At 41.6% G+C, this 72089-nt stretch overlaps 1 protein-coding gene across 1 annotated transcript; it reads right to left on the bottom strand.

The window, feature by feature from the left end:
- Positions 1-20609: 20609 nt before the first annotated feature.
- LOC134607928 (N-acetyllactosaminide beta-1,6-N-acetylglucosaminyl-transferase-like) lies at positions 20610-61062 on the bottom strand. The gene is made up of 3 exons (XM_063450522.1): positions 59964-61062; positions 24424-24513; positions 20610-21002 (listed from the first exon to the last, which is right to left on the bottom strand). Exons 1-3 carry the CDS (start codon positions 60880-60882, stop codon positions 20812-20814), a joined length of 1200 nt encoding a protein of 399 aa, XP_063306592.1. The 5' UTR covers positions 60883-61062; the 3' UTR covers positions 20610-20811.
- Positions 61063-72089: the final 11027 nt, after the last annotated feature.

Raw genomic sequence — 72089 nt, 5'->3', positions numbered from 1 at the left:
GTTTTACACGTACACAGGTAAAGATTTAAATGAACAGCCGTGGTTTGAATGTGATTTGATTCGATCACTATGGTTTCCTTTGTATGTTTTTAGTTCATGTTTTGTTAACAAAAGCAAACATGGTTACTTGAAATACTTAATGAACTGAACAAGCTAATGAAATGTGTAAAAAAAAAACATAAATCAACTGTTTTAACGGCTGTTTGTTGTTGGTGAGGCTTTCTCTAGTGCGTCGCAAGACTGAAATATAAACATTGGTTTCACTAGTAACATATACATAGCTTTGTGACTCTCCATGCACAACTCTTTGTCAATACATGCTATGGTGACACTGATAGCCCATGGTGTCATCACCCGGTTGGTATCATGCTGGAACTGCATGACCAGATATAAAGGAGAAGAATAGGTATATGTCTGACGAAATCTGGCAGTCGCGGTTGGGCATACACTATTACCATGATGAACTAGGGAAGGAAACTACAACTTGTCTGGGAACATTATCTCATGGCAATCACTATTCCACATGGGCTATAGCTACTGTAACACAGTTTCACACAGCTATTGACTAAAGTGAAAATTGTCAAGACAAACAACAAAGAGAGAAACGTGTTTCTTAGGAAAATGTAAATATCTCTCATTAGTACTATCTTACAATCAAAATATAAACAGCTAGATCAATAATATAAAAAAATATACAATTGGCTAATAATGAACATACGTATATAGCTAAAAAGGAGATTGTCAGCTGCTGTAACAATTGAGGATAGAAAACCCCTGCAACAAGGTATCAAGACTAAAAGAATATATATTATAGCAACTACCTAGGATAACATTGCTAACTAAAGAAGGATAAAGGATTTAACATAAGTGCTGTGCAACATGGAGGGACTATAGGGGGATAGAGTAAATGTACTATAACTAAAAGAATAAAAGAAACATATTAAAAAAATAAGGAGTACCTCAGGAGTAGAGAAAATTCCCCTAAAGCAATATGCTAGAATGGCGATAGTATACACAAATCTGAGAAACCCCTACTGTGCCTTTAAGGGCACCTGTCATCTAAAGATTACGTGGAATGAATAGCTCTCTGGTTCTAAATATCCAGAATCTCATATAACAATTAAGCAAGCTGTGCAGGAAATCTGCCAAAATAAATAACAGTTACCAAAGTATCACATTACTTATCATAGATAGTTGAATACAAATTGACCCAGGCCAGGAGTAATTGTAATAACAGTATCACTATGCTCATAAATGAAGTTTTTTTAGTATCACTTTAATGGCCATTCAAGTGTCAGCTCACCTGCCATGTCAAGGCAAAACCTCTCAGGTGAGTCTCACACAATTAACAATTATACTAAAATAAAACTTCAGTTTGTTTTAAATGTGCATAGGGATTTGGGATACTGCGCAACTAACCTTTTTCTTAGTTTTTTTATTGTATGTATTGTGGCTGATGTGTACTATAATAATACCTGACACCCAAAAGTAGTGGGAGATTTTGTTAAATTTTGCTGAATTTGCAAAAATGTAAATTTTAAGAAGAAAGTCAATGATTATGAGTCATGGTAGGGTAGAGACAGCATTACACCGAAAATGTACAGCTTCAAATAGATTATTAATTGGAAAAGTCACCACCCTTATAAACTTAAGTCAGGTATCCTTTATGGTCAATCTATGAGAGACAAAGGGAAATGATTGATAAAGCTTTCCTAAAAGAAGTTAAAGAATTAAAATTAAAGGGACACTGCAGGCACCCAGACCACTTCTGCCCATTGGAGTGGTCTGGGTGCCAACTCCCACCAACCTTAACCCTGCAAGTTTAATTACTAAAAGACAGCCACTAGATGGACTTCCATGTTCTTAGAACACGAAAAGTGTTTTAAACTACGCTGGACGTCCGCACACTATGTGAGGACCTCCAGTGTCGCCGAAATCCCCATAGGAAAACATTGAATAATGGTTTCCTATAGGGAGGTATAATGTGCGTGTACGTCCTTTGCCGCGCATGCGCATTAGGTCTCCCCCGCTGGCTGATGTCGGCGGGGGAGGAGAGTAGGCGGAGCCAAACCCAGCGCCCAGCGCTGGACTCAGGTAAATCACTGGATGGTTTTTAAGCAACATGGGATGGGTGGGTGGGAGGGAGAAGGACACTGCAGGATCCTGCAGTGCCAGGAAAACGAATATGTTTTCCTGGCACTGGAGAGTCCCTTTAAGGTTCAAAGCACAAGATTACCCAGGCAGGGATTTAATGAGACACTTTTAAAGGGCGTATGCCCAAAACAGATCAGTTAGCTTAAGAACCTCAAGATCCTCTGCTTCAAACAAAGACTTAAGTTGCATTCACACTATCCCAACTCCCTTTGCACATTTAAATGACTGGAGGTTTTTTATTGTCACTCCAATGGCCATTTAAGTATAAGCTCACCTGCCACGTCAAGGCTTTCTGTAATAGTCAAACACTTGAAAAGAGCTTGTGAGAGATCTAGTGATTTTAAGCATTTATCTCCCTAGAAATTGACTGATTTCGACAACACACTGCTCCAATAGTATAGGGAACACCCCAGTAACCTTTTCCTGAAATAACATCAATAACACATAGCGGTTCTGATGTTCGAGCTACCTGAAGTCTGTGGAAGTAATAGGAGTGGAGGAAGAGGCCAATCACCTGCTCGGACCTTGATTCCAGCTCTGCTCCCCTTTGGATTGTTGGTAATTATCCCAGTTTCCACTAGAGGGATTTTATTATCACTTCTGTCGACTGGCCCTGCTCACCACATGAGGCCTTCATATTAAGATGGCTACTGCTCAGGGACTTATTCACCAGTCCTCAACAATGTTGAAGACCCTGCAAGCTTTGATCAGCTCTGTATGCTCAGGGTTGTATGCAATTTTGGGCTACATAGAGGCTCTGCTGAAGCCTTACTCGTGCCTCTGAAACGCAAGCAGACAGCTCTGCACTCATTAATTCAGATACCTCTGGTGCTTTACCGCGTTTCTGGGCCAAGAGCTTCTGATGAGCCATCACTCTGGTGCAACCCATATGCACAAGGTGCCTCAGATTGACACTATCGGAGTCGCATTGTTGGATCCCATTGAAACACCAATTATGGCGCAACCAGATCAGCAGGCAGTGCATATGGACTCTAGTTGCAGCCTGGGGCAGATGGAATAAACTTTACATTGGGACTGAGGCAGTTTTGAGTAGTGAATACCTAAGCATGGGAGTTAGCTGAAAATGTTGAGGCCTGAGAGCTCTGCACTGTTTAATTTCATTTTCTTTAGCGCGCACGTTTCACCATATACTTTTTGTTTAACTTACTCTAATCTCAAATTAACTTTTCTATTTTAGAGAGTCTAGATCAGCCATGACCCCTTAGTGGTCTCTCCTCTCCCCTTTCCATTAGTGGTCTCTCCTCACCCCCCGTCCTCCCCTCATTGTCTCCCATCCCGCCACCCTTAGTGGTCTCTCCACCCTCCCACCATTAGTGGTCTCTCCTCTCTCCCTTAGTGGTCTCTCCTCTCCTCTCCCCTCACCCTTAGTGGTCTCTCCTCCACCCCCCACCCTCCCCTAGTGGTCTCTCTTCTCCCCCCCACCACTCCCTAGTGGTCTCTCCTCCACAATATATTTGTATATTCAGAGATGGATAGCTAGGATATTTGGCACCTTGGATGGATATGTCTGTTGGCACACACTCCCCCTTGGAATTTTAAAGGGACATCCAAAGCAACAAAGCCATTACAGCTTACTTTAGACATTATGAGGCTTGGAAGCTAAGAGTGAGGTCCATATGGACATTTTCCAAGTGGTGTGAAAAATATGAAGGCATCTAATGTCTACCACCTCTGATTTGGAAGACACAAGAAGAATGTTTCATCCTTATCTATCTAAAATACTTGGTCATGCTATAGCACGATTCTCCTTTGTTGATTTGCTGTATCTATTCCATTGCTGCCAAATCTCCTTTTTTAATTACACTGACTTTATTTGTATGTCATGTCAGGGTCGGATAATGTGTCTCTTTCACATAGCCACACTTGTGATTTTCTTCCTCTTCTGTCCCTTACTTGTGTCTCCCTCTCATTTTTTCCACACGTATGTCTGCCAACCCATCTTTTTCAACTTGTGTCACTCCATTTGGTTTTATCTCTATACCTCATGTCACTTATCCTATTATTCTCCACTTGTATCTTTCTCACTTTTATCTTACATCACCTTCCCCCCACTTGTATCTCCCCTTGCATCATTCTCCGCTTGTGGCTCACATTCTACTTTTTCCTCTCATCACTTGAGTCTCCCACACATCTCTCCCCACTACTGTGCCCCTTTCTTCCCATCCTTCCAGTTATGTTTCACTCCCTTATTTTTGTGCCTCTTACTCAAATCCCCATCCTCTTCTGTTTTTATTTTAACTCGTCATGTTTATTTTTTACTCCATTTACCCCCTTATTTGACTTTCATCCCCCACCTTCCCATCATGTGTCTATTCTTCCTACATTGTCTTTGGGACTTTTCTCCACTCTCAACTCCCCCTACTCTCATTGCCTTCCAGTAATGAGACAAACCTAGATTGTAGTATGATTAAGGGAAAGCACAGCAGATGCTATGAATGCTACACAAAACAGTCTGTCTGTGGAGGCCCAAGTGTGGAATTAATATGGATGGAGACGTAGCTGATGATATTGCAGATTGTGCTGCTCATCATCTTCACCACAGCACTGCTGCCCTTGGACGTTCAGTGACAGAAGAATTAGAGAAGCATGCACAGTCACTGTTATGGTCTGAACAGACCGTCCTAAAAACAATGATAATGCATATCCTTGCAGATATCACCTGGGGCAGGTCTCCACCTGACTCACTCTTCCTTAGTATCACATTAATTACTTATTGCCTTTTATTAAACTATACCTATGGTTGTACCTACAACTATAACCATTTACAATACAAATTAGCAGGGGTTGCAATACCTGACCCCTGTGTAGCTGCTCTGGACAAACTGGTGAGCACCGTGGTTGAACAGACAATGCACCTCATTTTGACTTATGAAATACCCATACAGTGATAACTCTGGTAGTCTGGTATATCTTGAAGAACAGTGTCTGACTCAACAATGACCACTGGACCCCTTTTTACATTTACCAGTAACCTGGACTGGTACTGGCTCACATACACTTTCTTAAAAGAAAGGCACATTAGTTTGTTTCTCACACTTTTTAAGTGTTCATTGGTAATTCCACCAAGGGGCCAAAAGGGGATGAAGGCACCAACACAACTAGACATGTGAAAGCAGACTTCCCTACCAGGCAATATAACACTCTAGATTCCTAATGTTTTCCATACATCATTATTTAAACTGTTGCTATGAAACCATTTCAAAGTGCCTATTTCTCCTCAACCCTCCCTCATTGTAAAGGGCCTCAAAGAATACAAAATTAAGTCCATTATTGATTATGTCTCTCATTAAGGGACTTGTAGGATATGGTTCACTGGCAGGCATAATGACAAAAGGTGAAATCCAGGGTAAGTGTGGCTGATATACATGCTCCCTGACTGCTTTGTGTCTTCCATTCTAATTATCCATCTCATCTAAAAAAACAACTGATGTAGGTGCTGGTGAAAGATAAAACTGACAGTATTGCAAAATTAAATGAAAACACATAAAAACCCCGGTGAAAAAAACCTTGAAATTAAAGTGGTACCCACCCAAAGGTTTTTTTTCAAGGAGTAAACTGTCACATGACCTGTTGCTCCTGCTCTGGTTCTCCGTCATCATGCCACACGTTGTGAGGCTGTGACATTCTTGATTAAGATCTAATACCGACATCTTAAAAATTGGTTGTTTTCATAGCCAGACTGTAGCAGCTACTGCTTCATTACTGTAACAGAAGTTGCACAGATTTGTGTGTAGTTTCTCTGACACCAACCAATGATTTCCCATACTATGTAAACTCATGCCACAAACTTCACATTGCCTTGCTCGGGTCTCTTATTACCCAGGAGTGTGTTATTAATATTGTTTGTTTTCTGGATTTTGACTTTGGCTTGGATTGTCTGCATGCCATGGTCATTAGTTATCCTGAAACACAATAGAAAACAATTAGATTCATGCTTTTCTGGCAATTTCTATGGAAAATTAAACAAATTAGCAGATTATACAGTGTAATAATTAACCTTGCAGCATTTTACACCGAACATTTCATGTCAGCACAATTAATAGATTGATGCTCTGTCATAGCAATAGCTTATGGCAGGGAAACAAATGTATTTGCAATACTACCTTCTTTTAAAGTACATTCATACATTACTAGTGATGGGTGCAGTTTGTAAATAATTTTTTTTTAAATAAGGTCAAAAAAGGTACTAATTATTTAGAACATAATCTTAAAAATACTGTGGAGTTATGTAAATATTGAAATATTTGAGTATACTTACTTTTATTATACAACAAAAAAGGATACCGCACTCTGTATAAATACTGCTTTGAAGCTAATTCTTGCAAAAATAGATTTATTAAATAACTAAAGCAAATAGAATATCGTAAAGGTATAATTAATGACAAAATATATCTACAATCCTACCATAGCACCTAAACAATAATAAATATATACAGAAAGCCCCCAATATAAACCGCAATAGATAATCAAGTAAAGTGCACAGAGGCACTAAATGATAGAGAGCCCTCTATCTCTTATATACACTATACAGAAAAATTCATCAGTAATATAGAAAATATATATATGAAAAAGCAAAGAAAATGTCCAAAAAAAATGAAAAAGAAAAAAGAAAAAATAAGAAAAAATGAGAAAAAATGAAAAAAGTATTTACAGTCCAAATGTGTGTACACTGATGATTGTATGCAGCTATTACTCCAAGTGTTTAATGGTTAGATCTCACCACAGTTAGAGGCCAGAGGATTCCCTGTATCATCTGTTGGTTGTATCTGCGTCCAAGGGATTATCTCCGGTCTGTGCCAGGATAGAGGAACATGTAGTCAGCCCTCCTTTGTCCAGTGCGTCCTCCAGGCTCCTTCCTTGTTTGCTCGTTTATTGTAGAGGGTCTCTTTACCTTTGATGAGATGCTGTAGCAGGCGGTGGGGTGCTGTAACGGGCTGCGCGCTCGGAATCCAACGATCAGGGCCATTGAAGGGATCGTTGGATTCCGAGCGCGCAGCCCGTTACAGCACCCCACCGCCTGCTACAGCATCTCATCAAAGGTAAAGAGACCCTCTACAATAAACGAGCAAACAAGGAAGGAGCCTGGAGGACGCACTGGACAAAGGAGGGCTGACTACATGTTCCTCTATCCTGGCACAGACCGGAGATAATCCCTTGGACGCAGATACAACCAACAGATGATACAGGGAATCCTCTGGCCTCTAACTGTGGTGAGATCTAACCATTAAACACTTGGAGTAATAGCTGCATACAATCATCAGTGTACACACATTTGGACTGTAAATACTTTTTTCATTTTTTCTCATTTTTCTTATTTTTTCTTTTTTCTTTTTCATTTTTTTTGGACATTTTCTTTGCTTTTTCATATATATTTTTTCTATATTACTGATGAATTTTTCTGTATAGTGTATATAAGAGATAGAGGGCTCTCTATCATTTAGTGCCTCTGTGCACTTTACTTGATTATCTATTGCGGTTTATATTGGGGGCTTTCTGTATATATTTATTATTGTTTAGGTGCTATGGTAGGATTGTAGATATATTTTGTCATTAATTATACCTTTACGATATTCTATTTGCTTTAGTTATTTAATAAATCTATTTTTGCAAGAATTAGCTTCAAAGCAGTATTTATACAGAGTGCGGTATCCTTTTTTGTTGTATATATTATTGGGAGGTACCAGGAGTGGGTTACCCGGATATCCAGCACCTGTTAGATGGAAGAGTGCCTGTACATATCTCTTTATTTTACTTACTTTTATTAAACTAGAATTATTACACAAGCATTTACCAGTGTGGCAAATTATCTCGGTGTACACACCATCTAGTACTGATATATATTTAGTTTATAGTTTTTTAAATGTGAATTGTTTTTTCTGTTCTTTAAAGGAACACTATAGTCACCTAAATTACTTTAGCTAAATTAATCAGTTTTAGTGTATAGATCATTCCCCTGCAATTTCACTGTTCAATTCACTGTCATTTAGGAGTTAAATCGCTTTGTTTCTGTTTATGCAGCCCTAGCCACACCTCCCCTGGCTATGATTGACACAGCCTGCATGAAAAAAAAACTGGTTTCACTTTCAAACAGATGTAATTTACCTTAAATAATTGTATCTCAATCTCTAAATTGAACTTTAATCACATACAGGAGGCTCTTGCAGGGTCTAAAAATAAAGTGATTTGCAAAAAATGCAAAACAACCCTTGTGGCTATCAAACGGGGAAAATAATATAAAATATAAATACCCCAATTCAGGAGGTGCAAAGACTCCTCAATGTCTTCGATATCATAAATATAAAACACTAAAAAGCACAACCTAAAAAGTACAAAGGGAGACCAATAGTGCAGACTGAAAATTAAAAACACACAATAAAAAAAAGACTAAAATACACTCACAAACAAACGTGAAAAATAGGCAGGGTATAGTCAGTTTTCTTCAAATGCTTCTTCTCTTCTCAATGTGGAGACAGATGCTTAAAACGAAGCACAAAGACAGACCATAGTGTATAGCTGTATAGTATTAAAGATAAAGCTTTATTGGATACACTTGCAAAATAATAGTAGTAAAAGGGCCCTTCAAATCAAAATTGATGTCTTCCACCAAAGAAACTATATCATCATCCAAATATAGAGAGATATAGAGACACAAGAGATGAAGAGATCCACAATTAAAAAAATATAATATAAATAAACAAAGCTTGCCACCCTACACGTTTCGTCTGTTAAGACTTCATCAGGGGCTTGTGGCATCAATATACACATAATACATACATTCAAACACTTAAATACCCTGCCTTAAAAACAATCAGCCAGTCCTGGAAGTTTCTTCGATCGGAACCATCTGTAGAAAATCTCCTCCATCAGGTTTCATTATCTTTCGCGCTTCAGAGAGGCGCGTGCGCTCCAAGCCTCTTTTTCGCAAACCCGGAAGTCCCAGTTCATCTATGTCTGGAACGCAAATGCGTTCCACTCCGTTGGAAAGCAGGAAATAAAGTTCTTAGTTGGAGCGCAAATGTATATCAGTCCCTCCACAACCGGAAACAAAGTTAGAAATGGAACGCATATGCGTTCCAATTGCCATGATGTTCAATTCTATAAATATGGAGCGCAAATGCGCTCCAGAGGAGAAAAAATATGTCATAAAACCAATAAAATAAATATGCATAAAAATAAAAATAAAACATATCGAATTCTTAAAAATAGTGATAGTATCAGAAAGAAATATAACTTAAAAAATTAAAATACAAAAAATTATTATTATTTACAAAAAACATGCCATGTCAAAATCTACATTCATACCTTCTGGTTGCATTGTTTTCAAGGTATGAATCCAAAAGCCTTCTATTTGTCTTAGTTTTAAAACCAAATCCCCACCTCTCCCATCTAAAGACACCTTTTCAATCCCAATGCATGAAAAATTGTTTGGATTAAAATTCTGACACCTATTACAGTGAACTGGAACTGAATGAGTAAACAATTGATTTTTAATATTATTAAAATGTTCTAAAAATCTTTTTTTCACTGGTCTAATTGTCCGTCCAACGTATTGAATACCGCAACCACATGTTAGTAGATAAACCACATGTGTGGAATTACATGTAATATATTCTTTGATTTTAAAATTCTTTTTCGTTTTTGAACTACAAAAATATCGGGTTTTATTATTCTTATGATGACAACTTTTACATGAACCACACGTATAAAACCCCCCAGATTTTTGAACTTCTTGTTTATCTCCTTTTCTAAAGGTGCTTGGTGCCAAAACATTTTTGAAACTTTTCCCTTTTCTAAAAATAATTTGTGGGACAGGAGGGAGTTCTGTTTGTAAAAACTAGAGGATGATTTTTTTAAAAACAGAACTCCCTCCTGTCCCACAAATTATTTTTAGAAAAGGGAAAAGTTTCAAAAATGTTTTGGCACCAAGCACCTTTAGAAAAGGAGATAAACAAGAAGTTCAAAAATCTGGGGGGTTTTATACGTGTGGTTCATGTAAAAGTTGTCATCATAAGAATAATAAAACCCGATCACTGTAATAGGTGTCAGAATTTTAATCCAAACTATTTTTCATGCATTGGGATTGAAAAGGTGTCTTTAGATGGGAGAGGTGGGGATTTGGTTTTAAAACTAAGACAAAGAGAAGGCATTTGGATTCATACCTTGAAAAAAATGCAACCAGAAGGTATGAATGTAGATTTTGACATGGCATGTTTTTTGTAATAGTACCCTTTGTACTTTTTAGGTTGTGCTTTTTAGTGTTTTATATTCTTGCAGGGTCTAGCAAGCTATTAACATAGCAGGGGATAAGAAAATCTTAATTAAACAGAACTTGCAATAAATAAAGCCTAAATAGGGCTCTCTTTACAGGAAGTGTTAATGGAAGGCTGTGCAAGTCACATGCAGGGAGGTGTGACTAGGGTTCATAAACAAAGGGATTTAACTCCTAAATAGCAGAGGATTGAGCAGTGAGGCTGCAGGGGCATGTTCTATACACCAAAACTGCTTCATTAAGCTAAAGTTGTTCAGGTGACTATAGTGTCCCTTTAACCATCATAATCCATGTAAAAAAAAGTCCCAAGGCAGAAACGCATTGTGTTTTGATTTTATATCTGATTAATAAAAGTATTATCTGACCACCTAACTATTTGATATCAGCCATATACTTTTTAGCTTTTATTTTCAGATTGTTCTACTTTATACTAGGATGTACTACCTGAGATACCTGGAGGACAAATATTTGAAAGAATCCTAGGTGGGAATTCTACCGCCCATGCCTGATACATAGAGCAGTTTGACTGTAAGTATATTTTTTACTTATTACTCTTCCTTCCCCTTATAGAGAGCATCAGCTTCTCTTTTCTATTTCAGTATAGTCTATCTCACCGCTACCCTGTTGTGAATTACTACAAGAGGGATATCCTGCAGGTGGCGATTAGAAACCACTGCATGCTGTTTTATCCCGTGCTGGTTATAGCTCTACTATATGTGAGTTGGCCTTTTTAGACTTTTATGTTGTATGTTGTACATTTTATTACCATATTGTATTTCCGGGTCCTCTTGTCTTTGCTTTCTTTCATACGCTGCCACAAAGAGAAGCTGTCCCAAAAGTAACCAACAAACGTCTGAAAAAGGAGTGTTATTTTAGGACTATTTTTTTATTACGTGTTTTTTTATTTTTTTCAGTGGACATTTGTTTTTATTGTTGCATCTTTAGTACTTTTAGAGGGTTACCTGTATTCCCCGTTTAACATTTGCTGTTTTAGTATTTATTGGCGCAACTAGTTTCTTGCTCAGCTTTTTCCTTTAACCAACACTCTGTAATAAACATTTAGAACAAAACGGATGTGTTGCTTGACTGCTGACCCTCTCCCTTTTTATCTTCCGTTACCCTTCCCCCCAATAAAACACAGACAACCAAATTGTGGGTAAGGGCAACGGCCACAGCTTTTATTATTAAGCCAGCATAATTTAAACCAACTGTCAGCTGCTGGGTTTTCCCAGCAGACAGCTAACACAACAAATCTTCCAGAGCCTCTTCAGCCTGAAGTCCGTCCTCAACCAGACCAGGCTGCGACTCCCCAAGCCCGTCCGGGCACTGCTCTCAGTTCCACTTGCTGGCGAAGGACAAACCGCAGCTGTGACAAAAGAAACAGAAAAGAAAACACACCAAACCCAACACATATAACCATAACATATCCCGTGTTCACACCAACCCAGGGAGGGTGGGCGGGAAACAGCACTGCTAGGTTCCCTCAGCGTGCTCTCCAGTGGTCTGGTAAGTATTTCCCAGTGACCCCGGTCCAAGTTCATCCCAAACATTGTATCAATTTTTGTCACCATGGCAACCTCTCCGGGCAGCAGTCATGCTCCCCCTCCTTATCCACTCCGGGGGTTGGCCTTGACTGCTGACCCTCTCCCTTTTTATCTTCCGTTACCCTTCCCCCCAATAAAACACAGACAACCAAATTGTGGGTAAGGGCAACGGCCACAGCTTTTATTATTAAGCCAGCATAATTTAAACCAACTGTCAGCTGCTGGGTTTTCCCAGCAGACAGCTAACACAACAAATCTTCCAGAGCCTCTTCAGCCTGAAGTCCGTCCTCAACCAGACCAGGCTGCGACTCCCCAAGCCCGTCCGGGCACTGCTCTCAGTTCCACTTGCTGGCGAAGGACAAACCGCCACCGCAGCCTCTCCCCTATCCCTGGAGAGGACTGCGTCCCCCCGAAGCCAGCGCCTGTTCAATGGCTGACTGTAACCCCAAATTAAATATATCCAGCCCAATTTCGTTTAGGTGGACCCCATCAGCCCTCATTATGTTTGCGTTGTTCCCTTCCAGCTCCACATGACGTGCCACAAAGCCACCCAGCCTACGCACAAAACGTGAAATCGTCATGTTGAAACGACGCCTGCCGCGCTCCACCGCCCTGGCGTGTGGCAGCGCCCCCCAAGCCGGTCGAGGAATAACTTCGGACCACACCAGTGTGGCCTCGCTGAAAAGCGCCATACAGCGGGCCAAGTCGTGCTTGCACGCGTAAATTAAATCCACAGCTCGGCACCGTCCCAAGTCATTCCCCCCGGCATGAAGTACCAGAACCACTGACCCGGTCACGAAGCGCCGGAGCGCGACGCACTCCGGATACACTTGGTGCCACTCCAAACCCCGTATCCCCCGCCATCGAACCCTAACCTGCTCATGCGGGAGCCCTAGATTCCGGCCGTATGGTCTGTGCTCAGCGCGCCTAGCCGCCCAATAAATAAAGGAGTGACCGATGATCCAAACATACCGGGGGGAACCTGTGAAGAAAACAACACATCATAACTACCAACAGACTATAACAGATGAGGACGTATATACAGTTGAAACCTGCGAGAATCCCATCGACCCATGCGCTGAATTGCAGCATCGGACAACCCTACCTGTCGCGCCTGAGTTGCTGCACCAATCCGGAAGGAGTGGGGAGAATATCCCTTATCCTCTATGCCCAAAGCCCGCAAACTAGTCTTAAAAACACTGGAGAACTGAGACCGGGTTAAGACTGACCCATCTGCGTGAAGCAAAAAGGACTCTGCAGCCTCCGGCCGTAAGCGCGCATATTGACCTACCAGCGCCACAGGACACCACCTACCCCCAGTAGCACCAATGCTAACCGACCTCCCCCGACCTAACTGATCTGTTTTGGACTTCCGAATGAAAACCTCCACTCCACTCTGCCCTATGCGAACGTCCCCCCTTCGAAGAGATGCCAGAGTCCTAGCCGACGCGGCCACCAACTCACCTATCCGCAGCGCAGCGTAAAAACACAGAGAAAAGGCCACCCTGAAGAGCAGCGCCTCGAAGGGGGAGAAGCACACCGCAGAGAGAACCCCACAGAGATCATCCAATAAGTGGACGGACACCGGCCGTCTACAATCAGGAACCCTTTCTCTCCTCCATCCCCGAAGAACCCTCTGGACCACGAACTCTTTTGAAAGGTCCTCCCACCCCATACAGCGCATCAGGAAAGAAAGAGCCCCTAAACTGCGTTCCACCGATGACACCGAAGCTGCGCGCTCCCGTAAGGAGGACATGAAAGCCAAAGTAGACAGCAACCTACCCTCAGAGGAGTACAAACCGAACTCTCTCGCAAAGACCAGCCACCGATCCCACACTGCCCGATAGGCAGACCACGAAGCGGGAGCCAGCGATCTCCTGAACAGGTCTGCTAGGTTCCGAAATCGAGGGTCCATAAGCACGTGGGACATACCAGACCGGCTTCCTCGGCTCCTGGAGCGACCTCCCGAAAACGATCCCACTGAAAGCGAGAAAGAGAGTCGGCAATGACATTAGACACTCCGGGAACATGGATTGCTCGGAACCAAATGTTAAATTCCAAACAACGCAGAACCAACCGGCGTAACAAAGCCAATACTGGAACCGAGCCAGATGATAAACGATTCACCACATGGACCACGCTCATGTTGTCCGTGCGGAAAACCACCTGCCTGTTCGCAAGCTCCTCCCCCCATAATTCCACTGCTACCACAATAGGGAAAAGCTCGAGAAAAGTCAAGTTACGTATCAGGTCCGCCTCGCGCCATGCAGCAGGCCAAGGCTCCGCACACCAACGTCCCCGAAAAAATGCCCCGAAGCCCAGGGAGCCGGAGGCATCCGTAAACAACTCCAGGGCCACGTTAGATATCGCTTCTCGACGCCAAATTGTCCGACCATTGTACCCTGCGAGGAACTCACTCCAGACATTCAAATCGTCCTTGAGCCGCTTGGTGACCCGAATAAAATGATGGGGAAGGCTAATGCCGACAGTAGCCAGAGACAGCCGTCTACAAAACACCCGACCCATAGGCATGATCCGACATGCAAAGTTCAAGTGGCCCAACAGGGATTGCATCTGACGAAGCTGCACCTTCCGCGCACCCTTCACCCGATCAACCATGGTCGTAAGGGTCCCCAATTTATCACTGGGCAAACGAAAGACCAAACCGATGGAGTCAATCTCTATACCCAGGAAGGAAATAACCGCCTTCGGGCCCTCTGTCTTGTCCTCTGCCACTGGAACCCCTAAATCTCGCATAACTGCCTTAAACTGTCCCAACAAGAATTCACATTGCGAAGAGTGACCCGGACCGACGAACAGAAAATCGTCAAGATAATGCAAGAGGGAAGAAAAACCTGACACCTCCGATACGATCCATTCCAGCAATGAGCTAAAAACTTCAAAATAATAACAAGAAATCGAGCAACCCATGGGGAGGCACATATCGTAGAAAAATTCCCCCTGAAACTGACATCCCAACAAATGAAAACAGGAAGGGTGAACTGGGAGCAACCGAAAGGCCGATTGAATATCAGACTTAGCCATCAGGGCCATAGGCCCTGCTTCCCGAACGAGATCCAGAGCCCGATCAAAAGAAGCGTATCGGACCCGACTATCCTCCTTCGCAATCCCGTCATTAACTGAAGCCCCCGCTGGAAAAGACAGGTGATGAATCAGCCGAAACACCCCCGGATCCTTCTTAGGAACGAGGCCCAATGGGGACACCCGCAAATTATCAAACGGAGGAAAGGAAAACGGACCCGCCATCCGTCCCAAGTCCACTTCTTTTTGCAGCTTAGCCGCCAGAATCCCTTCCCTACCCCGAATCGATGACAAATTGTGCGCAAACGACGCCTCCCCAGACGGAGTAAATGGGATCCTAAAACCGTCAGTGAAACCTTCCCAAAGCACCTGCGCATCTCTATGCCTGGGGTACCGTGCGAGCCACGGAAGCAGTTTTTCCGCCCGTACCGGGGTCCTCCCCCCGAGGAGCGTCATCCTTAGATGCCGTCCTGGGGAGGGGTTTTCCTCTTCTAAAACACCGAACCGCCGGGTGAGCCCCACCACAGTGGGAACACTCATGTTTAAATCGACAACTGTTGTACCACCTGCACTGACTCTCATTGAAGAGCCAGCAGATGCCCTTCTTGATCCCGGCCGACGCTCCACCAGGAGTGCCGGCGGCCGAAGGAAAGGACGATGAGGCTGGACGGCACGGGGTCATGAGAAGTAACCAAAGGTTACCATCTTGCATTCCAAAATGCATGTGCGGTCGAACCGCCATTTTTTGTCTAAATTGCTGGTCGTATTTAAACCAGCATTGACCCCCATAAACTTTATAAGCCCCCCAGATTAAATCCAAATAAGAAAACAAAGACGGGGCCCGCTCTGGAAACCTCGTCGACAAAATACTAGCGTAAGTTGCAAATCCTTGCAACCAATTACCGAAGGTACGGGGGAGCTCCTTACCTTTTCCAATCTCCGTCACCTCACCACGTCGCGGTCTATCCGCAGATTCCCTATCAAAAGGGACTAACGATATGAGGTCCACATACTCACCCTTCAATATTTTCTCCTTCACCTCCAGCGACACATGCATCCCCAGGGGGGCTATGTCACACACCGGCCCCCCTGCAGTACCCTCCATAGAACCCAACGGAGGGGGCCCCGTGGGAAGTGAAGCGTCCTGCGCAGTTAAGCCAACCTGCCCTAAGCGATCTAATACTAAGCGCAGCAATTTTATGACTTCCCCAGTATTCCCTTGTTCCAGCCCAGAGACCCCCTCTGTCCCTAACCAAGCGCGTGCGCACTCCAACTCACGGTTCTGGAGCAGGGGTCTCTCCATCAGCTCCACATCCGATCCATCCGTCAATACAGGTCCTGTGGCCAGCCTGCCAGCCTGCCCTCCAGGGGGCTGGCGGCTCACCCCCATGGTAGCTCCAGATCTTCTGGGGTGGGTGTGTGGAGGGGAATCCTGCGTCCCTCCCTCCTCTGTGGCTGCAGAAGCACGTTCAGGTCTCCTGGGGTGATGAAGAAGAGGGGAATCCTGCGTCCCTCTCCTCTCCCTGGTGGTCCCAAGATGCCCTGGCGAGTTCCTCCGCCGGCCTGCCTGCACCCGCTGGCCATCTCCACTTTCGGGGGGCCAGCGGTGCTCCGTTCCGGAATCCCCGGATCCATCTTCACCCGGACTTCCGGGTTCGGCAGTGGCCTGTGACGTCTGCGCTCCTTGACCCGCAGACGTCACGTACGCGCCACCGGCGTTCCGGCGTGCGGCGCCCCGCCTCTTCCGGCGTGCGGCCGCACGCCCTGACGTCACATCCGCTGCAGCCGGAAGAGAAGGGTGAGGACTGCGCGACCTCACCTCTCCCACAGCGCCATCTTGGGATCCGCCATCTTGATGGCCAGGCCCCGACCGGGCCATCCGACGCGTGGAACACCTCTCCCCGCTCCTTCTTCTTCCGGAAACCGGATTCCTCCGCAGGGGGCCAGCCTCACTCGGCCCTGGACTGGTAGTAGTTGGTGGCACAGCCCTGGCTCTCCTCACCGGACTGGGAGACAATCTGGATGGCGGCCTGGAACGGCGGGTACGACGTCCTCTGGTGGGCCCCGACCCCTCTTGAGACTCCTGGGTGTTTTGGACGCTGTGAAGCAGTGCAGCATAGGACTCTGCGCCGTGTGTCCTCTGAAAGGCCTGCAAAATCGTGAGTAGAGCCTCTCTGGGCATGTCAGGGACATGAGCCATGATGTTAGGTTATTAACTGCAGTGGCAAAATTCTGGAACAGCAGTTTTAAAACAGTAACAGCAGTTTTTCTTTTTAAAGGTGACCAGAAACAGCACTGCTAGGTTCCCTCAGCGTGCTCTCCAGTGGTCTGGTAAGTATTTCCCAGTGACCCCGGTCCAAGTTCATCCCAAACATTGTATCAATTTTTGTCACCATGGCAACCTCTCCGGGCAGCAGTCATGCTCCCCCTCCTTATCCACTCCGGGGGTTGGCCTTTCCAAAGTTTGGGGATTTCTAATTGTGCCACAAAAAGAAAATCCTTCTAGACACCATAATGGCAATAATATTTCTCGTTGGATTAAAAACTTGTTCACATGCATATTATTTCTATCCTTGGATATTCTTTTTTTGCAAAAAACAACAACAATAAGGCCTTATTTAAGAATATTTATAGCATCTGATAAGATAACCGCATTAGGTAGATAAATCTAGATAGATAGATCTAAGTCTTCAAATCCCCCATAGAAATGCATTGACTGCTGACGTCGGAGGAGGTGGAGACGGAGCCAGCAAGGGTCTTTATTGCTGGAAAGAAGTGTTTAAGGTTTTTTTTTAACCCTTTACTTTGCGAGGGAGGGAAACAGACAATAACATTAGGGCAGCGGGACACTTTAGTTTTAGGAATACAGTTTTGTGTTTTTAACGCTACAGTTTTCCTTTAGAACATGATACAACACAATACAAACATCGTTGCATATTAAAACAACACTCTCAATTTCCCTCTATTTGTATATATTCAAAAAAGTATGATGCAAAAATATTAGTTCTAGAATGCAAAGTGAGAGGCTTAGGATCTTTCTTACAATGACAGGTAATACACACTTTTTTGCTATTATTTAAAAATCATTATTTTTATTGTAAGCTTTGATTGTTTGCTGTGTTACTCACAACTGTTACTGTTTGTATTAGATACTGTAATGTACTGTTCCTTATTCCATCTTCTACAATTTGTTTAAAAAATGTTCTCTTTCTAATGCCCTCCATTTAATCTAAATTGCTTAACTAAGCAAAAACAATGAACAAGTTTAATAAACAAACAGTAATAACACCACAGGAGAGAGTTAATGCCCATTCTCAACAATTTTTTCAGCTTGGTCCTTCATTTCCCAGTACCACTTTATATTTTGGTAGACCATGGTGAAAACCAACAAAGTGACGGGTCCAAAAGTGGTGGAGAATACCACACAGCTGGGGACAAGAATAAAACCAGAAAGTAATAAGACTGCAAAGTCAAGCTCTTTCACAGCACTAACCAATTGTCCCCACATTCAGATTCAAGTTATGGTCTGTGAGTAACATTTGCATTTATTATTTGATCAATAGGGCCAGTGTCAGGCACTCTTTTCTGTGGTTTTGTAGCAGTCCTTTCAATCTGTCAGCTTCCAGTCCAAGTAGACTAATGGCTGCCCCCTCCAGAACTGAGCTGGCTGCGTATGTTTCTAATGCTGTACCTGGTAGTCTGAAGCAGCATAAATAGGGGCTGTAGAAAATCCATTATTTAGAGCAATAAAACGAGACTAGCACTGGGAGGACTGGCAAGGGGGCAATTGTTCGCTGGGCCATTAGCATGGGAAAGCCCAGGAGGTCTGCAGCCTTAAACCATATTTCTGAAAATTAAAATAACAAGAGGGATGTTGGAATATATGTTGGTGTAGTGCTACAGGGGTAAAGCAGCAGGTGGGAATTGTGCAGGACTTTGCTAACTTGGCATTGTACTGTGTGGGTTTGTGCTTTGACTGATGGTTTGTTCTTCCAATTCCCTCCAGGCCTGGACTCCCCACTGGGATATTTCCTGGTGGAGTGCTGAGACTGACCAAACTACGAGACTACAATGAGTTTCCCTGGACGTGCTTGCCAGTGACTGTAGAGTGAGATGAAACCGTGAACATAACATTAATAAAAATCAACACCAGTTGTCATTAGCAGCAATGGAGTTAGTGGAAAACAGAGACTGCATTTCTTAAGCATGAACAGATATCTGTATCTGTACTATGTTCCCTCATACTGTTCAGATTATTCTCAGAGATGTCCTGGGGATAGATGATAATTCACTATGCAGATCCCGCAGCATCCATATGTGAAATCTATGCATATTGCATGCTCCACATGAATAAGACAACCCACGCTTGTAACAGACTTGTTCCCTCTCTGTTCTGTTGTCCGTACCCCCCTTGTTCATATCCCAATTGAAGATGAGTGCTCTCCTTTTTATACCCCCCCCCCCCCCCTCCAAACAATGACCACTCCCTGGCTTGTTAACTTCAAAGGAGTAAATAGCTCAAGTGCTTTCACTGGGTGGCCACCACTCATATAAGTGAATACACGTGCTCGAGTGAATGGGAGCCATTTTGTCTCTTGAACACTGCCCGTCGAATGTGTGGAACTCTTTTCAGCTACATGATTCTGCGAAACCCAAGGAAAATTGTACCACTGCCGGTTCTGCTCCCAAACCAGTTAGGAGAATGCCGTGGGGTAGAAAGGAATAACCAACTGGGGGGAGCATTCACTCCCTAAAAGTCAGGGAGAGCATTCGTCGGTGTACGCACAGAAACTCCTGAAAGTTGACCAGCCGTTGCCTCTCTTTCTCTGGAACTGTTTTGGGCTATCACCTTGTGGTCAGACGGTCAGATATTTCCCTGAATGATGATTTTATTCTACCAAATGGATCTGTGCACTATTTGGACAACATGGGTGCTTAGATCCGTGCATGAAAGACTTGTGGGGTTTCTGTGTAGTTTGACTGTATTTTCGGGGTGTTTTGTGTATTTCATATATGATTCCCTGTAACTGAGTAACTGAGTTACTGGTCTTTGACTCAATTATCTCCCAGTCACAGGGACGCCTGGGGGGAGGGTTGTGTCATTTTAGTTATTGTAGTACTTTCTCCCAGACAGTAGTACCCTTACTTTTACTTTTGCTTATGACAGGGAGATGGAGTCACTGATGTGGTAGGATAAAGAGATGAGGTTTTCTACATTTAATTTTATTTTTTACACCTCACAAATACTTATTTGTTAAATAAATGGATAAATAAAACACAATATTAAAACTCTACTATGTGACATTTCCCCTTTGATGTTCATGTGCCCTGATCAACATGACTTGATTTCACTTTACAGAATACAATTGCATTTATACAGTGTGCCTGCTAAATTTGCAATACAAATATATTGTTAGCTGAAACATTACTTCACTATACATATTATGACCACAGTCTGGCTACACTTAAAAACATGGCAGTCAACATTGGTCTCCAAGTGATGAAATGGCATTTTACAAGTCCTGGTAAGTGACTTCCTTAAGGATAACCTGCATACATACTGTTTATGGATGACTGGTTCACTTTAAGCTCTAGATTTACAGTAGAGAGAGTCAAACTTCAGTGCTCCTGCTACTTTGGGTGGAAGCTCCAGTGATGTCCTGTCCGAGTGCTGGATGTATTTGCAGAACAAAAAGTAATAAGCCATAGCTCCACAACACACAGGGTGTTAAAGGTTGAATGTTCTTGTTTTATAAACATCATTTATAAGCATTTAACAAATTATAGAAACCAATGAGACTGCAGTTCAGTTTCACTATTCTCTAAAGCACGTTGCCGCAGTTTTATTTCCAGACATTCTACTGTTGGGGGGTAGCGCGTCAATTCAAATTTATTAGCAAATAATCTTTCTGAATTGAGTAACCATTTCAAATCACCTGGTCCATATATGCAAACATTTCTGACGTAATGTCCTAAGGGGAAAAAGAAAGAGAGAGGAACAAATATTTTTAAATGCTTAAATCCCCTGGAAATTCTCAATCACACTTAATATGTTAAAAGTAGTTCTATATAATTCTGTATGAGGGTGAATAATGTTTAAGAAAGTGATTAAGAATTAAAACAACAAGTCTCACATGAGTACAAATGAGGTTTAGCACCTCCCCTGTGCCCCACTCACCATGCTGTGTGAGGGGGCATGTCAGCTAAACAGCAGGCATGTCAGTGGCTGCTCGCAGACGCAGTAATAATCCACTTGCGATTGAGAAAGTGCGCCCCTAGCCCCCACCCATAGGCAGTGGGTGGTAGCTTAAATTAAATATACTGGGGGTGAACATGCTGTTGTCCAGTTCCAAAAGATTTGTGGTACTTTCAATCAGTGGAGTTTTGCAACAACTTCTCAAAAAGCTGCATTGGGAAATCAGTGATTGGATAGACACAGAAAGTCTGCGGTTAGGTAGAAGGAGATAGCTTGCAAAGGCATCAGGCAAGAGAGCTGCAGATTTTACATGCTGTTTTTAGATATGCTCTCAATTAAAAATTAAAAATTGTCCTGGGCTGGTTCTCTGGTATCCTGCATCAAGAGACGCCAGAGAACTATCCCCAGAGAGTACAATGTAAACACGTCATTAGAACATGCATGAGAGCAGTGCTCTATGCATGGTCTGCCCTTAGTTTGGCTGTCCAGGGAGACTGACAGTTAGCCTAAAGTGCATTCACGCCAGATTGGCATGACCTTTCTTTGGGCAGCCTTTGTCCTTTCCAGGTGGAACTTCACATGCAGGTCGTCACTCTGCATGCCCCCATAAGCCAGTCTATCACATGTCCTCTGTTCTTACCTCCATATTTTGGGTGAAATTTTAATCCCTACACTACACTGTCACTAACCATTAATACCCACACTAAACATTAACACTACAGTACCCTAACACTAACCGTTAACCTCTGCACTACTGTTAATACTTTCATTCATTTTAATGCTAAACTAAAATATTCAATACTCTAAGCTAAAAACAATTTTTAAATCACTTGATTTTCAGCTAGTTTATTATTATATTGAGATTTATTGATAAAAATAAATATAATGAAGATGTGATGTCTCTGTCCTAAGCATTTCCTAGTAGTTTATTATAACAGGTGTTATGCTGAAGTCTTTTTGTGAATTCTGAAAGATTTCAGTGTTGGGCAGACCATGTTTGGATAGCAAGGTATTACATGCAGGCTGTCTCATCTACTTTTGTTTCACCTGCTCCACTACAACAAACAAATGTTATATAATATTTACATACCGTACATTCTTTGTACAACTAACATACGATTTTCTATCTAGCTATATTTCAATGTAATATTTATATATATGAAAAAAGTTGGGAATCTGGCACTCTTCCTTAAACTAGTATAAGGTAAATAGACCACGGTGTTGCACAGCGTAATTATAAAGGATAGAAAAAATGAGAACACTCAGTGGATTTGGTCCAAAAGGTAAATTGTGTTGTATTCAAAATATCATCAACGTTTCGACCTGTAGGTCTTTATCAAGATATATGTAACAGTAAATACAGTGTTTATTTAGGAGATAAAGTGCAATTAAGTGATGTCTGACCCTGTACAGGTGTTTTCACCTCAATCTGAGCTCGGGCACTATGCAGTGTTGAGAGAGTGACCGTGCATGCGTGAAGGACGTGAACGTAATCACGTAATGATATAGTGTGGTGATTGCCGTGGTAATCGTGTCTTGTTACTATGGTAACACTAACCAGCCAGTAAATATAATAAGTGCGGTCTGAATTCATGCATGAACATCTGTTCTTTAAAAACAAATAGGAGGATACTAATAATTGATGGAAATAATGATTCGCATCAGCGATGTGCTGAGAGTGTAACGGTAAAGATATAGTAGACCAAAGTAGTGGAACCCAGATGTAATAAGGAGCAGTGTAAACATATGTACTTAATATTCTAGTACACCTGCACAGGGTAAGTTATCACTTAATTGCACTTTATCTCCTATATAAACACTGTATTTACTGTTACATATATCTTGATAAAGACCTACGGGTCGAAACGTTGATGATATTTTGAATACAACATGATTTACTTTTTGGACCAAATCCACTGAGTGCTCTCATTTTTTCCATTACATATATATATATATATAAATATAAAATGTAGGCTTCACTTCTTTCAGATAGTAAGATAATTTCAAAAGAGCCCGCATCAACTATGGTTTCTGCATTTCAATATATATATATATATTTTTTGCAATTATGTTTTCTTTACTTGTGCTGCACCTCTTTAAAGGGAAACTGACACTTCTCTGGAATGTCCATATGGAATAAAACTTTGTTGACCTTTTCTTGTTAGATGCTATGTTTTCTTTTAAATGTATAACAAAGGTTTAACAAACAACATCATACTCCAGTTCAGAGTAGGCACAGCCAGGGCAAACATTGTAAATGAAGTGAAAAAATAGTCTTCTCTTTTCTTCTCCAATGATTGATAGCCTAAGATGGAGGTGCCTAGTTGCAGAATAAAGAAGTGTGGATGTCTACATTTAAAGGGGCACTCCAGATCCCTAATGCACTTTAGCTTGCTGAAAAGCTTTATGTGTGAAGAGGGTGCCCTATTTTTTCAATATGCAAAAAGTACATGTATCAATAGAAATTGGCACTTTTATCAATTAACCTGGTTACATCCCATGGCTTTCAATCAGACAACCGGTTTTGTTACTTCCTGGTTTGGTTAGCTCAGGAGCTAAAGTCAAGAGGCAACAACTACTCAGAGCAGCTGCCTTGAAAAGTCTTCTTATTGAGCTGCATTGGGAAGTCTGTGGTTGGACAGCCACAGAAAGTCTGGGTGGGTTTAGAAGAGGAGGGCTTGGAAATGCAGCAGACAAGAGAACTGCAGGTTTTTTAAAGCTGTTTGTAGATATACTCCCAAGGAAAATAAAAGCATAATTAAATACATGCAAGTTATAATTTGGAGTATATCTTCTAAAAAGGGATTTTCATTTATTTTGCATTTGGGGAGTTGAGTGTCCCTCTAATTTTTTGTTTTTCACTATTCACAAATAATATATAATTGTTAAATGTGGGTATAAGTAAACATAAAGTTAAAAACCCGAGGGGGTAACAATCCCCCTTCAAATAATAATAATAACAATAATTTAATATGACATACTAGATAGCATTAACCTGTTGAATGCTGGCAGCATAATAAGTTGGGCAAATGCCTGTCCCTAAAAAGGGTCACTGATATGGCTGTAAATCTAGAGGGTTTTGAAATACAGTTACATTAGCCACACTTTCAGCTTGCTATGTTGTTCTCTCTTGAAAGTATCATGTGCACTGTTATCTATGACTTTCATACAAGAACAAAACAATGAATGCATATTACCGTGACAACCATCATGAGTCCTGTCATCACTCCATTTTATTGCCCTTAGATCACCTTCCCATGTAGCATCTGGCATGGACCCTGGAAAATCTGTTTGAGTAGTAAAAGGATATGTTGTTAGCAATGAGGACATCATTAACAAATGCAAATGAAGAAGGTCACTTGGTCAAAATTGTGTTTTCATTTTCTGCATAGATTTGGGCAAAAAGCCACATCAGAGCAAATTGTGCAAATACACGAGACAGTAACGATATCTAAAACTGACATTGTTTAGTTAGAACAAAAGCATTATCTAAATACACCATTTATAAACATATAGGAATGAGCATCTATTGGCAGTAAAAAAATATTTTACAAAAATACAAAAGTTATTTGCCATTTATATTTTGCAACATTCTGGATATAAGTTTAGGATCCTTTTTCAGGCTTGATGACATAACTGCTGGACCATCAGAAACATCCATTTTTGCCCTTTTTCTACTGTAAAATGGTCACTGAACAGACCACACAGACACACGTTTTTTTTTTTTTTCATATAGTGTGTATATGATGTTAAAATAACAGTAATGTAAAAAGCAAGTTACCCAATAAAAATGATTAACTAAAACTAAATAAATTAATGTTCTAATGAATGTTTTCATGTTCTATTATATATTATATCTGTATATTTGCTTACTTGTATCACTCCTCATTAACCTATTGTTCCTGTTACAATTTGTAATAGTTTGTCTCATTTGTTGTTAAAGTCCCCCAATTAATATTGTAAAGTTCTATTTAAATGCCAATAATAATAATAATAATATAATGAACAATAATATTCTTGTTTCATGTACCTTATGGTTACCTCTTTGGCGATGATATAATTTCTTTACATTTGGTTAGTTACTGGGTTCCAGCTGATACATTATTAAATACATGTCAAAATGTGTTTGAAACTATTTGTTGACTAGGTACATGAATGTAAATAGCAAGGTGCAGTACAATATTAATGTAAGAAATACAAAATATGCTCTTATGTGCAATATATGGAGAATTTTTGTTTGGAATTTGAAGCACATTTTTTAAAGCTTAAAGGGTTAATATAGAACTTCTTATATAATATGTATTTATTTGTTTAATCTAGAATGCCATATTGGGCAATGCTATTAGGTCCTCCTTTAATCCCTTAAGAGTTGAGCCAGGTGTACAAGTTGTGATCAAAACTAAAAGTAAACAAAACCTTGAATTTGCGCTATATGTCTGTTCAGGTGTAATTCACCTCTTTATTATGTGCACCCACACTTATCATATATAATTTTGTTCAGGAGAAACAGGGCTTTCATGTCACATCAGATATTTGTATATTAAACATAATTTATTATGAATAAAATATTTTTTCAAAAATAATATTTTTTGTTTATTTTTTTAGTTTTGCATGGCATTTTGAATGTCACAATACTGTTAGCTGTTACTGCAATAAAGTACACATATTTGTATTCAGCAATGTCTCACACGTAAAACAGTATCCCTAATGTACAGGTTTTATGGTGTTTTGGAAAGTTACAGGGTCAGATATAGCACATTACATTTTTCAGTTAATACACATTGGAATTTGCCAGACTGATTTAGTTAACTTTGAAACCAAATGGTAGCCCAGGAATGAAAATTACCCCCACAATGGCATACCATTTGCAAAAATATACAACCCAAGGTATTGCAAATAGGGTATGTCCAGTCAAGCTTAATTCGTAGAATAGAAACTGGCTCTACCAAAAGCAAAGTAGGAAAGCCACAATAGGACCAATGGCCAACTTATTTCTTAGAATAGAAACTGGCTCTATCAAAGGCAAAGTAGGAAAGCCACAATGGGACCGGTGGCCAGGTTTTCTTTTTTTTTTTTTCTTAGAATAGAAACTGGCTCCAAACCACACTGATAAACACATGCAACTACACATACACAACAAGCTACATACACATACATTTCTACACACACTAACATACTCACTCTACAGCCTCTGCTACACACAAACACTAAACACACGGAACTACACATATACATCACTAAACACACACTTAGCTACATGCTTAGCTACATTACTATACACATGCTATATACACACACCCAAACGTGCTGTATGCACAAACATTAAAACTGATGTTTTTTTTGGCCACCATATTTTTAGCTACCATTTTGCAGCTTAAGGGTTACTTCCTAGGTAACCAGTACAGTTAATGCTGGCACAGGACTGTGCATGGTAGGCTCCTTTTTTCATATTCCCGTCTGTCTTCCTTGCATGCTGGGAGCAAATAATCAGGTAACCAGACACAGATTCACACTGACCGAAATATGCTGCCAGAAAGAGACACACATTCTTAGACAGACACACAGATATGCACTCTAGACATACTCACAGGACATGGTTGTGGACATTTTTTTTTAAATCTACTTGTCCAAGGGACGATTGAAATATTCATTGTGGAAATCTGACATACAAAATAATTTCGGATCGGGGCAACTGCTTGGAAATCTGGACATTGACAGAGTTATTTACTAAATGATAAATTTCCGCTAATTTTAAATCTGAATGGAAAAACTGAGACAAAAATTTATTTAATTCACCAAGTTAGAAAAAAGTTACCATTAGAGAGAAAACATGAGAAGCAGTAAAAAAAAAAAAATCTATAGTTATAAAATTATTTATAAATACATATAGATTTCTTTTTTCCCTCTATTGGTTACTTCTTACTTGTTAACGAATAAAATCAACATTTAGTGACTATCTCCTAGCCATTACTCATCATTTTTCCCACCAACCATCACTTTTTTTCTGGCCACATTCCGATTGGAATTGACTTTAGTAAATATGAAAATTGCCATTTCAGTTGGAATTTAGTCATTTTGACTGGATTTTGATTTGGAAAGACAAGGCAACTGTAATCCAGGATGTATAAAAAGTTCAGGGCATTGTGCATTAGCAGTTCCTCACAGATTCTTTATTCAGACCTTATTCAGACCATAATGTAACACCAAATTCTCTTGCTCTCTCCTAAAGGGCAGCCCACCTTATTTGACTGCAAATTCCTGTCCTAATGTGTTTTACACCCCACCTCCTATAGACTGTAAGCTCAATTGAGCAGGGTCCTCTTCAACCTATTGTTCCCGTAAGTTTATTTGTACTTGTCCTATTTAGAGTTACATCCCCCTCTCTCATAATATTGTAAAGCGCCACGGAATCTGTTGGCGCTATATAAATGGCAATAATAATAATAATAATAATAAAATAAATAAATATTCTTTATTAATAATTTTATGATATATTTCATTTTTGAAAACCGACTAGAAGAACATAATTAACTGCACTGCATATTTTTGCATTTTACAGTCTCAAAAGTTGTATTAAGTAAAAATAATATTTTTACGTTTTAAATAGTTTTAGTTTCGGCTTTGTTCGAATTGTATACTAAGACTTTGGATGATTGCATGGTGCAGTTAATTATTTATTACTTAACTATCAAGTATGTAAGGTAAGCAAATTCCTTGATATCATGGCAGTCCTGACTTTTAAACGATTGTGCAGGAGACAAAATGTATGGGAACAAGGTTCACTTCAAGTAAATATAAAACATTAATCGATACTGACAGCAAAAGACAGATTTACTTGAAGTTTGCTCCCTGCTCACATACATCAGTGCACTTTAATTATATTCATAAATCAATAAACTGTCCGGTCTCTAGCCACTTGCACGTACCACCGTTCTGAAACCATCACAAACATCTCAGACATGATCGACTCTATATAAATGAATAGCCGGATTCACAGAGCCACACGTAACTTGGAATAAAGGGGGCAGTAGCCATCAGTATAAAACATGTAGGTATTAAATCATTCTTTTTTTTTTTTTTTTTTAAATAGCTGCATAGAGCAAGAAAAAACTAATGAAGAATACAAAATCACACCTAGTGAGTTTTATTTAGTAACTTGTGCTTAAAGGAACACCTCAATCATCAAAACCATTACAGCTCTCTGCAGTCTATATGGTGCCTGGAGTGTCTTGGCACCCCTGCGTGGTCAAGAAAAAGCCCATATACTGGGTGAAATGTGTAGATACAGGTTGTTTGGATTTGAGTGGTGCATGACAATCGGGCCAGTGGATGCACCAATGTTTTACCATAAGAAGTGTTTTGTCTCCTGGTTTGCTGAGACTGAATGAACGCTGATAGTAACTCTGCCTATGCTATTTATGCAATAGAGTGATTTTCATGACTTTGTGAGTCTGTATAATATACTGTTTTAGTGTGCTTTTTCAGCAAAATTTACAGTGCAAGTCTATTGAACTTTCTCTGGTTTCTTTTGAGGTATACTGGCTAAGTACCAACAAAACCCAGATGGACTCGTTATGGATGTATACATCAGAATTAAGACATATTGTATGTATATCAAAAATGTAAAGTGTTGGAGCAATAAAGATAAAGATAAAAAAAAAGAGGAGCACTTTTCTGGTAAAAAAAAAAAAAAAAAAAGAAGAGACAGGAAAGGGGATGCTGCAAGTATATAAGAAAATTCCACAAACCTATACACATCCAATGGGAAACATATAAAACATAAGAAAAGACTGTGCCCCCCCCCCCCCCCCCTCCAGAAATAGCTCTTAACACAAACTCATGCCCAGCAATATAGACTTTTTTTTTGTGGCATAATGAACAAGTGACCATGCAATACAACATATAGAATTAATGAAACAATTTATTGAGAATGCATCTTACAAAAACATTGATGTGATATTAAAAATAGGTGCATATGCAGGAAAAAAACAAAAATACAAACTTGCAGGATTCAAAATGTTAAATAATCCAAATAAGTAAAAATAATCCAAATAGATAAAAAATGGTTTCACCTTCCCTTTTTAGGTGTCCACTGCCTCCTGTATAGTAGTTAATCAGGCCTCCTTAACCCCTTAACACCGCAGCCAAATGTACAAGTTGTGAACGAAACAAAACGTAAACAAAACCTGGCATTTGCGCTATATGTCTGTCCAACCGTAATTCACCTCTTTCATATTAAATGCACCCCCCCTTATTATATATCATTTTATTCAGGGGAAACAGGGCTTTCGTTTAATATCAAATATTTAGCTATGAAACATAATTTAATATGAAAAAAATGGGAGAAAATAAGATTTTTTTTTATTTTTTTCGTTCTTCATGACATTTTAACTGTCAATGTCATAATACTGTTTGCTTTTACTGCAATAAAATACACATATTTGTATTCAGCAAAGTCTCACGTGTAAAACAGTACCCCCTATGTACAGGTTTTATGGTGTTTTGGGAAGTTACAGGGTCAAATATAGCGTGTTACATTTGAAATTGAAATTCGCCAGATTGGTTACGTTGCCTTTGAGACTGTATAGTAGCCCAGGAAATAAATTTACACCCATAATGGCATACCATTTGCAATAGTAGACGACCCAAGGTATTGCAAATAAGCGATGTCCAGTCTTTTTTAGTAGCCATTTGGTCACAAACACTGGCCAAAGTTAGCGTTTGTATTTGTTTGTGTGTGAAAAATGCAAAAAACGCCAATTTTGGCCAGTGTTTGTGACTAAGTGGCTACTAAAAAATACTGGACATACCCCATTTGCAATACCTTTGGTTGTCTACTATTGCAAATGGTATGCCATCATAGGGGTAATTTTCATTATTGGGCTACCATAGGGTCATAAAGGCAACGTAAGCAATCTGGCGAATTTTAATGTGAAAAAAATTAAACACAAGCCTTATATTTGACGCTGTAATTTTTGAAAACACCATAAAACCTGTACATGAGGGGTACTGTTGTACTCAGGAGACTTCGCTGAACACAAATATTTGTGTTTCAAAACAGTAAAAAGTATTGCAGCAATAATATCGTCCCTGTAAGTGCTGTTTGTGCGTGAAAAATGCAAAAAACGTCACTTTTACTGGCGATATCATGGTTGTAATACATTTTACTGTTTTGAAACACTAATATTTGTGTTCAGCGAAGTCTCCCGAGTAAAACAGTACCCCCCATGTACAGGTTTTATGGTGTCTTGGAAAGTTATAGGGTTAAATATAGTGCTAGCAAATTAAATTCCCTATACTTTCGGCATGGGTGGTCAGGCAGGTCCCGCTAATTGTAATTAATTAGGATACCTAATTATGTAAAATTATTACATAAATATATGTGTAGAATTAATATATGTATATATATACATATGTGTATATATACGTATATATATATATATATATATTTTTTTTTTAATATTTTTATTTATATATAGGTATATATATAGTGATATATACGTATATATTTATGTATATAGATATATATATTATTTCGTTATAAGTGTATTTTGATATAAATATATATATATTAATATCAGAATACAGTTAGAACGAAATAAAACACATCTATATATTTTTTAATATTTTATTTTTAATTATTTTTTTTATTTAATTTTTTTACGTATTTACATATTAATTTTTTTTATATTATTTATAAATATATATATAACAATAATTATATATATATTTAATCCGTATCAGTCTACGTGTAATTTGATATTAATATATATATATAATTATATATATATATTATTAAAATACACCTAGACGGTGTATGTGTATGTGTGTATATGTGTATATATATACTTAGATCATATATATATAATATATATATATGATCTAAGTATATAATTTATTTATTTTTACACTGTTTTAAAACATTTTTATTTTATTTTCAGCCAGCAGGGGGACCAACTGTCATTACAGTTGGTCCCCCTGCTGGCAATGCAGCAGGCAGCTATACCGGCCATGTGATTGTGAGGTCCTCGCAAGGACCTCACTCTCACATGGCCGGGAGGGCTCCTGGAGGGCGGACGTGCCGCGGGGGGCTCCCTGGGAGTCCCCCGAACCGCGATCGCCGGCGTGGGACCGCCAGCGACCGGGTAAGTTACTAAAAAACGGAGGGCGTACTATTACGTCCGGCGGCGTTTAGAGCCGCTTTTAAAAGGACGTAATAGTACGCCCTCCGGACTTAAGGGGTTAATAGCTTCTGGACAGCTTCTGACACTGTTTGTAGTGAAAAATCCTTGAGGTTCACTCTGGCACGGATAGTGTTAAATCCTTTGTTCAAACACTTTTTGCCTGTGCTGGCTTTATCAATGACACAAAATTGCAGCTCTCACTTCACTGCATATATAGGTTGTCTGCACAACCATGTGTGCAGACTTGGTATGTTAATTGAGGAAACAGAACAAAAAAAAATACAAGGTGCATCAGAAAGATATAATAGACCACAAAAATCTAACTGAACAATGAAAGGGTACAATAAAATGTCCAATAAATATACCAAAGGAAAAAGTAGTCGTAAAAAAAGTCTTCAAATGTTCATGTGAAGTTCTTGATACAGCTCAATTCAGCAACAGCGTATGAAAGAAAGCAAAAGACAGAAGGAACCAATAGTGTAATATGGCAAGCCAAGTAAGCTACAAACAACACTGAGGTATAGAAATGCTAACTCACATATAAGAGAGCTATGACCAGCTCTAGGTAAAACAGTGTCTAGTGGTATAAAACTACCCACTTGCAGGATATCCCTCTGGTGGTTGTTGCAGTGTAGATCATATGCAATAAAAGAAAAGAAAGCCAATAGTGCTCTCTTTACAGGTAAGTATAAATAGTAATAGGAAATATACTTACAATACAAAAAGCAGACAAATCGCTCCATGTGCCAGGCGTGGGTGGAACAATCCCCACCTTGGATTCTTTTGATGATAATTCTGGTGCTTTAGATGATAAAAACTTTGGCAGGTATAAGGTAAAACATAAAAATAATAAAAGGTTAAAGACTAGCCACTATTGTAAAGTAGTCAAAAATACTTTTATTAACAGAGTAATCACAACGCGTTTTGCACTGTTGAGGCTTTCTCAAGTGGAATGAAAACCTTACAGAGCTATCACAGAGACACTCAGAGACAATACACCATACAAGTGGGGATACCGGGCAAAGTTGTTTATACACCATGATGGCAAGGAGACTCACATAACTTCCTGGAGCATGGGCTCAGGTCATCCTCTCTACAGGAAACACTGAGACTATCTCCAGAGTGGAGGCAACAACACAAGTATAGTCTATCATCTAGAATTTCTGTTTTGTTTTAGAGACATGCAGACTACCCGAGTGACTCAATTACGTCTGATAGCTCCTAATATTATATTACACTAATTTTTCAAACTAGGCTGTTTATTAAGCCTTCACTTTGCCTTATAAGAGTTGTGTACCCATGAAACTGAATCCCAATAAAGGATTATGAGTATAGTACTCAACCTAGTATAAGCAGATTCCAGAGCACACATTTCTAAAAGAGGTTAGGTTAGGTTACATATCTCTCAGAAAGAACTGGCACCCCCTGGGGGGACTAGTTACTCGTGTGTCAGGGACGACCTAATAGGGGTTAACCCTCACTAATGTGTTAGTACAGAAAAAGAAAAAGAGGGATCCCAGGGGGAAACAACACCCCTGGAATCACAAAGTAGGAAGTCCCTTGAAAGTCCACATATGTGTGCTAAAACATAACTTTTATTAGTCGCTATTAAATAAAAGACCCATGCTGAAAGCTAAGAGTCTAGTGACTGGAACGTTCCAGATATTAAAAAATTGTTCACTAACTTTAGATGGCAAAATAAAAAAAAATGAGGGTGGCAACAAGAATCCTGCAGAGACTGGTGATGGAGCATACTGGAGAGTATGATACAACTGCACTCACATGATTTTTAACCCTAATGGGTAAAGATAGAATCTTATTGATCTAGCCCACAAGAATGCCACTATTCCTTATGGGTACCTACATGTAAGTGATTAGACAAACTGATGCCACTCCCAGCTACACTGCTTTCTCTAAATGTGTGTGATCAGCACAAAAAAAATGTTTTATCTAAAGATCCCCTATATCTTCAGCAAATCCTCTATGGTCTATAGCCATGAGTTTATCCATCATCTAACATGGGGTTAATCACCACAACCAGGTATGTGAGAAGGGTAAACTCCAACCCTTTCCAGATTAGAAATGCTCTTTCATCTACCCTCCACCATGGTATTTTCATACTTGCAATTTAAATCTTACTTGAAAAAACAATCCTTTCCATGGGGAAGAACTCCCTGTACCGACTTTTAACACTGTTTGAAAAAATGTGCATGAACATGTGTCCACTTAAGAAGCCAAAGTAAATTGCTTCTCTCTGAGACGTATTCTTTATGAAAGCTTGTCAAGCAGACTAAAAAGGAGATACCCCATTCTGTGGGCCGTGATGTCATTAAGGTCATGGCATCGATGCACCCAAGCCGCGTCATAAAAGGAGGCTATCGCGGCTAGCGTGAAAACCGCTGGAGAACGAAAAGGGATGCTGGAGAGGATCCTTCTCCTCCTGTAAGAGGTGAGTACCATGGGGGACATCCTTGGTCACCACAGAAGGGACCCTGATAGTACCCCCCCTTACAGAACCGCCTACTGGGCGGCGGAAGGGCCCTGGATGAGCCACTAAACGGAAATGGAAAGAATGGAGAAGATGAGGAGCATGGCTATTGGAACAGTCAATCCAAGACCTGTCTTCAGGACCATAGCCTGTCCAATCTACAAGATATTGCAATTTTACCATGAGAGAAATGAGAATCAAGAAGAGATTGGATCTCATATTTCTCCTGACCCTCCACTTGTACTGATGGAGGGACAACAATATAACTGGTTAACCTATTACAGGTCAAAGGCTTTAATAAAGAGAAATGAAACACCTTAGGAATTCGCAAGGTCGGGTGTAAATCAAGACGATAAGCAACAGGGTTAATACGGGCTACCACCTTATAAGGACCAATAAACCTAGGTGCCAGTTTCATAGAAGGTACCTACAGGCGGATGTTTCATGCTTAACCAGACCTTATCACCCGGTTGAAATACAGGGGCAGCACGTCTACGCTTATCAGCATGTTTTGTATCGAGGTTGGATTTGCTAGAGAGGAGATATTGAGTTTGCTCCCAGGCCTTCTTTAGGTTTTCAAGGCTTTCCCTGCGATAAAAACACGGATAGGAGATCAATTGGATGAAAGCCATAATTTAAGAAGAATGGGCTGAGTTGAGTAGCATCGGAAAGTAAGCTGTTGTGTGCAATCTCAGCCCAAGGAAGCAAGCCAACCCAGTCATCCTGATGAGCAGATACAAAACATCAAAGGTATTGTTTGATCTTCTGATTAGTGTGTTCTGCTGCCCTTTTAGATTGGGGATGATAAGCTGAAGAAGAATTGAGAGTTATACCCAATTGTTTACAGAAAGCCCTCCAAAATTTAGAGAAAAACTGCGAAACTCATGTCAGATATAATTTCTCCAGGTATTTCATGGATCCAGAATATTTCTCTGGCAAAGATCTTCTGGTGAAGTGGATATCTTCGCCAGAGGTACGAAATGCACCATCTTGGTGAACCTGTCAATGACAGTCAAAATAACGGTTTGCTTTTCGGAAGCAGGTAAGTCCACAATACTGACCCAGGGTTTGTTAGGACTAGCTAAGGAAGCAGGCCACATGGGAGAGCATGAGACAGTTTAGTTCTCGCGCAAACAGTACAAGCTGTGGTGAAAGCCACGTCACCACTGGGTTTTGGAGAGGACTTCTTGCCAGCCTTTTACCTTATGATTATGGCCCTGCAGCCTTACAATTTTACAATCCAGTTTTGACCCGGGAAACAAAATGGCAACACAGATGGATTATCCAGATAAACAGAACTCAGCTCCAAAGCAGAGTCCGGACATCCCCAAGTTAACCCGAAAAGGGTTAATCCAAGTCTGCCGGGTGTTGTACAAGAAGGGAGCATTGTGACAGATCCTCTGTCTCGGACACAGTCGAGGTGTCGAAGTAGTCGAACACGTGGCGGCCATCTTATTTAGTCGAACGTGTTCAGCTGTGTTTTGTCGTCGAGTCCATGCAACTCAAATCAGATACACAACGGCACGAACACCATTGAACAGTTACCTTCCAGTGAAATTTTACTATTCATTCATATAGTCGAATGGCGTTCGGTGAATCGAAGCCCACGAAAAAGAGACACACTGGCCATTCACCATTCCGTTCGGTAATTCGAACGGTAATTTGACTGTTTTAAGTAAACCGGCCGCACAGCCTAAGTCTCTGAAACTATTTTGGACATGAAATCATGCGTGGGGTTGGTCAAAAGAGACTTCCATGAATTTCCTGAACCCCTGCTCTGATCTGGGTGATTTTTGGATATGTTGTTCACCCAGATCAGGGCTATCAGAGGATATATGGGAGATATGTTTTTATGGGGATATGTTATGTTTTGGGGTGTTTTCTATACTTTGGGTAAAAATATGTTTTTTTATGCCTGGGGATAATTAAGTTAGTACATTATCTACCATAATTATATCACAGGCAGAGGGGAGGGATTGTGTGCTGTACATGGGAGTGTTGGACATTGTTATATTGTTCTTATTGGTCTGTATAGTTTGTAATGCGCTGCTCCATCAGGTCCAGGGGGTGTGCCTCTGGCCTGAGGAATTATATATAAAGCAAACCTGTACCATTAAACCTTCAGACCTCTTCACCCTCAATACTGAGTTCTGTCTCTTATCTTAGGGAGATGTTATATCACTACTAGGGATTGCTATACTCGTTATACTCCCTTGGATAATCACTAGCTCTTGTAAGAGCTGTTCTTGTTACACTCTCCTGGAGGAAAGATCTTTCCCAAACGGTCCTGGATGTCAGCGGTTGGTCCAGGGTGGGAGGAAGACTGCGAGATTCCAGTTAAGCTACGGCGGTTGCGGAGTCTGTGGTGCTGATGGTGTCCAGTGAGGTGCTTATAGTCCTCGGAGTCTGCTAGGAAGCACCCGTTGATGGAGGTGCTCAGTCGGGGTGCCAGGTGATCTGTTACACAAGCCTTAACATATTCCTTATTATCCTTTCGCAATGAAGGCCACCAGAAGTCTTTGGCAATTAGGGAATATGTCTTGCGAATACCTGGATGACCTGCAATTTTACTGTTCTGAAAATGGATGAGTATCTTATTCTGGTGTTCAGGAGGAACATATAGACTTCCATCTGGGATAACCCCAGGCGCTTGTGACTGTTTAGCAACAATTTCTGTCACCAGGGGCGACTATCTCGATACTAGTATTAGCTATGATGTGTTTTTTGGGTACCACAGAAGATACCTCAAAAGCAGAATCAACAAGAGGTTCATATTGACGGGACAGTGCATCTTATTTAGACTTCTTCGAACCAGGTCTATACGTTAACATGAAGTCAAATCTTGTTAAGAAAAGGGTCCATCGGTGTTGCCTAGCAGAAAGATGTTTGGCCTCTCCAATATAGAAGAGGTTTTTATGATTTGTTAGGATAGTCACTGGAAGTAATGTACCTTCTAACAGGTGTCACCATTCTTTTAAGGCTAGGATTATAGCAAGGAGTTCTCTCTCTCCTATGTCGTAACGTTTTTCTGTATCAGATGATTTTTTAGAATAGAACCCGCAAGGATGTAGTGGTAGGTCAGGACTTTGTCGTTAGGACAACACAGCTCCTACACCAGTCTCTGAAGCATCTACCTCTAACAGAAAAGGTAGACTAGGATTAAGATGCACCAAAACAGGGGAAGATGCAAAAGATGTTTTAAGCGTCTCAAAAGCCTTTAATGCATTGGAATCCCATTTCCTTGGATTCATACCTTTTTTTGTCATGTTCGTTATTGGAGCAACTATAGATGAAAAACCCTTTATGAAGCATCTGTAATAGTTTGTGAATCCTATAAATTATACATTTGAATAGCCTTTAACCCATTAGGTAGTGGCCATTGGAGTATGGAGTCTAATTTCTCAGGATCAATAGCAAACCCTTTTCCTGAAATCACACATCCGAGAAAGCTGATTTGGTGTTGGTCAAAAATACATTTTTCAAGTTACAGTGCAATACATTTTGTAACAATTTAGTCAATACCTTTTTAACTTGTCTGTGATGAGTTTCCCTATATTTTGAATACATCAGAATATCATCTGGATATAGATATATCATTGCATAGCCCAAAAGGCATAACAGTGTATTCATAATGCCCATAACGAGTGTTAAAGGCTGTCTTCCACTCTTCCCCCTCACGAATCCTGACAAGATTATACACCAATCTAAGATCCAGCTTAGTAAATATTTTGGCTTCTTTGAGTCTATCAAATAACCCCATAATTAAAGGTATAGGATAAGCATTATGTATAGTAATTTTATTCAATCCTCTATAATCTATACAGACTCTAAGATCACCTTCTTTCTTGGATACAAAGAAAAACCCAGCCCCTGCTGGAGAAGAAGACCTTCTAATAAAACCCATCCTCATATTCGCTGTAAAGTATTCTTTCAAAACTTCTTTCAAAACTGAGTTCTCCTTGTACCTTCTACCCGGTACTATACCTCTAGGAGGCATAGTACCGGGTAGAAAGTTAACGGCACAGTCGTAGGATCTACAGGGAGTGCAGAATTATTAGGCAAGTTGTATTTTTGAGGATTAATTTTATTATTGAACAACAACCATGTTCTCAATGAACCCAAAAAACTCATTAATATCAAAGCTGAATATTTCTGGAAGTAGTTTTTAGTTTGTTTTTAGTTATAGCTATTTTAGGGGGATATCTGTGTGTGCAGGTGACTATTACTGTGCATAATTATTAGGCAACTTAACAAAAAACAAATATATACCCATTTCAATTATTTATTTTTACCAGTGAAACCAATATAACATCTCAACATTCACAAATATACATTTCTGACATTCAAAAACATAACAAAAACAAATCAGTGACCAATATAACCTTTCTTTGCAAGGACACTCAAAAGCCTGCCACCCATGGATTCTGTCAGTGTTTTGATCTGTTCACCATCAACATTGCGTGCAGCAGCAACCACAGCCTCCCAGACACTGTTCAGAGAGGTGTACTGTTTTCCCTCCTTGTAAATCTCACATTTGATGATGGACCACAGGTTCTCAATGGGGTTCAGATCAGGTGAACAAGGAGGCCATGTCATTAGATTTTATACCCTTTCTTGCCAGCCACGCTGTGGAGTACTTGGACGCGTGTGATGGAGCATTGTCCTGCATGAAAATCATGTTTTTCTTGAAGGATGCAGACTTCTTCCTGTACCACTGCTTGAAGAAGGTGTCTTCCAGAAACTGGGAGTTGAGCTTGACTCCATCCTCAACCCGAAAAGGCCCCACAAGCTCATCTTTGATGATACCAGCCCAAACCAGTACTCCACCTCCACCTTGCTGGCGTCTGAGTCGGACTGGAGCTCTCTGCCCTTTACCAATCCATCCATCTGGCCCATCAAGACTCACTCTCATTTCATCAGTCCATAAAACCTTAGAAAAATCAGTCTTGAGATATTTCTTGGCCCAGTCTTGACGTTTCAGCTTGTGTGTCTTGTTCAGTGGTGGTCGTCTTTCAGCCTTTCTTACCTTGGCCATGTCTCTGAGTATTGCACACCTTGTGCTTTCGGGCACTCCAGTGATGTTGCAGCTCTGAAATATGGCCAAACTGGTGGCAAGTGGCATCTTGGCAGCTGCATGCTTGACTTTTCTCAGTTCATGGGCAGTTATTTTGCGCCTTGGTTTCTCCACACGCTTCTTGCGACCCTGTTGACTATTTTGAATGAAACGCTTGATTGTTCGATGATCACGCTTCAAAAGCTTTGCAATTTTAAGAGTGCTGCATCCCTCTGCAAGATATCTCACTATTTTTGACTTTTCTGAGCCTGTCAAGTCCTTCTTTTGACCCATTTTGCCAAAGGAAAGGAGGTTGCCTAATAATTATGCACACCTGATATAGGGTGTTGATGTCATTAGACCACACCCCTTCTCATTACAGAGATGCACATCACCTAATATGCTTAATTGGTAGTAGGCTTTCGAGCCTATACAGCTTGGAGTAAGACAACATGCATAAAGAGGATGATGTGGTCAAAATACTCATTTGCCTAATAATTCTGCACGCAGTGTATGAAGAGGTAATAACTCAGCTTTTCCCTTATCGAATACTGCCCTTAAGCCAAGATATTGTTTGGGTACTTCTGTGGATAAAGGAGACATAGTAGGAACGTTGATAAGGTTAAGGTTTTTTTTACTTTCGTAACACAATTCTGAAGACAACTCTTAATCCAGGATACGATATCACCTTTTTCCAGTCTATGATGGAGTTGTGTATTTGTAACCACGGAAACCCCAATACTACCAGAAAAGACGGGGACGTGATAAGTTGAAATACACCTATTTCATGGTGTAACTCTGGTTATCATGTGTAAGGGGATGGATTTGTGAGAAATCACAGGCACTTAAAGTGGTCTACCATCTATGGCCTCAACGGCTGAGGGTGTTGTCCTTAACTGGGAAGGAATCGATTGTGAGGTGGCAAAACTTTGATCTATAAGACATTCTGCTGCCCCTGAGTCTTTCAAAGCCATAGTTTGTACCCTGCTTTTCTCCCAGATTAAGGTGATGGGGATTAGAAGCCTGTGATCTTTGTTTTTTTTTGAAGGAGGACAAAGAGAAAACACCCAAAGCCTGTCCTCCAAAGGAATTTAGGTGCAGGAGTTTTCCGTCCTGTTTCGGCATCGCAGGCGGAGATGTCCTCTTTGTCCGCAGTACATACATAAGCCCAGTACATACATAAGCTCCTTCTGTACTGTTTCTCTGCTTTGGTCAGCCTTGTTACCCCCCAATTGAATACTTGTTTGGGTACTGCCAATGCCATTGAATTAGGAGGATTAAAGGCAGGAGCTAAACGGACAGAGGCCCTTCTAGGGCGATCTCTGGTGTTTTGTCTAAATCGCCTGCGTTCATCTATAAGTGATATAAAGGATATCGAATCCTCTAGGTTCTTTGGGTGTTCTCTGGTAGCTATCTCATCCAATATCACATCAGACAAACCATTAAGGAACACATCTACAAAAGCTTGGTTGTTCCAAGCCACTTCAGCGGCTAAGGACTTGAATTCCAGGGCATAGTTGACCAAAGATCTAGTACCTTGCTTGAGACAAAGTAAGGTTCTGGCAGCATTGGCTTTCCTACCAGGAGGGTCAAAAATGCATCTAAATGCAGCTACAAAAGCAACATAATTGTACACCAATGGATTCTCATTCTCCCAAAGAGGATTAGCCCAGGTTAATGCTTTATCGACTAGCAGGGTAATAATGAAACCAACCTTTGCTCTATCTGTAGGATAAGAATATGGTTGTAGCTTGAAGTGTATGCTAACCTGATTCAAGAAACCCCAACAGGCATCAGATACTCCACCATAACGCAATGGTGATGGTAACATGCGATGAAGCCCCAACATTTGCAACCTCTAATCCCATGGGTACAGGAGTCGTAGGAGGGTTACGACCTTCTTCGGGTCCGGGGATGGACCTATTCATAAGGGTCTGTAGCGCTAATGCTATTTGATCCATTTCCTCAAAACGGGTATCATATGGACCCCCCTTGAAAGCCTACACCTGCTGGATCCATCAAAACCCTGTTGTAATGTCAGAAATGGAAGGGGATCCAACACGCAGAATGTAGACAAAAGGTAACGTATACCGGACCTTAGAATGGCTGGACTAACGTTAGAAGAACAAAGAGTAGTCGGAGTCAAGCCAAGGTCAAGTAGTACAGAGATCAGGGTAAACAAAAATACCAAAGCCGGATCAAAGGAATATAGAATGGAGAGTAGTCAAACAGAGCCAAAGTCAATAACCAGAATGCAGAAAAAGCACTTTTGGGAACAATAATGAACCACAACAGGGCAATGAACCTTGCCCTCTGAGTCCTTTTTAAACTGTGACTCGTTAGGATGGTAGCCACGCCCCCAAAATGTCTGAAACCGAACATTCCGTCAGGCCGTGACGTCATTAACGTCATGACGTCGATGCACCTGCGTGGCGTCATAAAAGGGGACGGGGCTATCGCGGCCGGCATGAAAACCGCTGGAGAACTAAGAGAGATGCTGGAGAGGATCCTTCTCCTCCTGTAAGTGGTGAGTACCATGGGGGACATCCCTGGTCACCATAGAAGGCACCCTGACAGAGAGGTGCTGGAGATGCCTACAAGGACCAGTAAGTTTTTCAGTCTTTTTGAATGGCCAGAATCTAAACCATGTATAGACCAAAATTTTCTATTGAATGTGTTGATTGTGGCCTCCACTCTTCTAGCCAGGACATAGAAGTCCTCAATCGGTCTTATGAAAACATGGCACAATATCAAATGTCTCCAAATCAAACAACTTTAAAGGCGACGGAAAGGTGGGAAGCAATCCTAAAAACCAATGATGTACAAAACTATGATGCTTGTCAGGTAGTTAAAGGCACTGATTCAGTAAATGCAGCTAGATTATTGTTAACATAATTATAATACTGCAATATGGTGATTCAACGTAATGTTATGTTCTACTACATGAATACAACGACTACTGAATGAGGATTTAAGATGGAGTTGATGAACCGAGCGGACAATGTTTTTTTTTTTTTTTAACAGATTTGTCATATTCTCGTCAACATGTTTTTTTTATTAATCCCTTTCTACATTTCTTTTTTTTTTTTTATTATTATTATTATTATTGCCATTTATATAGCGCCAACAGATTCCATGGCACTTTACAATATTATGAGAGGGAATTTATACTATAAATAGGACAATTTAAAAACAACTTACAGGAACAATAGGTTGAAGAGGACCCTGCTCAATCGAGCTTACATCTATAGGAGGTGGGGTGTAAAACACATTAGGACAGGAATTAGAGGTCAAATAAGGTGGGCTGCCCTTTAGGAGAGAGCAAGAGACAGGTATGTAAGGTAGAGGTTACTCTGGGAGGCCATAGGCTTTCCTAAAGAGATGGGTTTTAAGGCACTTCTTAAAAGATACAAGACTAGGGGAGAGTCTGATGGCGGTAGGAAGGCTATTCCATAGGAAGGGAGCCACCCGCGAGAAGTCCTGCAAGCGTAAGTTGGCCGTACGGGTGCGGAAAACGGACAGGAGGTGGTCACGGACAGAGCGGAGAGACCGAGAAGGGACATACCTATGGATCTGTGAGGAGATATAAGAGGGGCTAGAGTTGTTCAGTGCTTTATAGGTGTGAATTAGTACCTTGAATTGACTCCTAAAGCATACAGGAAACCAATGTAAGGACTGGCAGAGGGGTGAGGTGTGAGAGAAACGACTAGAGAGGAAAATCAGTCTGGCAGCAGCGTTCATTATGGACTGTAGCTGTGCAGTACGGCTTTTGGGAAGACTAATCAGGAGAGGGTTACAATAATCCATGTGGGAAATTACTAGAGCATGGACAAGCTCCTTGGTAGCATCTTGTGTAAGAAAGGGGCGGATGCAGGCTATGTTTTTAAGATGGAATCTACAGGATTTGGCAACATGCTGGATGTGAGGCTCAAAGGTGAGGCCAGAATCAAGTATGACGCCAAGACAGCGCGCTTGCAAGGATGGACTGATGTGGGTACCACAAACTTGAAGGGAGAGCGAAAGAGGAGGATCAGTATTCTCCCTCTTCTCTTTACCCACTGGTTAACATTCACGTTAATTATGTAATACTGCAATTAGTACCATGTGCAAGTTTATTGAAAACCCATAAAAATATCAAATAAAAAAAACAACAGCTTATTACTTCACAGTTTTCCTTTACTATTTCTATATTGTATACCTAATGTTTTTGACTTACATATTACTCGTATTTTTTTCTCAGTTTTTTCTCTGTTAATTCCTTTATTTCTCTTTGGTGAGGCAAGTTTTGAAATGACAATTGTCATTGGCCCCATATTGTTTAACTATATTCTCTCTCACAATGGTGAGCTTTTAGCACCCTGTATGTTTTGCTGCTAGGAAGAAATGGGTATGTGGGGAATTTTTAAACAAGATACTTAATGGGTACATTTCAGGATTTTACTAGTGTTACATATTATCCAACTGGAGTCTACAATTGAAAGCAGGGCTGACTATTAGATGTCACTAATGCATTAAAACATCTAAATTAAGTTCTATTTTGAGTGTATGTTGCTAATTGTATCTATCCAGGCAGGCACAGCTATATACACTTACGTGAACTTGTTCTGATAAAGACCTTTCATTTGTTGCTGCCTTAAGAGGTGGCAATATAATGCTGTATTGTGATTGTTAGGATTGTTAATATGCAGTCTGAAGTTTGTAAATTGCACAAAACACTTGAAAATGTTTATCATCATCTGAATAAAGTTTTTCTGTACATAGTTTATTTTCTTTTTTTATTTCTATTACATTTCACCATTTTAAACCCTTTCTCCTATTTGGGAATGAAGGAATTACATTTATGATTACGGTAACCTGGTCATTTATAGGAATCTACAACAGACAAGAGGTCACCTGTTGAGACAGGAAGGAAGGTGCTTTTGCTTACTGCAAAGGGAAGGGTTCTAAAAACAACAAAGATGTAGAATTCCCTACCTAGAGAGGCTGTCTTATTGGATTCTGTAGATATTATTAAAAATGCCTGAACTATTTTTTTGGAAACATAAAACAGACTAGCCAAAGATAAAATTGATATGTATGTGAACAGGTTGTTTCTCAAAGGAGAAATCTGTTTGCCATTGTGGGGTCAACAATTATGTTTTTCCTTTTGTGTGGCAAATATTGGAAATGGGTATACTTGCTCTTTTGCCTTCTTTTAAACTTAATGGACTTTAGTCTTTTTCTCTTAAATTACTAAATTACTATGCATCCCAGTGGCTTTATTATTTTATATTAGTATATTAACAATTTAAAGATGTAACTATGTAAGTGGAGTTATTAGTATATATTAGTTTAGATATACTACATATTACTGTATCCCAAAGTTCTGATTAGGGATGCGCATGGGCAAAAAATTTGGTTCGGCACTTCGACAATTCGAGACTTTGACAATTCCCTAACCCTACCCCTAACCCTAAAAAAATAATGTACAGATGGTATATAGTCCTAGCTAGATTCTCCCACATAACTAAAGCTCAATCTAAATCTCAATCAGGCTGTTGGAGGTGCCAGGTTGGGTAAGGCACCATGCTTCATGTGTGTGGACTTGCCCTCTTGTGCAGTCCTTATAGCTGAATGTGGCTCAATTATTATTCACTTCTACAGGAATTCAAAGGCTAGTCTCAGTGCAGCTTATAGCCCACAACAGGATTTTCATTCACAACCCGCAAGATCAAGACATGATCAGACAGATTTCCCAAACTTGTACATATGAATGCATTTTCTATGCTCAGTTTACATATTGACAAGCTACTTGACAGGCCTGTGAGACATATTCTTTAAATCATACAGTTTGTTTTGGATAGTGTGTCAAGCTACGTGATGTTCTATTAATGCACAGAAAGGGTTGGAGACTTTTATGTGCTATGGCATGGTAACTATGACCACCTATGTTCCCCCTCTATTCTCCTATCTTTGTTTGTTACCTATATTATATGTTATCTTCTTTTTATATTTTTATTTCAGTTGTTATTTTGGATATATTATTAACGTGTACATGTATTACACTGATGTACATATTAACCTTTTTTGTCCATGCATTTATCTTACAATTAGAACTTATTGCACTTTTCTTTTGAAAGAAAAAATGCAATAAAACATTCAAAATTTAAAAAATACATAGTTGAACTATGAAAACGCTAAAGTCAGCTATGCTTCAAGTTTGGCTACTCCGTCACTTTGAATTCTCATTTTAGTAAATAACCTTAAAAATTACATTTACTAGTTTCTCTGTAATGGTTTATATATCTAAGCACACAAGGGGTCTCTAAACAGCACATGTAATGTCCTAGCAGTGTGTTAATTAATTAGTCAAGTCCTAAAAGAATGTTTAATTGGACACTATGGGCACCAATGCAACTAATGCTTTTTATTGTTTTTGCATTATTCATTTTTTTTTTGCATGCTCAAATCTTTATAGTTTTTGCAGAGTGCTGTTACATGATCCTTTCTCCTTAGCTACACCCCCTTTTACCAGAAAGCCTTCTCCACGTTAAACACATTGCCCACGTCCGCCCCTTTCTTAAGCAAGACGCAACTAAGGAGATTGTCCATGCCCTAGTAATCTCTTACATTGATTATTGTAACTCTCTCCTAATTGGTGTTCCCAAAAGCTGTAATGAATTGTGCCGCCAGACTGAATTTCCTCTCTAGTTGCTCCTTTCACACCTCAACCCTCTTTCAGTCCTTACATTGGCTTCCTGTATCCTATAAAAGTCAAAGTACTAATCCATACCTATAAAGCTCTAAACAATTCTGGCCCCTCTAACATCTCTTCACTCATCTGTAGGTATGCCCCTTCTTGGTCTCTTTGCTCTGCCCATGACCTTCTCCTGTCCGCTGCTCGCACCTGTATGGCCAACTCACATCTGCAGGACTTCTTGTGGGACCTCCTTTCCTTTGGAATAGCCTGCCCACCACCATCAGGCTATCCCCTAGTTTTCAAACATTTAAGAAGTGTCTTAAAACCCATCTCTTCAGGAAAGCTTGCAGCCTCCAAGAGTAGCCTCTACCTCACATACCTGTCCCTTGCTCTCTCCTTAAGGGCAGCACTTTACTCCTATTGTTTTTTATACCCCACCTCCTCTAGACCAGTGATGGCGAACCTATGGCACTGAGCTCTCACTGTTGGGGGGGGCGCCAGATTTGAGGGACCCGGTAGGAGGGCAGCGAACATCGCTCCCTCCTGCCAGTCACTATGAGTAGCGTGGCTGGGCGGCGCGGACCGTGGTACAAGAGGACATAGTCTTAAATTAGAGGGACAAAGGTTTAAAAATAGTTTAAAAATAATATCAGGAAGTATTACTTTACTGAGAGGGTAGTGGATGCATGGAATAGCCTTCCAGCTGAAGTGATAGAGGTTAACACAGTAAAGGAGTTTAAGCATGCGTGGGATAGGCATAAGGCTATCCTAACTATAAAATAAGGCCAGGGACTAATGAAAGTATTTAGAAAATTGGGCAGACTAGATGGGCCGAATGGTTCTTATCTGCCGTCACATTCTATGTTTCTATGTTTCTATGTTTCTATGGTACAGGAACTTCAGTTTCCTGTACCCGGCCGGACTGAAAGAAAGTGCTCACTTAGAGAGAGCACTTCCTTTCTGTCCGGCTGTTTACAGGAAACAGAAGCTCCTGTACCGCCGAACATGCCGCCCAGCCACGCTACACAGGGAGGTAGGAGGCACAACAGGGTTAGCACCAAGGGGAGGGGGAGAGAGGAACACTAAAAGATAGGGAGAGACCACTAAGGGATGGGGGGAGAATAGTGACCACTAAAGGGGTGGGGGGGAGGAAAGACCAATAAGTGGGTGGGAGGAGAGGAGTGACCACTAAAGGGCGGGGGAGGAGAGACCAATAGGGGGTGGGTGGAGAGGAGTGACCACTAAAGGGGAGGAGAGACCACTAAGGGGGTGGGGGGAGAGGAGTGACCACTAGAGGAGAGTGAGAAGAGACCACTAAGGGGTGGGGGAGAATAGTGACCACTAAAGGGGGGGAGAGCAAGACCACTAAGGGGGTGGGGGGAGAGGAGTGACCACTAAAGGGGGGGAGAGGAGAGACCAGTATGGAGTGGAGGGAGAGGAGTGACCACTAAAGGGGGGGGAGAGACCACTAAGGGGGTGAGGAAGAGAAGTGACCACTAGAGGGGGGGAGAAGAGACCACTAAGGGGTGGGGGGAGAATAGTGACCACTAAAGGGGGGGAGAGCGAAACCACTAAGGGGGTGGGTGGAGAGGAGTGACTACTAAAGGGGGGGGGAGGAGAGACCACTAAGGGGGTGGGGGAAGAGGAGTGACCACTAGAGGGGGGAGAAGAGACTACTAAGGGGGTGGGGGAGTGAAGTGACCACTAAAGGGGGGAAAGGAGAGACCACTAAGGGACAGGGGGCAAGGGAGAGCTCTAAGGACAGAGGTGACAGCTCTAAGGGAGGGGAGGAGAGAAAACACTAAGGGACAGAGGGGTAAGGGAGAACACTAAGGGACAGTGGGGCAAGGGAGATCACAGGGTGACAGGGGAGAGAACTAAGGGACAGGAGGGCATGGGAGAGCACTAAGGACAGGAGGGGAAGGGAGAGCACTAAGGGTGTCTGTGTATCTGTGAGTGTCTGTGTATCTGTGAATATGTGTGTGTCACTGTGAGTGTCTGTGTATCTGTGAGTTTCAGTGTGTATAATTGCTGTGTTTAATTGCTGTGTTGGCACTTTGAGAAAAAAAAAGTTCTTTTGTATTGCGTTTTGGGCACTCAGGCTCAAAAATGCTCGCCATCACTGCTCTAGACTGTAAGCTAGTTTGAGCAGGGTCCTCTACAACCTACTGTTCTTGTAAGTTTCTGTAATTGTTTCATTTATTGTTAAATCTCCCCCTCTTATAATATCATAAAGCGCTACGGAATATGTTGGCGCTATATAAATGCAATAGTAATAATAATAATAATCAGTGTATGCACACAGCTGAGCTCCTAAGAGCACTGAGTGAGCTTCTGCTAATTCTCAACCTGTCTGCAGTCAGTAAGAGAAACTACAGATAAACAAGTAGCTATGTGCATACTTTACGTTTCCGAGGATGGGTGTCCTCTATAATGGAGGTTGCTTTGTACTTCAGATCACTCAGTGTTCTCAGTGGCTGAGATGTGAACATACATTTGATAAAGAAATATATTTCTTGCATGATGGAAGTGGCTAAGAAGGTGGGCTTATGCAAAAACAAATGAATATATATGCACGTTTTCAGACGAATGGATTTCCTTCAAGCATAAAGCAAGGGTTGCACATATAATGATCCCCCAGTCTGCACATTTTATTACGTTATCAGTATAAATATCTACAAGCATTTAAAACATAGATGAACCCTACTATTGAATGTCCCTTTCAAGTCAGAAAATGAACGGAAAATTCCACATTCCACAAAATCAACTCGTGTAAAATGTATCTTGTTTGACTTGTTTCACAAATGTGTACAATACAATAAGAAAAACTAAGGAGCAAGTGAAACAAGTCAGATAGCTTTTGTGTAGATGTAGACAATGAAGAGACTATTTTCTAACTTCTTTACTGTTAACACTTCCGTTTATTTTTTGGTGTGATTTTTTTTTATTATTTATTTTTTTTGTAACAAACCTTTCTTTCCCAAGAATGAACACTTCTTTTTAATTATGTTGAAAATAAAAGATTAAAGGTGTGATGGGAATCCAATCATGCCTTGTTCCTGTTGGAGAATAAAATGAGCCCAGACCAAATATTGCAAACAATGGTTAATCCTTTAAGGGCTGATCTGATTATCAATATTGCAATATGACTCATCCAAAGTAAAAGAAAAAAAAAATCTGTAAAAGAGTGAGCGCTGAGCATTGTCCAAAGACTAATATACCTACTAAATATGCATAATTACCAATTATATTTATTAACCTAATTGGTTTAAATTGTTCGTATAAAGGATGGTCTTTTACCAAAAATCATCCCATTTACGTAATAAAGTAGATATGAAATTTAACCAAAATTAGCTATAACAAGACTAGAATGTCCGGGGTGCATAAACAAATTGATTTAACTCCTCAATGACAGTGACTAGAGTAGTGAGACTGCAGGGGCATGGCCTATACACCAACACCACTCATTAAGCTAAAGCTGCTGTGGGGCCTTTCCCTTCAAATTGCTTTCATAGACACTTATCATATCAAACGTTAATTCTTAATGTAACGGAGGCTAACATTGATTCACAGCAATAATTTTATTTACCGAAAACATCAGAAGTGACAGACTCCTATTTATTCTTACCTTATACATACATGCAGACTTTCTGACAGATACCACTAACAGGGTTATTCACTAGAGTGAAATTCAAGTTAAATTCAAAGAGAATTTCAAATTTAAGGTAAAAATATTCAGAACTGGAGCAATTATCTAAGTCAGCTATGCGTTCCATTCAACTACTATGGCCTTAAATTTGAAATTCACGTTGAATTCTTACTTTAGTAAATAACCCTGTAGTTTATTTAAATTGACCTTGTGTTCTATACTCCATGTATGCATTCAGCTTTTTGGTTTTACTATAATTCCATTTCCATTTTTTTTTTAATAATTCTTTATTTTTGAAGTGCATGAATAATAACACGCAGTAGCAGTGACATGTATTGTAGATCGTGACAATAGAGGGTCAAGGGATAAACATGACATGTCATAATTGAAAACATGTGCAACTCATTATGTTAGATAAACAATTAGTAGGTGTCCTGAGGTGTAGTATTTTATGCTTTAGCACTGGACACTAAAATATACGATTGTCAAGCAAGGATGAGTCAGGTCTGAGCTAAGCATATAGGACTTGATATCTTTTAAGGTACTTCGACTGACTACACGGTAGGTAACAGAATACTTAAACTACCAGGTAGCTTGATACCTATAGGCATTAGTGTCAGGCATGTTAGTTGATGATTTAAACAAGGAAGTGATAAAACATGGTAATAACAAAACAGAAGGAGGACAGTAAGCATCAGTGAGACAGCAGCATCATTATTAGATCTAATGTAATGACTGCATCCTAGGTGCACTGACTATCTGAGCTCACTCAAGCTATGTCCTTAGCTGTTAGGCAGAGTCCAATTAGAGGTTTTAAGGTGTTCATGCCTCCCAGGAAGCAGCTCTTAGAGGCATATCTCCAGCCTTGGGTGCCCTCAGGAATCTGGCTCCTAGGCATTGGTGTTTTACCATGGTGCGCAGGCTGCGTTTGGCTGCATGTGCTTTCTTGTTCCGTCGCCTAGTAGGGATCCTCCTGGCTGAGACTTTGCATGGAAACTGTGTGACAGGAACAGGCAAGGTAGTTGGCTGAGTACGTTGTCTCCTCCGGTCCTCCAGTTTTCTCCAAAACTGCTAACAAACAGAATCAATTGCCCTCTGGAATTCCCTCTCCCAGTTTCGGGCTAATGATGAGTTTCCCACTTAGCAACAGGTTAGTCTGCGGCCATTTTGGAGGGACTGCTTGTGAGCCGCCCACACTGTGTGTGTCCAGGAGCACTGGCAAGGTAGAGCCTATGTGGTGGGGACCGGGATAACCCCCACTGGCCCAGACTGGGGGAGGAGTACGGGGCTCTGTGTACCTCAAGAGTATCCAGTCGGACCCGGGCGAGGAGAACAGCCGCTTCTCCTGCCACAGGGTCACACAAGACTGCAAGCAGTCGGAGGCCACGGCTACCCTTTCACTGCTTTTGAAGAGCTCTGGACTGGCATCAGGTAAGTCCACAGTGATCCTGGCGTTGTTGCTAATATCAGGAGGTTATTAGATAGGGTATTTGTGCCCCAAGATCACTAATAATGCAAAGTTTGTCTGGAGCTCAGGTTTGCTGCGACTGATCAGAATGGCAGTCGAGCTCCGCCCCCGGGAACTGACAGGTTTTAATACCAGCCTATGAAATGTCTATATTGGCAATTTGTCCTGTTAAACAGTTTTATGCTGAATAGAGGCCATACAATAAACACTTTGATAAAGCCTACTGGTGAAACGCATCAGTGTATTTTCCTTGCATGAGTTTATATTTTATTTCTATTAGTAGTTTATTTCATACCTATCTTGGACCTTGTTGTTTGCTTTTAGAAGATTTTACTAAGAGCACTCTCACTTTGAATTCCTTGGTGACTACCTAAGCGACAAGGATCGAGAAAAAAAAATGTGTTTTGCTCTCCTCTTGTGTACCTTTTCTTATTTTTATCACATTTTATCAGAGAGCCCTATATTTTGTTTTATTTCTTTTATATATTACTCTCATCTGTGATTTGCTGCTACTGCGCTCTCAAGCGAAGACTCCTAAACGCTTCAATTCGGACCAGATCAAGACTACAAGTATATCCACAGGCGGGAAATGTACCACCCAAGCATATATATTTGGAGCGGATCATAAGCTCCAATAAACTATAAGCGTATTTCTTTTTACCTTTCTCACCGATAAGAGTAACATACTACACTATATTTTGTTTTCTGACCTCTTATTTTACATACCTACTCATTCTAATTTGGATCTGAGGACACCCCCTAAGGCGCTGCTTCCCTTCCACCATCTTGTACTGTATCCATACACAGTTATGGACAGCCTTGTAGGTGAGGAGAGGACAAGAGCTTTGAACCAAATTCTAAATGAAACAGGAAGCCGGTGATGTTTGAGATTTGGAGGACATAAAGTAGATGAGTCTGGCAGAAACATTCATCATAGATTGTAGAGGGGCAATCTGAGCACTTTTCAGGCCAAGAAGCAGAGGGTTACAATAATCAAGACAGAAAACAATGAGAGTATGTACAAGCATTTTGGTGGTACCAAGAGTGAGAAAGAAGTTTTTTTCAGGCGAAAGCAATAAGATTTGGTTATTGATCTTAGGTAAAAGGATGAAAGAAAGGTCAGATTCAAAGAGGACACAAGACAACATTGAGGTTATGATAGTTCTGTTGACCTTCAGATAAACAGACACTGCTGTAGCAGTAGAGGTAGGAATGACAAAGAGTTTGGTCTTGGGGAGGTTGTGTTTTAGGAATTGTGAATATAGGCGGTCGTTGACACAGTCAGTGACCAAGTCCAGGAGACTGGGAGAAAGATAAGACGAGGAGAGATAGATCCAGGTATCATCAGCGTAAAGGTGATATTGAAGCCATAGGATGATATTAGCTCACAAAGAAAGGCAGTAAAAATTGAGAAAAGGACAGGTCCCAGTAAAGAGTCTTGAGGAACTTCCACTGGGAGAAGTACTGAAAGGGAAGAGGAACCAAAGAAGGGGACTGTAATGCTTACTTGATAAATATATGGAACGCAACTGCAGATAACTTATGGTTTTGTTTAATGAGTAGGGTTGGAGTCAGTAAATGAAATAATACAGGTACTGTATCTTTAAATAATTGGAAGTTGTTAAACGGAACAAGCAGCAGAAGATGTGCAATTAGTGTAGGAGAAATGCAATAGTTAGTCCATGGAAGAGAGTAGCTTTCCAGAGAAGAATACGTTTGATAAGTTGCAGGAGATAATAGATAGTTTGTAGCAATAGAGAGTAAGCAGACTTGCAAGCAGGCAGAATCCAATTTTGGACTAAGTATACTACTTAGCTTTGTAGTGGTGGAAGTCCAGGCTTGCTTTAGCGTTTTCTCCAGAAGGCAAAAAAGGTCTTAGCAGGTAAGAGTTGGTCCGTGGTTCAATCCGTGGTCGAGGTGAGGAGAAGGTGGGTCAACAGTTTCCAGTCCGGGTCCGGTACACATAAAAGGAAGAAGAATATTGTTCTCCGGTTTTGGGGTTCGCAGGTAAAGCTTCTAATAATCCAGCGTTTTGAATCTGGCGCGGTCTCCCTAAGTAGCGTGGGGAGACCGCATCAGAGAAGGGGGTGTGACGAAGCTCCGTCTAGCCGGAAGGTAGCGGCAATGCCGGCAGTTAGGACATGACAGGGACACTGAAGGAGCAATTAGAGAGGTAGGATGAGAACCGGGGACAAGCGGTGTCAACAAGGCCAAGGTTGCCAAGGGTTAGGAGGAGATGTGGGTGGTTAAAAGTGTCAAAAGCTGCAGAAAGAGCAAGCAGAATAAATAGTGACCTTTGGATTTTGCAGTCACTAAGTTATTGGTCACTTTGATCAGGACAGGCTCTGTGGAATGTTGCGAGTGGAATCCAGACTGAAGCAGGTCAAGTAAGGAGTTAAAGTTCAGAAAGTCTGTAAGTCAAGTATAAAGCAAGTTTTTTGAGGAGCTTGGTGGCAAAGGGATGAAGAGAGATGGGACAATAGCTAGGCAAAGCACCCAGGTTAAGAGAAGGCTATTTTGGAATGGGCATGATTAGTACATATTTGGAGAATAAGGGAAAAATTATAGAGGAAAAAGGGAGATTAAATATTTTAGTCAAAGATGAACAATGTCAGTTAAGAGAGTGTAAGGTGTAAGGGATCAGGGTGACACGTGGTAAGGTAAGAGGAAAGGAGAAGAGCAGAAACCTCTTCAAAAACTAGAGAGAAATATAAAGTCAACATTCAGTATATGTTCTAAAGCCCAAAGATGTCCAAAGGAGTGAAACCTTATGATGCCAAAGGTAAATTACAACCCAGCAGTGATATCTGATCAATAATGTTTCCTCACATTTGGCTAGTATTGTGTGAGTGTTTTCACTACAATTACAACCACATAAATGTCACAACCTTTTCTTGCCGGTAACTTCAGTCAATGTAAAGCACGTAATCTTCGTTTTGATACTTTAAGATTACGAACTTGACAATAAAGAAAATGGGTCAGCCTTGGAATGATCTGACATGTTTGTCTGACCCCTTTTTACAGAGTACTGGTAATAACATGTCATTAAAGGTAAACTCTATGAACCAAAACTACTATTTCTAAATGTAGGGATGTTGGTGCAAAGGCACACATGCCCAATAGATCCTTAGTGCTTCTCTATGAGAAGTAATGGAGTGGACCAGGGATCATTGTCAGGATGATCTCAAAAGATGATAAGCAGCTGCCTGATGGTGACTACTCTGCTCTAGAAAAAGAAGGATTTTTGTTAAGTATTGGGACAGTGTCAGCATTAGAACAGTGTTAGCACTGCTAACCGTTCATTCAGTGTCTCATTTTCTAATAGCAACTCCTCTCCTCATCCTGTCTCAGTTTGAGTCATTCAAGGCTCTGTTCTGGGTCCCGTTTTGTTTTCTCTTTATATTCCCTCTCCTGGCAGCCAATTAATTTTTTTTTATTTAACTGTCATCTTTATAATCTTGAAATTCTTTATTTTTGGAGTGCATGAAAATATAACAAGTTATCTCGTCATGCCCCAACAGCAGTGACAAGTTCATGGCAAAACATTAGTTAACAATTGGTCAGCATGTGAAGAAAACAGCACAATTTTTAAAGAGCAAGATTTTGCAGAGTAAGTGTTCCTATCTTAAATAATCTATGCATACTAAGCTTGTCTGATGGGAGCGAACCCAGATGTGCAGAATATATCGAGTGAGCTCGCCCTGGCTGCCTCTATACCATTGACTAGATTATAACAAGGCATATGTTAACAGTTGGTTTGCATGTGAAAAAGAGAGAGAAAAAAAATAGATAAATAAAAAGCCTGATTTTTATAGAGCAACATATCAGGATTTGCACTCTTTACGATACAATACAAACAAGCTAAATCTGTGCATGTAGGTATATATGTCAATATAGCAGACGGTACTTTAGGTAAACAAGCTGTGAAGAGCGGTGTTAGTGTGCCCCTAGGTGCAGTGTAAGTGAGGAAGATGTGCTGCTATGATGTTGTGCAAAGCATGGAGAGTTTGCAGCGAAGAAGGTAATGCGTAGTAAAAGCATGTTATTCAAGGCCTGATATCTAGCATGTAAATCTCAGTAGTTTGCTACTCTGGATGTTAGGCAGGAAACATGTCCAGGCATCAGTCCCAGAGGTTGAGTTAAAGTGGAGGCATGCAAGGGGCATATAAGCAAGCATATTCATGTCGGGAGTCCACCAGGTGAAAGCAGGTCTGCAATGCCGAAAGACAGTCCGGGGCTTCTTGCCCATTCATCCAATGCCCAGCCTGTGGGGAGGTCGTTGGTCGCTCTGCAGTGGGTATGTGTCATGCAGGTGTGTACCTTTCGCAAGGACGAGAGGCTGTGCCATGCCTGGGTGCCTCGTGGTGCTCCTGCACTCAGGTCCACCATCTTATGGGGCTGTGTATGTCATGGTCCTGTTGGCTTGGCTTCTGTCTTTGCCACCTGTCCCCACGCTCTTTCCACTGGGTTTTGCAATCCTCCGTGGGGTGACAGGCGTACGTTTCCTCAACGATCGCGGCTTCGTCTTGCGAGGGCGCCACAGGTTCGTCTGTGTGCTTGGTGGCTTTGGTTGCTTGTCAGGATTGTGCAGGTAGGTCTGCGATATCGCAGGCTCAGCTGTGTGTCGGTCGTGTTTTGGTGTGACCTCCTGCCGTGCCTCCAATTGCTAGCCAGTCAGGCCCCGCCCCCACTATCACCTTTATAACAATAAAATATATTTATCTTCCCCCTGATCTCTACCCTCTCTCGAAAACTGAGCTTCCTATTTTTCTTCCTCCACTTGAGAAAGCCTATAAGATGAAACGCGTTGTGATTTGAAATTGTAAAGTGTTTTATTATTATTTTTTTTTTACTATTTGTGTGGTAATTTTGAAAGAAAATTTGATTTACCATTCAATTTATTTTCTGAGGTTCTGCTTTTATTTTGAATACCGTATTCACCTTGAAAACAGCTGGCACTACTGCACCTTACCTACTTGTCCTTACATATCACAGATGGGGAGTGCACCACCCAAGCTGTTTCCATCAAGCATGTGTGTATGCTCCTTTAAATGTGAGTATATTTTACCTAACTAGTAAATCATATTATTTATTACAAAGAGAGCACATTTTTTTTTCTATTTATATTACATATTTACTGGGAAATTCATTCCAAGCAATGTCCTTGAGAGGGGATTATACTGCTTCATGCTTTCACTAAGAGCTGAATTGGAAGCTCTTTGTGAGTGTTACGGTTGCCTCCAGGCTGGCTGGAAGTTAGACCATAGAAAGGATGCTCCTAGGGCTCACCAAAGGACCATCAGCACCGTAGACACTATAAGCACTGCAGACTCGACGAACCACCACTGTTGGGTTAGGATCTCACCATCTGCTATCCACCCTGGAACTATGACCAGGCTCCAGGTTCCATTAGGTGAATCAAAAAGGGAAAAAAAAAACATTTTCATCGAGGGGAGGCACCCATAATACGCTTAACCTTTCTGGAATATGTGAGTGCATATCAACCACTGAAAATTTTATAATAGTTTTGTAGCAATATTTGCACTATGTTTTGTCCTCCTTTATAGGTATACTAGCAGATACCCAAAATAGCCCATCAATTACACAGTTCAGTTATACGGTTATCAGCTGGGAGATAACCCTGGGAAGCAGTGTACCTATCAGTGTACCTATCAGCTTTCTTTTATTGAGGTCTTACACATACAGGACTGCCTACAGGGTTTTACAGAACAACCAATAACACACGTACATTACACTAAAACCCTCCCAGCAATTACCGTATATACTCGAGTATAAGCCGAGTTTTTCAGCACAATAGTCAATAGTCTGTATTATGGCAATTTGCATTGCCATAATACAGACTGGGGCTGCAGAGATGTTACTTACCTCTCCTGCAGCTCCTGTCAGCTCCCTCCTCCTCCGCGCCGTCCGTTCAGCACCTCGGTCAGCTCCCAGTGTAAATCTCGCGAGAGCCGCAGCTCTCGCGAGACTTACAGTGTGAGCTGACAGAAGAGCTGAACGGACGGCGCGGAGGAGGAGGGAGCTGACAGGAGCTGCAGGAGAGGTAAGTAACATCTCTGCCAGCCCCCCTCCTCCCCCCCACTGAACTGCCAATGCCACTGGACCACCAGGGAAGGAGAGCCCCCCTCCCTGCCATGTATCAAGCAGGGAGGGGGGACGAAAAACAAATATAATAATAATAAAAAAAAATTATAATTAAATTTAATAATAAGAAATAATAATAAAAACAAAATATTAAAATAATTAAAAATAAAAATAAAATTGCCCATCCCCCACCAAGGCTCCGCAACACACACCCACACTGCACTCATACACACACTGCATTCATACGCACACGCTGCACTCATACACACACGCTGCACTCATACACACACGCTGCATTCATACACACACGCTGCATTCATACACACACGCTGCATTCATACACACACACACTGCATTCATACACACACTGTAAAATAAATATTAAATTAATATTTTTTTTTTAGGATCTAATTATATTTAGAAATTTACCAGTAGCGGCTGCATTTCCCACCCTAGTCTTATACTCGAGTCAATAAGTTTTCCCAGTTTTTTGGGGTAAAATTAGGGGCCTCGGCTTATATTCGGGTCGGCTTATACTCGAGTATATACGGTACACACAAAATCCTCCCCTCTGCCTGTGATATAATTATGGTACACAATGGGTTAACATAATTATCACAGGCAGGAAAAATACAGTTTTTACACATGTATTGTAACTTTAAAAATATACATTCAATTTTCATAAAAATTTGTATTCGTATTCGAACACAGTACACTTTAAACATAAACATACTCAAAAATCATAAAAATCCCTCCAGTAGATAAAAAGCTAGCTGGAAGTCCTTTATGACCGGCCGCAAGCACATTTTCATGCCCAAAACAGTTCCATGGATTTGGGCTGTGCGTTCGGTCTATTTTACACTGAAAAAATGACTAAGTCCCATTCGAACAAGCGTTACAATCTTCGAACTGGACTTAGCCTCCAGCCGCAGTGTCGAAGTGCAGGAGAAAGTAGGGGTCAGCGGTGTTCGTCTAAATGTGTAGCCGATTTCAGTTCCATGAAATTGGCTACACACACCGCTGACCGCGTTCAAATGAACAAAGATGGCCGTCGCCACGTGTTCGTTTGCACGAACGGCGGCCCCCCACCGGTTGGCAATTTACCTACAGCAGGCTCCCAGCCTGAGAGGTAAATTGCCTGCACACTTCCACTTCTGGGTGGTCCGCCTGTGTGGTACTTGGTTCAGTAAGCCCCATTTACTGAACCAAGTGTAAAGAAGCCATGAATAAAGTACTTTAACCAAGTCAGGGGACACTGGGGACACAGTCTTAAAGGGGCATTGTCCCAATTTTCCCCATGTCCCAAAGTGCTTAAAGGGCCAGCACCAGTTTAATGGAAGTCCATAAGCCCCAATATGCTCACAGACTGTTCTTAAAGGGCCATACACACCAGGGCCATCGTCATGAGGAAGGAGGCTGGCGATAAGGCTTCTCCATAATACAGGGAAGCAGGGCAATTTGTCACTTAAAGAAAAGAAAAGGCATTTTGTAACAGTGAGTATATTTAACGGGGGCTGTGCAGGATAATTCTCCAAGTCGCAGTACAGGAACGGATAAAGCAGGAGAATCGTCATGGGAAGCCAAAGGTCAGAGGATGCCAGGAATCAGAATGAATGAAACAACAAGCCATGGTCAAGAGTAAACTGGAGAACACGAAACAGCAGTATGATCACCAGAGTCAAGGAACTGACACTGCCTTCTGGGAGAGGCAGTGTTTTATACCTGGCTAATGAGACCATCATCTTCAGGTGTACCAAGAGTGACAGGAGTAATTCCAATGCATGTCCAGCCCCCAGTGCTGGATACAAGACAGAGCTAGATACTAGCATTACTAAAGCTGAATGGTGGCTCAGAGGTAATGGCCCCCGTGCCCCAGAACTGCAAAGTGCCCAGGTTCAAATGCGCTACTGGGCACTCCTGGGGCAACCTCGTTTGGCACTCCGGAAGTTATGGTGGGAACTGTGACACTTAGTTACAAAGTATTAACATTATTGTATTGTTATTTTACGCAACCTGTGTTCTCTCCTTTTTTTTATTTCACACCCTTGGATTATTAGGGTATCCAGGTTTCAGTGTTTGTTGCCCTCTGGAGTCAGCGCTGTATCAATCTAACCCCTTTCTTCAGGACATAATTAACTCTTATAACACTGAGGTTTATTTAACTATTTTCCCACTAGCAGCTAGCGCTGCCAGCAAACAAATAGTATTACGAATTATAATTTGCTTGCATGAAGGCAAGTGAGCGATAATTTGGGAATGTGCATCCTGCTGGATCAACTCAGTTTCTATTGATGTTAAAAGTTGTGCTTTGTGAATCCTCCAAATCCTAGACATAGGATTCAGATCCAAAAACACGGATTTTAATCTGGACACTAAATACATCAAAACAATTGCTGCAGATTCACTCGAGGAGACCGCATTCTGACCTTGTTTGCCATTAGTAAATATAAGAATTGTCAATGCGGTGGGAATTCAGACATTTTTGCTGGCTTTTGTCCATTCAGACAAACTCCGGTGTTTAGTTGATAACACCGTAACAATACAAAAAATGCATCCCTGCATTCAAATGTTAACATAAATACACACCTGCATTCTAACATTACTTATATATACTCAAATACACAAACATTTACACACACAAACTCCGTAAAAAACTACGATCATCCACACACATACAACAAATCTTGCAATGATGGGCAAATGGTAGATCTACAGCTGACAAAGCAGCAACAGAGTTGTAGGACACTTGAGATCTAATGTTTGGCCACTCCTTCAATATATGGTGGGGGCCCAACATTTTTTTTTACCAAAGGGCCCTTCCAATATTAGTACTGCCACTGCAATCAGGAATAGACTTTTACATTCAAATAAAGTTGATAAGTGGTGTCTTGTTATCAGAAGAACATAACCTGCTGTATACAAAATACATATATCATATCAAGATCTGGGCAACACATGGAGGAAGTAGGCAGTGGGTTAATAACTTTTGATTCTGCATTCATGCTGGAGAATTTCCTCATTCTTTCACTTTGTATTTGTAGTATACATGTTATGTGCACAACATTTTATTTCTAAGTAATGAAATGTAAATGTAAGTCACAATGTACATACCTGCTATTCTATTTAGTGTCACCCAGTAATGTTCATCTGGGCTGTAAGTGTCTTTGGACCATGTCAGCAGGTCAATGGCTCTCTGATCTTCAAAAATAAACTTAGCAAATTGTCTTGTCAGTGCAACATATGCTGTACCAAAGTAGATAGTTATGTTATGAGGAGGAGGGGGCTTTACCAAAGTGGTCCTCAAAACTAATGAATGAACTAAATCCTCCCGATGAACATATTTTGTCCTTGGTATAGCATGATTGGGGGGAAGCACCCCAGGGGTAACATTGTTTCCATTAAATCTCTTTAGATGCTGTATGATTTCTTTGTTTGTCTTTAATGGGAAATCCTGTCCACATGTATTGATAACATACTTCCATTGTACTTCTGATTTTACCAGGTCTTTAATGCAGTTTATATCTGCTAACAGCCTTGATATTCCAGCATAGACCACAGGCTCTGTCCGGGAGGCCAAGAAAACATTAGGAAAGCATTCTGCCATTCTCTCTACAGAATGCAAGAAATTGGACTTTGCCTTTTCATCAACGTGGATACAATAGATGTTCTGGGGCATGTAGACAGCCCTAAATAATCTTTCAAACATGTCCAGTTCTTTATGCACAACCATAACATAAGCCAGTGGAAAGTCAGCTTCTTCTCTGGAGAGAGGAGATGTGATATAATGGTTTTGCCTTACATATTCTTGACATGCCATTCTTTTAGAAGATATTGCTGGTACATTTCCCCAAAAGAAATATTTGTTCCGTCTGATCAGTGCATCACATGATCCATTCAGTTCCACTGTCTCTTGAGAATAGTGATTTTTTTTTACAATTTGTTTGTCATTCGGATAATTGCTATTGAAAAAGAACAAGAGTACGACTCCCAGAGCTAATAAACATGAAAAACATGTCTTTGTAATGCTCATGCTTTTCAGTGTAACCTATGTAGAGTTTCAGTAATTCTTATAGGGAAAAAAAATTATATTCCTATTCTATTTCTTCGTGTTCCAACTGTTATTGGCTCTGATGTCCGTAATATATGAAAAAGGATGTTTATCTCTGTCTGTTTCCTCTGCAGCCTTCCCTTCAACATCGTTCATCCAGTGTGAAAGAATGACTCCTTGCATATGAATGCAGCTCTCAGTGAAGCACTTCTGTGATTGGTGAAGCGAGTATCAATAGATTGCATATTCTCTGCTTCATTACACCTTCAATAAGATCAGATTTCAGTCCATATCTAATGCCTCCCTCTCACAAACAGCTCATGGCACTGTGAAGTCAGTAACTAGCATGTGAGCTATATTTTACAAAATGAAACACTATCAATGTGAAATTTGACTACACTGCATATAGATTTATTTTTTGCCTCTAAATGTTTTGTGACATCCTCCCGTATTCTTCTGAAATAAATATAAGCATATTTGGAGGAGATACGGACAAGATTATTTAGTAATAATTTACAAAATAATCTTAAAAATAATTTACAACAACAAAAGAAATTCCTATAGTTCTATACAAAGATAGAGATAATAATTAACCCTTACATACCTAATTCGACTTGTACAAACATATTACAAATGGACATATCTCTCAAATTAAACAAACGATCATATCACTGAAAAAAAGATCACAAAAAATTGCTTAAAAATCTTGTAAAACATCTATATGTACTGTCCTAAAAATACTAATAACAATAATTCTATATTTAATTTCTATAAAAGTGGTTCCCGAACCAGTCCACATGGCCCACCAACAATCCAGGTTTTATATATTTCCCTGTTTTATTCCAGTGGAGATACTGATAAAACCTGGACTGTTGGTGGGTCATGAGGATTGGTTTTGGGAAACACTGGTCTATAACATTATTATCTACGGGTAGATTAAGTAAAGCAAATCATCAATAAAATAGAAAAGGACTGGAATGGCTAGCTACTCGATGTGAGGCCTACAAATATCTAATCTTATGTGAGTCTCAATTAAGAGGCAACTGGTCAGCTGTGGACAGTTAACACAGTTATGGCTGTCTGCCTCTGTGTGTGTGAGTGAGTGAGTGAGTGAGTGTGTGTGTGTCTCTCTGCCTGTGTGTATGTGTCTGTGTGTGACTGCCTGTATGTGTGTTTGTGTGTGTGGCTGTCTGCCTCTGTGTGTATGTGTGTGGCTGTCTGTGTGTGTGGCTGTCTGCTTGTATGTGTGTGTGGCTGTCTGCCTGTGTGTGTGTGCATGTGTGTGACTGTCTGCATGTAAGTATGTGTGTGTAAGACTGTATGTGTGGCTGTGCGTGTGGGGCTGTCTGCGTGTGTGCGTGTGTGTGGCTGTCTGTTGTGATGTTTTGTACAAATCAGTCAATTATTCCTGTATAACGAAGTACTCAATTTATTAATACATATATAACAGCATATTCATATTGCAGTGTATATGGATTTGACAGTGTATATGTATAACTGTGCGCATCTGACTATGTGCACATACCTCTGCAAAAATCTACACCTGCATTCACACATAGGCCTAAATGCATGTTTTTATCTGAATTAAATACTCATCACACACAGCCAATAAACCGAGCACAAATATCACATACAACCAATACACACATATCACACACAGCTAATACAACCATTACAAATATCACACACAGCCAACACATAGCATACATATCACACACAGTCATCACACCTATCACATACACAGACAACACAAACATAACATCATGTTATAGTGAGATGTAATACAGTGGAGCTCTGGTACATAAAATGCACATTACTCTGTGTTTTATAGTTAGAGAGCTCAGTGATACACTAATAGATACATTACTTAGAGTTGTATTGTTGTGTAGTGTATGATCTTGTCACAGAGCTCCACATTACTGGGAGTTTTATTGTTGTGGAGCTCTGTGATAAATGGAGAAGTAGAGCATTACTACACATTTTTATTCCAAAGAGGTCAAGGTAAATAAGTATAATCCAGAGCTCCAAAGCAAAACCACTCACAGTATGTGACACACTCAGTCTGCTCCTCTGTAATGTAGGGGAGGTGGTCTGGCACTTCTGGCCTGCACTTCTGTTAGCTGCAGACCATAAGTAGCTCTCTTCCTAGCTCGGGATAATCAGAGTGCTGCCGCAGATTATTACAGTACACTACAAGTCCCTGAGCTTGCGAGACAGTTACGCATGGTCTGCACTCAATGGAGGGCAGACCAGATTCAGATCAGCATGCCCCTCTCCTAACTAGGTAACAACAGGAAAGGAAGAATGAATATTAGTTTTTAAATTGATATGAACAGGAGAGCGCAATCGTAGTAAATTAGAATTCTTATAATAATAATATACTTAAGCAGCTAAACACAAAATAAAGTTCCTTAAATTTTTTTACCTAGATATCATTCAAAAACAAAGTGTCAGCGCTATATATGATAACCTTGCATTTAGGCAATCTATAAAAAATGTGGAAATCAACAACTTATCTCTGTGAATTAGTGGCATATGCAAGACAACGAGTAAGCGCTAGATAACAGTACGGCAGCAACCCTATAAGGGAATCCCTCAAAAACCCTTAGACACAACACAGAAAAAAAAGAAAATAAAAGTAAGGGCTGTGCCTTATAAAACTAAGTGACTAGTCCAGATAAAATAAGTGGGTGAAACGAAAAAGTCTTATCTAGAGATGTCTATCGAGGTCTTGTTGTATGGCAGTATTCAGTGCAAAACAGTTAGTCCTTGTTCTTCCTTATGGGTCAGCTCATATGCAAGAGACAAAAGATATATAAAGAACCAAATAGTGTAGTATGTTTTGATAGTAGAGGTGATAATATAAAAAATCTTGAATGCAAACTCACATTTAACAGAGATAAAACCCGCTCTGGTGTGAAAGGCGTGCAGCGGTATTGATCCCCGCTTATGGGATATGAGATGGATTTCCTTCCTCTGTGGTTGGTATATATCACAACAAGTTAGATCATACACATAAAAAAATATTAAAACTTGCTTAAGAGTCCAAAAGTTCTGAGTGGGAGTCTTTAGAGGGTTAATCTTGTGATGCAGCAGAAAAGGTAACATCCATGGATACACTGTAGCTCTATGCAGATTGTACCTTAAAAGGATACAAAAAAGCCTTTCATAGTGTAAAACTGCTTTTATTAATAAAAAAAGATTCCCTTCCCCCAAATAGAAACCCTTACATTAGCAAGTGGTGATACTTGTCTCCAAGATGTCACAAACACATTTTGACAGAATGAATATGCTATTTCTGTTAGATTAGAAAGGGTTAAGCTTCAAATGTGGTTACTGTAACTATTTCATGTAAAATATCTAGTTTGTTCAATATCTTTAAATAAATACTTTTGATACTGGAAAGCATGAGTGTAAAATCTGGCTTCATGCAAGAATTGCAGTCGCAGCCACATTAAGTAGGAATTTTATAATACAGGCACACTCCGATGCCTACTTCCAGACACACACAGAGTATTAAAACAACAAGTCAACGCCAACACATGCACAGATAGACATTCAAACACACAGTTAATCATTCCTATACAATTTAATATATACAGCTACACATGCTCCCCATATATACACTCTAAAATATACACAAACTAAATTAACCAGGAGTGGAGTGTGTGCAGCTGAAACAAAATAGTGCACTTTAGTTTCAAGCACCTTGCTCAATTAAAGGAACACTATAGTCACCTAAATTACTTTAGCTAAATAGAGCAGTTTTAGTGTATAGATCATTCCCCTGCAATTTCACTGCTCAATTCACTGCCATTTAGAAGTTAAATCACTTTGTTTCTGTTTATGCAGCCCTAGCCACACCTCCCCTGGCTATGATTGACAGAGCCTGCATGAAAAAAAAAACTGGTTTCACTTTCAAACAGATATAATTTACCTTAAATAATTCCCAGATTTTACTAGTAACATGACGTAAAGTCATGATTTTATTAAAGACACGGAGGCGAGTATTATGCATAACTCTTTCTTTATTTCCTCAGCAGCAAAGATAGAGGAATATAAATATTGTCAAAATGAAAGAAAAAACTGTATAGGCATAACGGGTAGCCGATCACATGGTAGAGGAAGTAGCTATATAAGTCCTGTGTCTCCCACAATCCCCCTCTTTCTTGCGAAAACCGAAGACCAGGTAAGAAGAACGATGTCCCACTTGATCAACACAGGAGACAGGAACAATACGATAACTTCAAGCTAAAAAAGACGGAAAAATATGGTAATTTCCAAACTCAAAACTGTAGACTTACTAAACATCACTGTGAGGAGTCATAAACAACAAACTGGATTCTGAAATATAAATATAAATAATTAGTAAACATAATGAGACGTACAATATCATCCAATCATATAAATAAATATATATAAATAAATACACATAAATACATACATACCTAATAGAACAGCAAAAACCCGTAGAGTCTCAAGCATCTCGTATCCCAAATCCACACCGGGAGGGTGGGAGGGAATAATACTCGCCTCCGTGTCTTTAATAAAATCATGACTTTACGTCATGTTACTAGTAAAATCTGGGAATTTTATTAAAGACACGGAGGCTCATATTATGCAAGTTCAAAGCTGTGCAACCACTCGAGATGCGATGTGTTCAATAGGTCTGAAATAGAAGTCCCTAAAGGTCGATTCTCTGGACCAATCTGCCGCCCGCATAATATCCTCCAAACGACATCCGGCTGAGGAGGCTTTTGAAGCCATCGCGCCCCGTACAGAATGAGGCGTAAAAACAGAGGTGTCTATACCTGCAGAAGATAGTAACCAACGCACCCAACGTGCTAGAGTAGGCGTCGAAACTGGCCGGTGAGGTGACTTAAAAGATAAGAACAAATCATGTAGATCAGCGGAGCGGAGGGAACGTGTAGCATCCAGATAAACTTTGACGCAATCCACTGGGCAAAGTGCCGGACAACCAGAAAACCTAGGGTATGTAAAGGACTTGGATGCAGATTTTGTCCTCCTGGATATGTCAAAAGTAACGCCTTCCGGGGTGAATGCAATGGCGTCCCAATCCAGAGCCCTGACATCAGAGACCCTCTTGCAAGAGACCAAACAGAGTAACATCACCAGTTTGGATGACAATCGCTTTAAAGTCAATTCTTGGTTAGGGTACCATGATGAGAGGAACTGCAACATCACGTTGACGTCCCAAAAGGCAGAGAAACGAGGCCGAGGAGGACGGGCGAGTCGAATACCTTTGAGAAGGCGACACACAAAAGGATGTCTGCCGATAGGGGAGCCATCCAAACCCTTGTGTCCGGCCGGAATAGCCGAGCGGGATAGGTTGATCGTGCGGTAAGCCTTACCCGAATCAAACAGGAACGTGAGGAACTCCAGGATCAAATGCAGAGGGGCAGATACGGGATCCACTGCCCGTTCCATGCACCAACCAGCCCACGATCTCCATGAAGCTCGATAAGCTGTTCGTGTGCCTGGGGCCCAGGCGTTATCGAGGAGTAGGAGAGTTGTCTGCGGAACGTCTGAGACAACCCAAGGTCCCCTGAAAGGAACCATGCTATCAGGGGCAGCTGGTGTTGCAACACCAGCTCGTGCGAGTTCCCATCCGGATCCAGAAGGAGGTCCTGGAAGATTGGGATCAACCGAGGGAAATCTATGGACAACTCCATCAAGCGAGGGAACCATGGCCGAGATCTCCAGAGAGGAGTGACCATCGCCACACGACAGTCGTGGCGAACCAGTTTCGAGATCGTGCGTGCGATCATGTTGAACGGGGGAAAAGCGTACAGGTGACCCTGTGGCCAGTCTTGGAGGAAGGCATCCGTCGCCACCGCTGCCGGGTCCGGCCTCCAACTGTAGAACTTCGGCAGTTGTGTGTTCAGCCGTGATGCGAACAGATCCATCTGGAATTTTCCCCACAACATTTCCAGGCCCTGGAACACCGAAGCGTGCAAACGCCAATCGCCAGAGTCTCTTAAGTGTCTGGAATTCCAATCCGCTCCCGAATTGTCCAGACCCGGGATGTGTTCCGCTGTCACCGAGACGTTGTTGTATAGGCAGAACTGCCAGAAATCTTTTGCAAGCATCGCTAACATTTTGGACTTCGTACCTCCCAGGTGATTTATGTAACGGACCGCCGACACGTTGTCCATCTTGAGGAGAACGCAGCAATTCGCCCGCCCTGGGGTAAGGCTGCGGATCGCGAACGCCCCTGCCAGGAGCTCCAAGCAGTTGATGTGCAACGACTTCTCCATGTCTGACCATCTGCCTCCTGTGGAAACGTCTCCACAACGAGCACCCCAGCCGTGTAAGCTGGCATCGGACTCGATCACCACGTCCGGGATGGAGCCGAAAATGGCCCTCCCGTTCCACGCCTCCATGTGTGCCAGCCACCACACCAATTCGTCTCTGGACTCCGCGTCCAGGCGTATCCGAGATTCGTAGGAGTGACCTGACCGAAGGTGTGCCCCTTTGAGCCGCTGGAGGGCTCGGTAATGTAGTGGACCCGGGAAGATCGCTTGAATAGAGGCCGCGAGAAGGCCAATTATCCTCGCCAGTTGCCTGACGGACAAATCTGGGACGCGAAGAGCCCTTCGAATTTCCTTCTGGATGGCTTTCACCTTTGGGCCCGGTAGAAACAGAAACTGTCGGACGGAGTCCACTCTGAAGCCCAGAAATTCTAGGGACTGGGCGGGATCCAGGACCGACTTGTCCCAGTTGATCAGAAAACCTAACCTCTGTAACAGGTTGGTAGTCCACTCTAGGTGAAGAAGGAGATCCTCCTTTGATTGGGACAAAATCAGAATGTCGTCCAGGTAGATAATGAGACGAACCCCGCGGGTTCGAAGGAACGCCACTACCGGCTTCAAGAGCTTGGTGAAACACCAGGGAGCCGAGGAGAGACCGAAAGGCAGGCAGGTGAAGCGCCAGCGACGCCCATGCCATGTGAAGTGGAGATAGTCTCTGAACTCCGGAGCAATAGGGACCGTGAAGTAAGCGTCCTTCAGGTCCAGTTTGGCCAGCCAGTCCGACTGGCGTAGAAGGTCTCTGAGGCAGTGTATACCTTCCATCTGGAAGTGTTGGTAACGCAGGAAGGCGTTGAGGGGACGAAGATTTATCACGGGGCGAACTCCGCCCCCTTTCTTGGGCACCAGGAACAGATTGCTCGTAAAGCCCTTGGCGGTGAACGGCAGTTCCTCTATAGCGCCCTTGGATAACATTTCTGTGACCTCTGTGGAGATCATCTCGTCCTGATCTGGTGGAAGAGATAGTTCTCTGGGGGAATAAAACTGGACAGGCATGGAAACAAACTCTAGGCGATACCCCCTTACGCACTGCAGAACCCAAGCATCCGAGGCGATATTTTCCCACTCTCGGTAAAATAGGGCCAACCTCCCCGCTACTTGAATGGCAGGGGAAGAAAGGGTACTTACCATAAGGACGTCTGCCGGGGTTACCACCGCGGGAATACCTGGAGCCCCAAGCCCGACCTCTGGCCGGGAAGAAGGGAGGGGTTCTCTGGTCCTGAAATCCCCGGGAGGGAAAAAAGGAACCTCTGTTTGCGCGGAATGCGCCTCGGAAACCACGGCCGGGTGGACGGTTCCTGCTACGCCCGGCCCCTCCGAAAACCTTAGGCGCGAACACGCGCTTCATATTCGCTTGTGCCTTGTCAATGGCAGTGAAGGTCTTGACAAAAGACCCCATGTCTTTAACAAAAGAGGTGCCGAACAGCAGACCCTCATCGGTCGGATCAGGCTCCGCCACAGTCATAGTGGCCAGCTTAGGGTCAATCTTCAAGAGGATCGCTTTACGCCTCTCAGTGGACATCGCCGTATTGGCGTTCCCCAGTAGGCATATCGCCCGTTGGACCCAACCTATGGCCACATCCACATCAACAATCGAGTCTCCCGCTCTAGCAGAGTCGAGGAGCTCATATAGCTTCGACAGGGGTCCCAGCGTATCCAGGATCTTGTCCTGGCAACCCTTTAGGGAATGGTCAAGGCCCTTCTTAGATTTCCACCCCGACTTATTCAAAAACTGGGCAATCTGCGGATCAATGTCAGGGGTCTTGCATGCAGAGCCCGGGAGGGAGGGTCGTGGGCATTCGGCGCGCAGCTTATTGCGGCCTTCCCTAGAAAGGGGCGTGCGGATGCGTTTAGCCACATATTGGGCAATATGATCCGGGGGGACCCATTCAGCGGACCGGGGGTGGCGCAAATCGTCAGGGTCGAACAGGGGGTTACCCTGTGGGTCAAGGATCGCCTTGGCATCCCCAGAGGGGCCTAACAACTGGCCCCGGTCCGTGGCGGAGGACCCCGAGGGGGTGACGCCCGTAGGGGGCAAATCCTCGCCAGAGTCGTTATCATCAAAGGAGTCGCACTCCATAAGGTCGGATTCATCCTCCACACTCCGGTCGGTATCCGACCCATCATCAAGGGCTCTAGCCCGTTTCCATAATCTAGCCTTTTTAGCCCGGCCAGGGGCTCTTTTGCGCGTGGGGTGCGCGCTATCTGTGACCGCTTCCAGCGTGTCAGTCATGGCAGGAAGCACCTGCATAGAGGAGTGGGAGCCGACATTCTTAGACTTAGTCCTTGCCTTACGGGCACCAGGCACAGTCTGGGCAGGGGAAGGGGAACCCACACTTAGGGGGGTAGTAGGGACCATATTAGGTAAAACCACAGAATGCAGGGACTGTGAGAATGAGGAGGAAACAGCCCCCATGGCTGAGGCAATAGCCTTCTGGATTGAAGAAGCCATAGTGGCCTCCAGCATGGCCTGAAACTCTTGAGAGGCCATATTACCCTCAGGATTATCTGAGTGAAAGTCCCCAGGGGGGCCTACAGGGCCATCCACCCTATCCTGCATTTTGCAAAATCACAGTGAGCTAAGTTAAGTTAAGAAAAAACTGACAAATTATACTATGGGAGAAAAAAGGGTTGAGTAACCCACAGAAATAGCAGGGAGAAAACAAAGAAGGACAAGACCGTCAGAGTGCCAGGGGACCCAGAGGACAAAACGAGGCGACCGACCGCACGGCAGCACTGCAAGCAGAATGGAGTCTGCCCAAAATGGCCGCCGCACGTGAGGGAGGCGCTCGCGACCGGGTGCCCGGCGGGGGAAGGGGCGCGTGCACCTGAGCCGCGCGGGCAGCCGGTGAGAAGGGAGAGGAGAGCACTCAGCCGCGGCCGAGGGCAGGAGACGGTCGCGGCAGCGAGGCAGAGCCGGGTCCCGTGCGGGAAAGCGGGAGAATAGGGGAGGGAGGGGAAGTGTGAAAACCTCCGGTTAGAAGGGTAGAACCCCCAAGGAGTCCGAGGCACTGACGGTACAGGTCAAAGCAGAATAGTGTGCACAATAAGGTAAACAGAATAAATAAATACAAGATGAATACAAATACATGTAAAACACCACACTGAAAAAATCAGAATCAAGAGCAAACAAGTAACACTTATCTGTCTGAGGAAGCAGCAAAGAAAGAGGGGGATTGTGGGAGACACAGGACTTATATAGCTACTTCCTCTACCATGTGATCGGCTACCCGTTATGCCTATACAGTTTTTTCTTTCATTTTGACAATATTTATATTCCTCTATCTTTGCTGCTGAGGAAATAAAGAAAGAGTTATGCATGATATGAGCCTCCGTGTCTTTAATAAAATTGTATCTCAATCTCTAAATTGAACTTTAATCACATACAGGAGGCTTTTGCAGGGTCTAGCAAGCTATTAACATAACAGGGGATAAGAAAATCTTAATTAAACAGAACTTGCAATAAAGAAAGCCTAAATAGGGCTCTCTTTACAGGAAGTGTTTATGGAAGGCTGTGCAAGTCACATGCAGGGAGGTGTGACTAGGGTTCATAAACAAAGGGCAGAGGATTGAGCAGTGAGGCTGCAGGGGCATGTTCTATACACCAAAACTGCTTCATTAATCTAAAGTTGTTCAGGTGACTATAGTGTCCCTTTAAGTGGTAGATAAACAAATTCACTGATACACACGCAGGCACATCCTGAAATTATTCCTCATATAGCATGACTAGGTAGCATCCTGGGGGAGCGGGTACTACTCCTGACAGGACCCATCTTTGAGGATCCAGTGTAGACAGGGAGCAAAGACAAGATGTTCTGTTTTGTTTCTGTTCCCTTTACACACAGTAGGATGCAGCTCCACCATAGTGCATTAGTGTGAAAGCAGCCAGCAGTTCAACTACCAAATGTGCCCACTGGAAAGTGTTTAAGTGGGCGAGTGCAAATTGAGGTGCCAGCAGCTTCTCCCTATGCCATTCTGGATGTAATGTTGCCAAGTTTGTCTTGACAGTGTTGAAGCTTCTTGGTGTTGCTATGTCAATTCACTGATTTTCTTCAACCTGCAGGGCTGTACTCTCAGTGCATGACTATAATGATTTTACCTCATTATGCAATGTTTGCTATTTCTGACACTTACAGTAGCAGGCTGATTATATGTGTGGCACCAGGGCACATTCCATTTCATGTCAACAGTGGCTAAGTTACTATTGTGGCGAAACCAACCTCGCCACTGTGCACTGGAGAAGCCTGGTTGTTCGCCTGCTCCCTTTAGACTATGGCCCTGCAGTTCAAACCTTTATTTTCCCTGCAGAAAGGCTTATTCGTGCCTTTCTGCCGGGGTGTTCGGTAGATTCAATCTACCAAACAAAGTACCGATCTAGGGTCCACCTGGGATCTGGAGTTGCCGTCAATTGACCACCCAGCAGCTGCGGTTAACCGCAGCTTAATTGACAAACGCTGGGTGGCCTTTGTTCGTTTGCCGAACACGTGGCAGTGGGCATTTTAGCTCCCGAACGGCCAGTGGTGTTCAGCGCCCAAACTATGGAACTGAAAACGGACACTTAATCGCGCGAACACCGCTGAGCCTCCAGCATCCTTACCTCGGCATTCGGTAGTGGAACCGACTGACTGTTCATTCGGTAGTTTGACCGTATGAACAGCATCACCCCAGATAGCCATGCCATGGAGCCTATTCGTGTAACGAAAGACTATATGAAAGACTTTGGCTCCATGGCGATTGAACTGTATGTATGTGATCTGAGCGCCATTCGGTAATAATGTGCGCTCAGATCTAAGCTATCTGGGGATATGTAGGAGGTGTATGTTTTATATGTTAAATGTAACCGTATGTAATTTTATGTAT

The sequence above is a fragment of the Pelobates fuscus genome, chromosome 4 (genome assembly GCF_036172605.1).
Source record: "Pelobates fuscus isolate aPelFus1 chromosome 4, aPelFus1.pri, whole genome shotgun sequence".
NCBI lineage: Eukaryota > Metazoa > Chordata > Amphibia > Anura > Pelobatidae > Pelobates > Pelobates fuscus.
This window is presented reverse-complemented; position numbering and strand designations above follow the sequence as displayed.

Coding starts and splice junctions, on each gene's coding strand:
- LOC134607928 (XM_063450522.1), bottom strand. CDS start 60,882: ATGAGCATTACAAAGACATGTTTTTCATGTTTATTAGCTCTGGGAGTC. Junction 24,514..59,963: donor GACACTAAATAGAATAGCAG/GTATGTACATTG, acceptor CTACTCAAACAG/ATTTTCCAGGGTCCATGCCA. Junction 21,003..24,423: donor GACTCATGATGGTTGTCACG/GTAATATGCATT, acceptor TTTTCCCCTTAG/GACATTACGTCAGAAATGTT.